The 72,089-nt window shown below is 41.7% G+C and overlaps 2 protein-coding genes across 2 annotated transcripts; both read right to left on the bottom strand.

The window, feature by feature from the left end:
* Nucleotides 1-23,202: 23,202 nt before the first annotated feature.
* FAXC (failed axon connections homolog, metaxin like GST domain containing) lies at nt 23,203-50,397 on the bottom strand. Its single transcript, XM_067294806.1, has 6 exons — nt 50,129-50,397; nt 48,727-48,862; nt 41,538-41,734; nt 34,255-34,472; nt 25,173-25,289; nt 23,203-23,492 (listed from the first exon to the last, which is right to left on the bottom strand). Exons 1-6 carry the CDS (start codon nt 50,395-50,397, stop codon nt 23,203-23,205), a joined length of 1,227 nt encoding a protein of 408 aa, XP_067150907.1.
* A 12,606-nt stretch (nt 50,398-63,003) lies between these two features.
* COQ3 (coenzyme Q3, methyltransferase) lies at nt 63,004-71,060 on the bottom strand. The gene is given in 8 exon segments (XM_067294589.1): nt 63,004-63,938; nt 63,940-64,078; nt 65,484-65,643; nt 66,841-67,083; nt 68,562-68,661; nt 68,822-68,974; nt 69,350-69,470; nt 70,946-71,060. Coding segments are annotated over 8 exon segments (1,089 nt in total). The 3' UTR covers nt 63,004-63,880.
* Nucleotides 71,061-72,089: the final 1,029 nt, after the last annotated feature.

Below are 72,089 nucleotides of genomic sequence, written 5' to 3'. Positions count from 1 at the left end.
CATAAAAACTCTGAGGCAAAATCCAATTTACCAGGATAGCTGCTAAACCAAAGTGCTGTCCTCTTTCTTACTGCAGTCTTCCGTTGCATTTACTGCTCACTTTCCAGCATCTCCAAAAGATATGAGCCCCAACAGACATGACATCTGGGTCCCGAAAACCAGAATCCCATGGTTTGAACAAGGGCTGGTTGAGCAAATGAAGTTTACAGACTTCCTAGAAAAATTAGTTCCTTTGCACTGAAAAAAAGCACAAAGAAAGATTCACTGGATTGGAGTGAAAACAGTGGCAAACAGGCTCATAAAGATTCCAAGACAGAAATATTAAGCACTTTCAAACTATACATACAGAGATCTTCGTCCCCTCTCCTTCATGGAATTACGTGCTTAAACATACCTGCAGAGAAAGACACAAAGAAAAGGATTCAGGAGGAGGGAGAGCACATTGTAATTTGACAAAGGTAAAAAAGATAAAGATGAGGCAGCATTTTCAGACCAGGTGGTACAAACATGGAACACACCAAAGTTTAAAAGAACCAAAATTAAGGGATGCAAAGAAGAAGCCTGAGGACTGACTACACAGTAAGAAATGAATCTGACAGAGCAGGATCAGAGGATCTAGAGGATGAGGAGATTATTTGATTTAGAATCAAAAAGAATGTTACAAAGGCAAGGAAAAATACAGGTAATAGAAGTAGCTTTTAGACACCACATCTGAGCAAATAGCCCAGAGGAACCTGAGACTGTCTAAATACCTAAATGAAAATATAAGAGAACTCCCAAAGCCAGACATGTGGAACTCTGCCTAGAACTATGACCTCTCTCCAGGAGAAAACATTGCTTAAGTACTGGAAAACATAAATAAAATTTGTTAAAAGCAAGAAGGTTAAAAACAATCTTCACTTGAAACAGGCTTGGTGATGAACATCAATTCAAGGTAATAGAAATTCTTATCCCTTCTTTGTTCCTCTGCAAATCTCACCCGTAAGCTTATCATCAGGCTCTTGAAATACATGTGTGACTATTCAGGATGTCATAATAGTCAGCAGGGCCTATTTCTGCAAAGGAACAGTCCTCAGAGTCCTTTTTAGATGTGAAGAAGATGAGACTGCAAGGCACATAGATTTCATCAGTCTTCTAAATTTGCTCCATTAAAACTGTGCTTATGTAGAGCAGTCAGATTCTGTAACATTTGGAAAAGCTTTTGAAGGCCCACTAAAAACCAGCTAGCACAACCTTAACTGGAAGTTGGACCAGGGCTGAAATAGGATGTAAAAACACTGAATATATTTGCACAAACACATCAGAATTCCACTGGCATGCAGCAGGGATGCACTTGATCCGCTCTTTTGACACTATAATTATCTGCTAACTGATATATGCCCTACCCTTTATAAGATATGACAGTGTTCACTGAACAAATGAAGCTTTTTTCTACCAAAAGGGGTCAAAACCTCTTCTTTTGTAAGTCAGTGCCTGGCTGACCAGACTTCTTTGTATTAGTATTCTAATGGTGGCCTAGCAGCAAAGTAGCATGGAGGGTAGCAGTTGTTTTGGTTTGAGTCCACATTGTGTTTCTAGCCCTGAGCATCGCCTCCAGCCACTTGCACTTCCTTAAGAGGATTATTTGCTAGTGATATTTTCTTGAAAAACATCAGAACAATGTGATGCTGTTGCCTTTGCTTAGGAAAATAAGCAAAGTTAATGACCAGGCATATGGCCAGGAGGGACTACTGATGTCATTAATATTTCTTGTTTATTTAGTGGTTTAAAAATAACAACAGCAACAAAACCAAACTTTTCTCAAAATTTGGTTAGTGCAGACAGAGCTGGTCTTGGTGATCCTATCCATGTTCCTCTTTCTCCCTTCCACCACCCATTTCCACTTCTTAACCTGAGAAGCATTTGGTTTTCAGCTGTATAAGCAACCAAAATAGATCTCAGAAACAAAATGGTCTCTCAGGTTGACCCAGATCAATATTTTTTCAGCATTTCCAGTGAATTTAAGCTTTGGTTGAGGTCATCTTTGGTAAAGACTAGACCACTGGGGGTAGTCACTGTTAAAAGGTATCTCCAATGAGGGGGGGTCATGATGTGGAGAACTTCACAAACTGGTGGTGAAGGCACTGACATGTGAATTGGGGGGCACTGATACAGAGGGTGCATGTTTCTCTGAGAGCAGAGAGCTGAACTCCACTATTTGGAGCAGTGCCCTAAGTCCCTACATCACAGCGCTGTGGTGCCCAACCTCCCTTACGGAGCAGGCTGCTTGGTTTCTTCCACCTTCATGGGAAGACCCCATGTCAGAAGACCAGAATGTATATTTTGGGGTATAATAAACTCTTCAGGACAGGCATTGAGTTGCCCACGTCCTGAGACAAAAACTCTCTTGACCTCTTCTTACTAAATCTGATCTGGTTGGCAGGAAATGTGCATATTTCCTACACATGTTTCTGGCCACAGGAAGAGCAGAGCAAATACAGCATATATCCTGGTGTGGGAGCACTCTCCCAGGAACGGGAATACCTGAATTCGTAAGTGCCCTGTGGGACCCAGTGGTATATCCAGGCCCTCATCCTGCCTCAGAAAGTGGCAATAGATTTTTCTTTCAGGAGAGCAAATGAGTCTGAGCTCAAACCTGCATCCCATCTTTTTTGTCCTGCTCCAGAACCTACATGTGTTATGTTAGGGACTCTGAAGAGTACATCCCTGCCTTGTGTTTGGTTATGGACCTATTTAACAAGTACACAGAGCAGAACAGATTCAGCAAAAGAAACTGAGAGCACATTGCTGCAGACCACATGACAGTCCAGTGGAGAACATGCGAGTTTGGTCACTGCTTTGAATTAGAGAAGGATTTTGAAGTACCATCTCCCATAATCCAAGTGACTCCCAACCGTCCTTGCCTGCCATTTCTACACACTACTTCCTGCCACCTCCACCTGCCACAGACCTACCAGACACAAACAATACTCCCCTTCCATGCAGCAGATGCTCATATTTCCTAGAAACTGTTTCTTATGGAAGAAATTTCAGTACTCCTCAAACTGGAATTGTCTGGAATTGTGAGACTGTAAGGTACAATGATAGATTTCCAGCCTATTACACAATACCATTTCTTTATGTACTTACAAGATAGCAACTCTCAATATGAATAATTTAAAAATGTCTACCTTACACACTTGTACGTCCCTCTCTATCTCAGGAAATGTGCAACTCACAATTTCCAGCATGCTTTTCCTCAGAATAGGAAATAATGAAATAGTATTGATCCTATTTTACAAATGAGGAACTTGAAGGTCAAGTAGGCTGCCAAGATCCCCCAGCAAGGAGCTGAATTTTTAGAATTGATTGTTGATGTGCTGGGGAAGGCTCTAGACATTAAAAAAAAAGAAGAGGAAACATTTATTTATTGGTAGGTGGATAGCTCACGAGGAATCAGCTGGCAATATGCAATACTCAGTATTTGAAACGATCAAAATGGTCACAGATCCCATGCTGCATTCACTGTTTGGAGAAGGTAACACAAACATCTCCACAGATGTGGTTTCAGAACTGCTTCCTGTTATGCTACAAAATTAATTTAGAACTTACTTAATAAGGAGATGTTTCTGTCAGCAAATTTATTGCCAAGAATATTGAGGAAACCTATCAGAAAAGAGGACAAGAATTTAATAAAAGGAATGCACCCTACCAAAAATCAGATTGGTGGTGTGTGTGTGTGTGTGTGTGTGTGGCACATAGCCTCATTCTGTATGAGCTTAGAGGCTCAGTTTGAGGCTCAGCTGTACAGTGAAGGCAATACAAGTATGAAGAAATTCTGCTCCTTTAGATTTACTTCTAATTTTGGATATACTGTAACCCAGGCCTTCAGCAGAGAGAAATACGTTGCAAGCCAGGGTCCATAACAGATCTGGGAGGCCATGGACACATGCAAAATAAAACAGATTTGTAATGAGGAAATCTCTGACAGCTCACTGGGAAGTAAATCACATATGTATCTGCACAGTGAATCCAGTCCATTCATGGTGGCCATGCGGAGTCTGAGCCAGCAAGCACCGGGTTGGCCAAATAGATTTTCATGGAGTCACTCCATGGTTTCTTATCTACCCTTCATGGTTAAGGGTAAGTCTCCTTTGGCTTTTCATGTGCCATATGAGCGTCCTCTCCTGTTGGAGTGCTCATCAGCTAGTGTCTTACTGGGCATGTGAAGCCTTTTGCAACAGGGGTTGGTGACAAACCAAGCTGGGAGCTGAAATTACGGGTTTGCAACCTACTGGTGTGTATCTGGCCAGTGTATCTATACACTACTGATCTTTGTTATATGGAGTCAAAACTACTTCACTATGAGTCACAGAGCTCCTACTCCATCAGCAACTACAGGACGCCCTTCTGTAACTCACCTGACGGGAGCTTGTACTTCGGGGAAATGTGAGTTTTGCCTCTGCTGTGACCTTCGTCTTCTGGAATGCCTCAACACAAAGATTGACTACACTAATACAAAATCAAAAAACTCTAAGATGCTTGAGAGAGAATAATACTCAAATACAAATGGAGGCCCTCTCCTGGGTGTCAAAAAGGAGTTACAAACTCAGCTTTTGGACAGCCGTTCTGAGGTAGGCTAGCATTGCCCCCCACTTTGTAATAGGGAAACTGAGGCACAGCAAGCGTGGGTGACTGGCACAAGGTCATACAAGTCAGTAGGAGTGCTGGGAATAAAGCCCAGCAATTTTTGGCATATTGAGACACAGGCACGTATTTCATACCCTCTTGGCATACTGCAGATGTGCTGCTCTTCTCCCCATACTCAGTGTGCTACAGAAACAGTCTTTGTTCTCTTGAACTTGGTTCCAAATGTTTTCAGCATCACTTCTGCTGTGAACTGTAAAACTTGCCTCCAATCTCTAAGGAGTGTTTGTCTGTCCAGTATTTGGCTGCTTCTGCTTGTTACTTGACTGCGCTGCCTCTGATCTTGAGTATTTGCCAGCTTCTATATATCTAATCAGGATACAGGGTCAGCTTTGAGAGCTTGTCTGGACATTTTTAGTTGTTGTTTTTTGTCCTTCACAGACGCAAAGAGTGATAATGAGGAGACCTATTGTCATTTGCTTTTACCAAAAATATTTAAGTCTGTTTTTAATTACAACTTTTATTCATTGCTAGCTGAAGCTGGGTTTGAATGAATGACATAGTGGCAAAAAGATCCACTAGTCCATTAGCAAACCTCTAAGCCACGTAAGGGCCTACAGCTATGTTTTTCTTACTAAACTGCCTGTTGACAGAAATCTTTGCTGAACATGGGTCAGTTCTTTAAATAAAGAAGGAAGAATTCACAGTGCAGCCAGGACAAATTGTGAGCCCCAAAACAACCATTAGAGTGTTTGTGGGCTTTTCTATTATTTTTTTCTTGGGAGGAAGTCCTGACCTTGAAAGTTGTGTAAATATGGAAGTTGTACAAACATGTTTTCCCCCCGGCGCCCCTCTTGCCCTGTGTGCAGTACGAGGGATGGTATCACATAAGCTGAACTAACAAGAATATGAAGAAAATGTGCCAAACCCGCAGAGGGAAATGAAAATCAAATCCCCTTTCTCGCATCAGTGTCAAATTTTTATTTCTTGACAAGATAGGAGCTCACTGGAAGGGAAACGAAACGATTAAAATACAGATAAAAAAATAGAACCAAACGGCATATTCAAGTCATCTACTGCCCTCCTGTGGCTATGTTTAAAGTGCCTTCAAACACTTGGCTTCAGATAAAGGCCTAATCTTAAAGTCTATTCAAATAAATACACTAAATTAGCAGATTGTCTTTATGTTGCCTTTCCCCACACTTAATGCTTGGCTGTTGGCAACAAGATCATTTCTAACATCAATAATGGCATAATATTAATTAGAATAAGTTGGAAGTATATTATGTGTACAATTTCAAAACCATGGGAAAGTATAACGTGTCAACCCATCTCTAGAATTTATAGAACAATATAATAGTGTGTTCCTATGACAAATTTAATATAAGCTCTTGATATAATAATATTTTTATCTGAGATTAAACCTGTATTTTCCCTTCATATAACACAAGAGTCCCTGTAAAATTACTGGATCAGACTCAGATGGGATTACAAAGTCTTATTCATTTTCCCATGTTCTTGCCAAAGGGGTAGGATTGGAATTGTTGAGTGTGTTGGAAGAGTTATTTTGCGGTTTTTGATCCAACAGCATTTTTGCCATGTGGCGTATTTGTTGTCAATGTGTATAAGATTAGGGCATGAGAGACATGTTCAACAATCTGAAATCAAGTTGAATAGATTTTTAAGAATTTCCTCTGCACATATGAGCTTTTTCCCACTTTTGCCAATCATTAATCTACAAATCCATATTGCTAAATTACCACCTTATTGCTAATGCAGCACAGGTGCACCTGGCTTTTATAGACATAACAAAAAGATAGCCAGTCACCAAAGAGGCAAATGCTGAAGGTCAGATGAAGGACAGGTTGCCAGTAGAAACGGTGTTGGTGCAGATGTGAAAATTAAGTCCCAGATTCCCTGCCACAGAGGTCCCTGCACCACAAAGGCCATTGGAGGCTGCCAGCTGCAGTGGCAGGGGAGGCCCCTTATTTAGGGAAATCCCTGCGGAGGCACAAACCTGCTACATAGCATCTTCAGAAGATGGACAGCTACCTCCAGGTGCCACAAAAGGAAGAGCAAGTAATAAGGAACTGGAAACAAGAGGAACTAAGGAAACATATATGTCCCCAAGAGGGGATCCAGGAGTCAACTGAGCACTCTAGCAATACTGAACCACTACCAGATATCCATCAAGTCAAACACAGATGACACGTGCGAGGAAGAATGAGTCAGAAAGCTAAGGGGACCTTCCCCGTGGCTGAAAACAGTCCATCATCAGCGAGGATTCAGCAAAAGGAAAAGAAAGGGACACAGGTAACAGAATTATGTATGACTCCCTGATGTACAAATACCGCAAGATTGGATGGGACATCTGATGTCTCTCTTCTAGTAAAAATACATAATTAAAACCAACAACAGTGTCACATGGGCAACCCCTTAAAGAAAGATGTCAGGGTCTTTTATGCAGCTTCTTCCAGAAGATCTCTTCAGAGTCTCTTTCAATTTTCCCAGGAAGATAAGACAAGAATATTTATGGTTGAAATTCTCTGTGTTTGGAGCCTCTTCTAGTGAGATGGCAGACGGTACGAACAAGGGGGTATGAACATCACACACACGCAAGAGCACCTGCCTCTGCTGGAGACCAGCTAGAACAACCAGGCGGAAGCTGAACTACAAATGCAAAAGGAAGGCAAGGCTCAAACCCAACTTTGCCATTTCACAAAGAAGTTCAGCTGAACATGAAGCAGATAATTTGTTTCGGCTTGCTCATATGCGTTGCTGAGAGAAGAATTAGCAAGTAGGGAGCACTAGACATTTTTGAAACATGATATAACTGCATTAGATGATGTAATTGCATTGCTGAAAGCTGGTGGCATGATTCACTTGGCTTGAATGTTCAGCTGGCTGACTGCACCCTGTTTAGGATGGAGCGGTTAAAGGAGGTTAAAGGATCAGCACTTTAAATTGGAAACATCTTTTTCTCATTTAGAGTTACTTGATAAACAAAAACTAATGAAATTTTGAATACATATGGTACAAAATGCTGACTAAACTAGGCCAGGAGGGGGGCATCTGAGAGGTCTGATGTTTCTGAATTCAGTCAGTCACTCATATCTGTTTCATTTTACTCATGTGTCAAACAGAAAACATTTACTAGCCTAACAAAGATTCTTTTGCTCACGTTTGCAGTGGCCTGCTGACATGAACTACCCTCAGCTCTAGTACAGAAGCAAGTAGGCTTAGATTACAGTTAAAAGTGGCACTTCTGTTTAATGCAGATTACACACAGCATGAGAATGAAAAAACAGCTAAACTGGGACTTTCTTGAATCTTACTTCATTCAGGGCATTGTTGTATAAGGTTAAAATCAGGGTGATTGACACCTAAGCTGTTATTTTAACCCAAGCACAGAACTTTGTGGATGTTCAATTAAAAACTGGTTCTGACACCTACCAGCAAGGAGTTGGATAAGAAATGTGGTTTCAGACTAATATTCTAACCAGAGCTGGCTCAGTAAAACAATTCACTTCAAAATAAAATAAAATAAAATAAAATGCTTTTATTTTGAAACATTCTTCTCTTTTGATTCTGGACAGAAACAGAAAAGATTAACAAGGTTTGTACAGAGATACTGTAAGACAACTCATTTTGCTTCAACAGTTGTTCACGTACCCAGCGGGCAGCACCTACCAGGCTGCAGGGAAGTACTTCAGCCAAAATACAGGACCTGTGTCTGTTGTGAGTTGTTCCAGACATGTTTTGGTATCCATGACATTTAATTGTAATGTTTGTAATAAGGGCAGTAAAAATTATAAGTAATGGCTTCTTTACCTAAATGCTAAGTATTTTATTTATCATTTCCTCTCTCATCCCAGTTTCTTTTCCCTCTTCCCATCTCCTAAGCCACCAAGAGACAGTGGAATGCCAGCTTGTCTGTAGGTCGTCCTTTGAGCTGAGAACCTGTTTAATTTACGGGATGAAAGAACATCTTCCAGAGTCACAATTCAATGTGACAAGCACCCACTTATATTTGTGTGAGTTAAAAATTGCCACAGAATCTAGTAACGTTTACTCCTGGTGTGAAAGCAAACAAACAAACAACAGCAGCAACAAATCCAGAAGTTTCTAAACTTATTAGCATGGAAAAAATGCTCAATTTTAAAACAATCTGTTAGAAGCCATTCTGAAGTCTTCAGGATGCTACTAAATGTTACCAACCTAGGGGTCAGGTTTTAGACTAGTGAAAGTTTATCATAAAATCCACCTAGCCTCTTTGCCAGCATCAGCTACCTTAAGAGACTGACTGAGCCTGCAGTAAAGCACCCTGTTTCATACAGACCTTGAGAACTGGAATACTTTGACTGTTGCAGCCACTCGCTCTTTATTCTTGGGTATCATAGTGTTAAATGTGATACAGACACGTGTACATGTGATACAGATCTGTGATACAGATCTCCTCCCTCACATCCCCAGTTAAAAAAAAAAAATCAATGCGTGGGGCTATTTACAGACCTGGAGAGACTGAGGTTTCATGAGTGCCGGCAACTCCTGCAGTGGCAGATGCCTGAGCTGGCAGGTTATTCCCAGAAGCCCATAGTGGGGCAACAGGCCTCATCTCCAGCTAAAAGTGATCTCTGATCATTTAGAGGCGGGTGGGAAAACTGCTAATACATCTCATCTATTGCTCATGGGAGGAAAAAAATTTCCCAGTGCCTACAGGTAACAGGCCAAATCCTTGAAGCAAAGGAATTTCACTTAATGCAGAGCTGCAAGCACTGAGAGCATATTGACAACAATGCGGATGCCCATTTCTGTGCATGGAGGAAGGGAATAAGTGTGCAAAAAACTACTACTCATTTCTTGTGGGACCTGCTAAAGATACCTAGAGAGATACCTAGTCTTATTAGAAAGACTACAGGTCCCTCATCTGTTCATGTGGGTTCTGGGAAGCAATGTTAAATAATCCTCATTACATCAAAACAATCTCATTACTAGGCAAAATTTAAAAATTTCACGTGAAAGCCATTAGGTCTGCATTTGTAAAATGACTGCTTCTCTTCTACATATTCCTCCTATCATTAGCTTGTGTTTTAGCCCCTTGCCTTAAACTTTTGCTTTTTTCCCACCAGCCATGGCTATCTGCCAGCATATATAACATATACAGTCCTTTCTGATATTTTCCTCACACTGTGTGGCTCAGGCTATACATGTTTGCAAAGCTTTCCAAAATTCATCAATAGATTTAAAAAAAAGAGACATGGCAAATTATTATTAAGTACTTTTATCCATCTTGTTAGCCAGATCCAAAACCACAGAAAGATTAGTGAGTAATCATACCATTCATTCTTGTTTGTCATATTTTCAGGCTCATTGTAAAAGTACCAATATTATTATGGCTTTCTGTAAAAGCCTGAATACTCCTTTAATGACTTATCTAAAGAATTTTATATTGTGAATCATTTCATTAAGCAGGCTTTGAAAAGATTGCTGCTCCCTCTGATTTCCCTGAGTGGGTTTCAGAATTATCCATAGCTACATAAACAGCGTGTCAGATTTAGTCTATTATTTTTCCCTCTTCCATTAAGACTTGCTTTTGGACTCCCAGCAGAAAGAAAATAAATCTAAGGAACAATAGTTGTAGCAGACAGAAATTCTTCATATCACCCTCAAACTTTTACAACCCCTTGGTATTCTGCAGGGTTTAGGTCACTGGTTATGAGCAATAACCAAATCCAGATATTTCCCAAATCAGATTTGTTGCTATACGTACATTAAAGTAAATACCACCTTTTGAATTATTTTAATGGGAGTAACAGGGCTGACATTGCCTTTCAGGACTCAGGTGGGAGCACGCTGACTGCTGAGACAGCACTAAGCCTAGGAACACAGAGCAGGTATGCTCCCACCTTTAAAAAACATAACTACTTTACAGCTGAAATATTACACCAAAGTTTTCAAGAGCTGCAAAAGGAAAAGTACTGGCTGTTCAGAACTTGCCGAACTACTCAGAAGAGGCAGAGATTTCAGACCCTGATTTTACAGGAGCAGAAGATGCACACATCTGGGAGCCAACTGCTTTCATGGTGATGCTTGCTGTATCAGAAAACCTTCGCATTTTCCCTTTCTAAACCCTTTTGTGACAAGGAATCACTGATGATCGGGACCCAAAATAGGACTGGGAGTAAAGCAAGGCTGGTGCAAGGGAAATCTTTTCTGTGCTCAGCCACAGATTTCCCAAGCGACAGCAAGCACGTTGCCCCACCTCCATGCACTTCAGCTCCTTGGGGGAGCAATCATGTTTCCCTGCTCCACTGGCTATTTCTGTGACCCTGTATTTACACATTAAAAAGTGATGCCGAGAAGCCGCACTGACAAGAGCTGTGCTAGCATTCGGTGAAGTTCGCACACTGAATAATTATAGGATTCTTTGTCACAGAATATCATTTTACATTAAACCACGGCAATTTCTGTATGTGTAGATGTATTTGGCATATTGATCTAGATCCTGCCCTTCACCAAACCAAAGCTTCTTCTTTAACAGTAACAAGAAACAATAACAAGCACTGCCTTAGAGACAACGGGAAAGCACGGCCCAACCTTACAGTTGTCCTGCCTGAGCAGATAAAATTAAGCTGCTTTCACTATTGTCTCTAAGAGCAGCACGCTCCAGCAGCAGCAGAGCCACACTGGTTTTGCTTTGAAGGACAGAAGAAGGGCCTATGTCTGGTGACAGTCCCTGACTCCTCTTTCCAAATCTGATTACTTCTGTTACATTTCTTTTAAATCCTTCCCTTGCTCTTTTGACAAAGAAAGCTCTATTTCAGAGCCTGATCTTCCATCCTACAGTAATCTACAATTCTCTAAGACCCTCTAACCCACATAAAGTACATCTGCTAAGAATATATTTCATGCCTATTGCTTGCTTATATCTTTCCTTTCTTTGAATCCATCCACTGGCTGTTCCTGTATCAAATTTCAGTTTCTTGCCCTTAGTTTCAAGGCCCTTAACAACTGTATCTTTCTAGTCTTGTCTATCACTGCATCTCAACAGGGATGTTGTGAAAATAAACTTAACATTTGTGAAGCACCCAGAAACCATGGTAATGACTGCTGCAGAAAAGCTCATGAGGAAATTAATCATTCTCTTTCCATTGTAGGACTTGAATATTGTGCTTGTGTGAATAAGGCTTGGTGTCACACTTCAAATGAAATAACCAACAGCTAGTCATTAATTCACTAGTCTCTATCCCATGCTCCAGATGAGGCAGAGGTCTTGAGGAAAAAAATAATTAGAGACTGAAAAAATTGACATCTGCAACTGAATACATAAGCAAAAAAGAGACAAAACTATAAAAACTATACGGGCAACCTTAACTCTGGTATTTCCTAACTTTTGAGTGCTCAACATTACAGCCTGAAGTTTCTCTGAACTTCTTCTGGTGTCTGCAATGATACGCAACCATCCAGAAAAAGTATCAAAGTAGAGGTGACAGGTGGGGTTCTAGGTTAAGACAGACATTTTAGGGTGAGATTCAGTTTGAAATTAAGAGGTGTTAATTCAGGTGTCTGACTGTAGGGTACATTTGTGAGCAAAAAGTCTGGCTTCCATTATTCGCCGTGGAGGTTTTGGCCATAGAGTCAGCAGAGCCAGAGGGACTCACCCCACCTGAGAGCAAGCACTTGGCTGCGGTCAGCTGAAGAGCTCCCTCGGTTGCATTGGAGTAGATCTCCACTGATTGCAACCATGCACCTACAGACACCTAGAGATGTCTTCTGGGGTCCTAATATAAACTTAAGCGTACGTGAACAAATTCAGAGCCAAATACTGAAACAATAGCTGCTTGCCTCTGTCCTTCTCACCTTTGCAGCATCACTCTTTATTTTTTTATGTTTTTTTTGGGGGGGGAATTATAACTTTCTCATACACAGTCCTCTCTCTGAGTTTGTGGAGTACACTGCATGCAAGGACACGTGCTGATGGGATTATCTGGGCCCCACCATGATGTAAATATTGATAACATTAATGATGACAGCATCACCAAAATCACTCTCTTCTTTTGCTGTTTTCTCTTTGAAGTGGTTACCCAGGATGGGATTCAGTTGCCTAAACACAATGTTTAGACATCATTTTAGATGCCATACAATATCCTGCATGGCCTCCAGCTGCTGCTCCAGGTCTCAGGTCTCCCAGGGGTGCTGCCAGCCATCTCTGACAGATGTCTCAGGTCTCCTAGGGCAGCTCAAGCAGCACTAGACACCTACGCATGGGCAAATGAACCCAGTCCCCTCAACAGATATCAGAAGTGGGGATAGAGTTGGCATAGAGGCTTCTAATCAGCGGCTATTAATTAATAATCTAGCTTGAAAATGAGGAATATTCCCCACACAGAACCTAGCTGATAGCTAAAAGGCTGTTTGGGAAGTTAATTGCAGAGTTCCCCTTACAGGTGCTATCCTGGGGAACTTTCAGACTTTCTTCACATCTAAAACACACACACCATAACCTATTCAGAAGTGCTCTCTGAAGTAAGGATCAGTTGTACCACTAATTACGATGATTTAACAAATTTCTGTTGGCAAGACTGCAGTAAAGAATTCCATGTGCACTTGTGGCCCCAAACTAACATAAGGGAAAACACATTAGCTTCAATCTCTTTTACTGAGGTTTAAGCTAATACCTTTAGTTTGTGTTTGCAGTGGGCCAGTTATTGTGAAATGGTTGATACACAGGAACTCACAAAGCTGCTCTACCACAATCTTGTTTCTCTCTCTTAGCTGTTCGCAAGAGTAAAGCTCTATGCAATTTCCTAAGTATTACCCACGTCATAATTTAAAGTTTTAGGGACTCCAGCATAAATAAGAGTTTGCGGGTACTTCACATACACAGAAAAAATTCACTGGAACTGAGAGAGAACTGACTGGATCGAAAAGGTTCTCAGTTCTTGCTGGCTGCCAGCTCTTCTGAATTTGCAATATTTAATGACTGAAGTCCTGTATTTCAACCTAGGCATATATTTCTGACCTCAATTTTTATTAAATCAGTTGAAGTTTCTAGTCTTCATGGAGGAAAAAAAACAGTTTATGGACATCAACTTTACAGGCCATAAAACTGTAAGGTAACCAAAGGAACTCAAAATATGTCTAGAATGGCATTTTAAGTTTTGGCCCGACTTGCAATTTTTTTAATGTTCTGGTGGGCAAAGTGTGCTTACCTGTCTCCTCCCCTGCTCTCAAAATACAAAGTTGGGTAAATAGTCTGCAAATCCCACTCTTCCTTTCTCCCACCTCTCACGTAGCGCTTTCACATACGCATGCATGCTCCCTGACCCTCACTGCAAGGGAAACATTACCTGCTCCTGGCAGCTTCTCGGGCTGCGGTGCTTGAGAGGAGACTTGCAAACGCATTACAGGCAGACTGGGCGCTTGGGTGGTTTCCTCTAGTCCTCTACCCATGCTATCGCTGCAACAAGCGTCCCAGGTGCAAGACCACCCCACAGTCTACACGCTGCCAGTGAGTGGGGCTTGCCCAAGGAGAACGCAGCAACGTCACGTAGCAATGCACCCAGCCAGCAGGCTTTCTTAATGTAGACATATATGCCTGCAACACTGGTGTCACTAGTTATGAAGCATGATATGATGTCAACCTCTACACAGTCTGAATGCATCTGCATATCATCTTGGGCCTTTATCACCTGCCAGCATGCTGTTGCCCCATATTTCTCCTACTAAGGCCACATCTTGGGGCTACCTGCACGTCATTCTGGGCAGCACGCTAAGCCTGCCTAATGATTTACATTTGCTGAAAATTTTCCAAAACATTATCATACAATGAAAGTAGCCAACCCAGTGCTTTGGGCAAAAATCTTAAAAAATATATATATACACTCCTCTGAAAGAATCCTGTTCTCAGGATTATTTATTTTCATGTTGTTTACATTAGCCATGGAATAAACAGGGATAGGAGCAGGGATACCTCCTCACGCCTAAGGTTAACTACTGTACTTCCTCCTGTGCTTGCACTTGAAATCCTTCCCACAACAGTACAGCAACAGGGGGAGAGATGAAGAGTGACAGTGACCTGATCCAAAATATGTTGGTGGCTAAAGATATTTGTCTGGGAGATGTGGGCTTAACTCACTTGCTGTTAAAATTTCAGATATTCCCCTCTCTCACACTTAAGAGAGCACAGTTAAGTTTACAGGTCTGCAGAAAGCAGAGATGTTCAGAATAAGGACATGGACCAGAAAGGTATTTTAGATCCAGTACTTATAATTTACACACCAATGACATATACAGCATAAAGACGAAATATACAGATTTTCATATATATATATACACGAATCAACACAGTGCACAAGTTCAAGTTATGTTACAATTAAGTGTACAAGTTTAAATATGGCTTTATAAACTAGTAGTAATAACAGTGCTAAAATAACATCTCATGTAATTTCATAAACAAACAACATAATGCAGCTATAGCATTGAAGTCCTCATGTAGCAATGTGTTGTTTCATTTTACTAGTAAAACCTTGTACACCGTATACAGCTGGATGTATCCCTCCCCCCATACCCACACACACTTTATTCTTGCTGGATGATACATCCCACTGATAAAAACCTGGGGACCTGCATTTTTCAAGTATCCTGAAAAATAAAAACCTGTACATTCTAGGAAAGATTCATCATAAGAATAAATTAAAAAGTGAGGGAAGAACACACACAAACACAGTGCCCAGTGAGAATATCATCACAACAAGTGAAGCTTAAAAAGCACTCTTTTAGAGAGTTTAAAAAACAAGGGTCACATCTTGCTTGTCTTACTCTAGGAAATAGCCCCAATAATGCAAATTTTTAAGTGAGGATAATTAGACACAAGAATAAGAGATGCGGTTAATTCTTCGTCACTTGTAACCTCAGTAGGAAATGCTGGCTCTACTGAAGTTAACAGCACTTTCGTCGGTGACTGCAAAGGCGGTAGAATTTATTTGTTCTGTAAAAATTGAATGCCTTTTGAAAGCATATGCTCCAGTTGAGCTTTCAGTTGTTGAACTGAATGTGGAAATTATTAGATGAAATCCTACAATCCTTATGTGCGAGTCAAACTAAATGCCTGTAATGTTCTCCTCTGGCCTTAAAAATTTGTGAGTAGAGCAAACAGGACGTGGTACTAAGAGTTTAGCACTGTAGTGACACACTGAATACTTTTATCAAATTAACATTCCTGTGCTGTACACAGATACCCCATTTATTTTCCAAATTCATCACAAAACTGCAAAAACCTTTGCTGAGAAGTACTTCACATTACCAAGTATAGAAAAGGGACGAAAGAGAAGCTCTCCATGACGACCATCAAAGAGAGGACTGCCCGAAACTGCTGAGACAGAGCTGACCAGTGGTGCCACAGTTTTCTCCGCTAATGCAAAGCTGTAAAAACTAGGGTCAGTGGCCTGAAAATTAAATCCCCCCTCCCATCTCCACAGAGACCTAGCCATGAGGCATAGAAGGTTGGAGAGAGCCTTCCCTCCAAAAGGGTGTCAACCGAACACAACGAACAGTACCTCGCTGGAGCACGTTCACCAATAAGCTTGAAGCTGAATTCACTGTAAGGCTCTATAAAAAGGTTTGTCTCCAGAAGGATCCCTTCCTTCTCCTTTCCTTTCAACATGAGCACACAGTTCCATAGCGCAAGGACGGGGTGACAGCACGTTGACTGCCTCACCCAATGAACAGCTACTAAAAGGAGTCCCTTCTCTGTCCGTTTAGCACTAATGAATACCTGAAGCAAAGCACAGTATACATGAATATTAGAAGCACTAACAAGCTACTGAAAACCACTGCGGTCATTCAAAGGTATCTTTAGTCATCGTTGTCCATGGAAGATTAGACAACACTACCTGGATATTCCTCTACATCGCAGTTGCTGATACGTATTGGCATGACTCACACCTACACTATCAATTTCCATATCCCAGCTACCGGGCTGTCCAACATAATTCTGCGTTTAATGAGCATTTAGTCTGATCCTCTGTTTAACTCAGAGTTTTGCAGTATTTGGAGGTGAGGTGGGGAGGTTATGCTAAATAGCTACTTGTCAGAACACAAATTCAAATTACTATTCAAACATCTAAGGTCAACATCCACTTGAATTCATCCCCTTCAAATTTCACTTGGTGAGCTGCCCTGCATAAATCTGCACATAACACACCTTTCCAGCAGGCAATATTTTGTAAGGCTTAGTATTTGACAGATACAACCCCTTCAATGAAAACAGTATGAAACTGTCATGATTACTTGAGCAGACGTCACTGACAAAAGGAAATTTGTGCCTAAACTGCTGCTGCAGAAATATTTCAGGCAATATTTTTTTCAAAGAGAATATAGATCTAGAGAGACACTGCCACAGTTTTAAAGATCAAAATGTGTGACTTGCAGTGTTATAATTGGAAGGGAACAGTTCTCTGTATCTGAAACATCAGGTTTGGTTTGGTTTTTAAATCAAGCACCACATCTGTAGCATTTCTGTAGAACCGACACATCCCAATGTCTGTGTTTTCCCCACTGACTATACTTGGTAACAGTGAGCTCTGCTGACAGAGCCAGTGATGCTGATACTGATAAACAAATCCATTTTGACATGACAAAGTGTTACACAATCAGACACTGCAATTCACATTAAGAAACAAAGCAGACTGTTTTAAATTTAACTTTATTGGAAATGCAGGGGTTTCTTTAAATTCCCATTTACCCAATGAAGAAAAGACTAATTATCTCTCCTCTTAAAACAGCATTATAGAAATAAATTTGTTATTTAGCTTTTGATGGAAATTAAAATGAAGTAACAGGGAGAAACTGCACTGTCTCTTAACAGTAATGAAGATAGAGACTGCAGCTTGTGAATAAAGCATGGCTCCAATAAGGTCAGTGGAATTATACTTGCAAAATATTAGCCTGAGATCACTGATTCATACTGTGTCCTTTACTGAGGATCTGTCAGTCGAAAACCTGCCTGCGTCCCATGGTTGGTCTCTCTCACACAACACACGCTGCCTCCTCCTGTGCCCATCCAAAGGGTATAAAGCGCCTCCTGCAATATTTTGGGAAGGGATGGGCACAGCAGATGAGGCGTGCTGAGCTAGCTTTCCTTCTGCAGGGACTGCCTACAGGCTTCTGCCCAAAACTGGACCGAGGGACTGCAGCTGGGACCACAACCAAGCTCAGATCAGGTGAACAACAGGCCAAGACCATAACCACCCTCCCTGCACACGCGCTGGCTGCTCTGTGCTCAGCATTGGGCATTACAGGCCGAGAGGCTCCATTTCAATACCAAAGGTGAAGCCTCATGGTATGAGTCACCAGAAAAGACCGCTACTGGTGTGCAGGCAGCGCACTCAAGTGCTGGAAGAAAAGGAGCCGCAACACCCTCAAATATCTCAGAGCCATTTGACTCTCACGACAAAGGCCTTTGAACCCTTTCTGATGTCGTTCTGTAATGAGTCTCCGGCCATTTCCAGAGCAGCGGTAGGATACTCAGCCAGAGAGAAATCTTTTGCAGTCAATGTCATCTTAGACCTAATGCCATGGACTCCTTTGCCCTCCAGCTCTGGTGTGAAAAGGCGATTAAAACTCACCAGCCAGTCATTCCACAGGCTGGGGCTGCCTGGATTTCACTATTACAGATGCCTTATTTCCCAGGCTTCCAATTAAGATAGACTTACTTGCAATTTTGAAGAATAGGGCATCAGCTCTAGGGACAGTGAAGGAGGGGAAAAAAAAAAGAGAAAAAAAGATGTTCTCTGACAATTTTCAGTTCTATATCAGGACTAAGAAAATGTTGCTCTTTTAGAAAAATTTGAGGAAGTTTAAAAAAAAATTGTATTTTTATTGCAGAAGACTCTTGTCTTCTCTCACTTTGTCCATGCAAAACAAAATGAACTACCATTTCTTTTATTATTGTTAAAAACTAAGATTTTTTTTTAACTTTTTTCAGAAATATTTTGCCAAAACCAGTTTTCAAAAGAAAAAAGCTTGGATTAAATCCTTTTAAGCAAGTCTAACAGTCAATATTTGCTTTGGACAGGATAAATTAACCCAAAGATTTCCTACCAAACCTTGACAGTACACTAGACATGTTTTCAGAAAGAGACACTGCTTTGTAATTTCACATCTACATTAAAGCACAGCCAAACACAAAAATGTAGACTTTTTCTAGAACAACTGTCATGAGGAGAATGTTACTAGCTTCTCCTCTAAAATAACCTGAGTAATTCCTAAGAAATGGAAGGCATGTGACATGCTATCAAATACATTCATCTAACTGATTAATAAATTGAAAAATCTCAGCTGACAATAAAAAGCTGCTTCTGCTTTTGTAAACCTTTTGGATCCTTTCTCTTATTTTGTTTCACTTTTCTACAACAGAATGTATTACTCCACTTGTCAGAGTCAAGTTAAGCCTTCATTGAGACACACTGATTATTCAAAAATGAAGCAAAAGCAAAAACTCTACTTGCGAATATAACTGTAACCCCACTGCAAGCTTTGACATGACGGAAATGTCAAACTGAAGTGATACTGTACTATGGAGGAATGCAGCAACATGATCCCAGCCCACCCAAATCTCCGACTGCTTAGCAGAGCCCAGGATGAGATGCACCTCATCTATCCTTTCTTCTCTCCCCCATCCCTTCTATGTCACTCTTCTGTGGTATTTCAGACTCTTGCGTTTTAGCTTCATGAGTATCTTAGAGTTCAGGTACTCACCCGGGGTTAACAACAAAGTCCAATTTCCTCTTCTATCCAGGGTGATTTCAGAAGATACTTCCCAGGTGATTACCTCAAAAGACATATTATTAGCTCCTTCAAACAAGAAGTTACGTTTTTCCCATTCCTGGCTGTAAAAACAACCAACTGACCTAAGGACTCCCTGCATCCACAGGAGAGTTCCTGGTTGTCAGGATCTAGTTAGGAACTCAGGCTTGTTGGGGTCATCTGGGTTCTGGTCCCTGCTCCAAAAATCATTTATGCCTTCTACACAAAAACAGTCACTGTATAAAATGCCCTTGGAGCAGAACCCAGCACTGAAGAGTAGATGGCAACTAGATAAGTCTTCACTGGGACACCCAAATCCTTTTTTTGGATCTTGTCTCATCTCCAAAATTCTCAAAGTAGTAATTATTCTTCAGGCAGTCTTAATGATTACACCAGAATCTACTGAAACAGCAAACCCACTGACCCAAACTCTGCCCTAAATTATATCAGCCTCAATCCAGTGAAAGCCCAATTCACACTGTTCCAAGCAGGCTTTAAAAACTCCTGACCCCTGTGGCTACACATGCAAAATTAAGGCTTACTTGTGTGCATACAAGTTGCATAAATGGATCCTTTCTTCTCATATTATCTGCTTTCCTCAGAAACACTGAATTCTGCAAACTCTGAATGCCCTGTGCCTGGAGTACCAGGCATAAATACACGTGCACCATACATGGCCTGAGCATGTGGAGCAAGTCTGACACTCCTGGAACTGAGTCTGAGCTGTTTCTGAACACCCCCACAGTGCAGCCATTTGCACTGGATTCAAACAATACCAGAAACATCAGATTTTATGCCCGTGCTGAAGAAATGACTTGCCCAGGCTGTATGAACATGCTCCAATGAGACCTACCACAAGCCTACAGCTTTGTAAGTTTTTATTATCTGAAACGCTATTCCAGCAAATATTCCTCATGAGATGTGACAAAGATTTCAAGTGATTTTGCTTCTTTCACCTTTCTCCTATTATATTAAAAAAAAAAAAATCAAAATTTATGAAGATACAGGCGTGAGAGAGGAAAAAACCTTTTTAGTAGTCCAGTCACTTGGAATAAAAGACTACAGAATGCTTTTGATTTTTTCACTCCCCTCAACATTGGGAAGACACCAAGAGGAATATCCTCGATTCAGATTCTCATTCATCTGGGCTCGGTGCTGCATAATAGCACTGAATCTATCACACAAGCAATTCTGGGAACAAAGTTTGGGGCTACCCACTGAAAAGCATTTCAGATATTGGGGAAAAAGATAGTGACATGACACTGGATTTGCACCACTTCTACACCTGCTGCTGTGTGCAGCCATATGGAATCAAAATCTAGCTGAACATACGTGGAAGGGTAAAATTATGTCACTGACTTCTGGTTAACCTGTATTTTGGGATTACACAAACATCGCTGCCACAGACAGGTGTGCCAGCCTAGTAAATTTATAAAGAAAAAACACTGCCCCCTGAACTCAGACTGGTCTTTTAATAGCTGAGACTTTACTGCTGGCATGTATCTGCTGTCAGCAGGGACCACTAAACCTGGAAATAAAACTCTCCTAATGCTGAAAAGGTCGAGAAAGCATAGCCTTCAAATACAGAGCTTTAAAGCTCACTTCATGGATAAACAAACATATGAACATTTCTAAATAGGATTTTCCTGATGTAGATCCCTTTTATTCAGAATAAATACCAGGACTCAAATTTTTGCAACTAACATCTGCCCTGGGGTCTGTGAAGTTTCATAGGCATTACGGACCATCACCTCTGTGCTTTCAAGGCAAGTCATAACTCTGTGTGCCCTATTCCTGTGCTTAGTTTGCTGGGAAGAGTCCTAAGTAATTGGATTACATTTTCCTCCTTCTCATTTTTGATTCATTTTGCAAATGATAATGACCCGTGACAATGGAGATCATTGACTGGAACTTGGCTCTAAGGAATTGTGTGGGGAATTTAGGAAACGGAGGCAAACACACACACATCTCAGACCACACCAGCTGTCTGCTCTCATTGTAGCAGCCCCCGTGCATGGAACAGACACAGGCATTCACTGCAGAATTGTCCCCCTCTGCTTTCAGAGCCACAGCTAGCTCTGTGTTTCCCCAGAGCAAGCATTTTCCTATCTAGGAGACACGCCACCAGCTGTGAAAAGATCCCTAGAAAAAGAGATTTTCTCTGAAAGCACTGAAATTCCTCTGCTTATTTCAAACTCCAGACTATCAGGACAGTCAACAATTTACATTCCAAGGCTTCTATCTGCCCTGTCTCTTTCCAGAACCTGTGACACAACCAACATATTATAAAAATTTTTCTGAGGGATCCTCATTGATGTAAATCACCAAGAAAGCTAAAGTTAAAATATTTTTGAAGGGCCACTGTCAAAGTTTGCAGGCAAAATATCTGATCTTACTCATATGTTTACAAAGACCAAAATTGTCTTTATTTTTCATACGCTTTCTTTCTGCTTAAAATCAGTCAAGGCCAAGCAACACTAGTGTTCCTGCTTAACTTCATGCAGGTGAATAAATCCAGTAGATTTATTCTGACTTCTAACCTGCATTTAGGGACACATGAACACAAGGCACATCAGCACCTGTGCAATTATTCTTGATTTGGTTTTCCAGATTCACAGACGTGCTAACAAAGATGCCTTAAGATCAGTTCTGATTACTACTTCAGCACCTGGAAACCCTCACAGACCATAGCATTGACACAGCTGTCTACCACAGCTTGCTCCTATCCTTTAAGGATTGTACATTATAAAGCCAGCACAATGCAGGACGTTCACTGAAGCACCTTCCTAGCCAGCTCTAAAGCATCTGATTGCCTGGGCCAGAGTCTTGCATTTACACAGCATCCCACACCTAGAAGCATCCAAAATGGTTTTGCAAACTTTATGTGAAGAGCATAAAGCACCCACTCCTGAGATGCACCAGACTTTTAGTAATAAATCCCAATTCTTTAGCAGTGTCTGGCAATAGCAGACAATAGACAGTGGCAGGAACTAAAAACATAATAATTATTCAAAAACATAGAGGAAATTTAGATGCTTGAGGCAGGCTTTGGCCAACACATTTTCCAGATGAGCGTTTGGGAGATTATATATTAAAACTAACATTTTACTTCTAAATAAAAACATTCTAGAATGGAGATTTCAAACTTCTGCAAAGAACAAGAAACATTAAAAAGCTGCCTTCTTTAGCAACATGTTTTCCTCCTGCTCTTCTCGACTGTCTCCAAAATAACTAGGAGCAGTTCTTTCCTGCATACATTCTGTAATAATGTATGCACCCAGAGTATAGGAAGCCATCAAATAAAAGCCTCCCAAAACTTTGCCAAATCAATATTGCATCATTAATTCCTTCCAAGGGAGAAGGGTGTGCCAGTAACCCCTTTTCCCTTTTTGTCCTCAACCCATTTCTGTGAAGATAAGATCTCACCACAAACCAGCTCTTAAAAATGCTCCACTTCTTGGAGGATTCTCCCACCTGATTCTGGGATCTGCTTTGCAATGGGAGCAAAATGTAGACTGAAAAGTCCTGTGGCCCTCCGGACCTCCAGTTTTCCCATGGGTGTTTTAAATAACTGTTTACCTTGGTTCCATCTGAACAGTTACAGAAAATGAAATAAGGTTGAAATAGTCCAGGTAGCATGTGATAGCCACATCAAGCACAATGATCTCTTCCAAAGTGGTACAAACCTCTTCAGAACCTGGAGAAAAAAATAAATCAGACTGATCCCAAGAAACAGCATGTGTGCAAAAGGGGAGATGCTCATACACATCACTTGCATTGTTCCTGATCTCGGCAGTCATCCATGTCCACATCCGAATCAAAGAGGGAATGTCCAGTGTAATCTGTGTCAGGGGTATGAGAAATGCTGTTCTCTGTCCCTTCCTCATCAAATGTTTCTGTCCTTGAATAAAAGCTGAAGTCCTGCAAGGGGGAGTGAGTCTTGCTTGCTTCACTGCTTTCCTCGGATTCATACAGAGTGTTATCATCATCATGGTGCCATTCCGGCCAAAATTTCCTCCTTATTCGTTCACAATACATAGCAAGGTTAATCAGTTCACCTGCAACACAACACAATAGACTCCAGTAAATACATCTAGTCAGTAATACTGTGACTCGCCTTCTGATGTGGAAACACATTAAAAATGTTTGGAAATAAATCATGCAAGTTCTTTCCAAAGAGGCATCAGAATCCTTGCTTCAAAAGGCCCAGATCCAGTCAGTTCTTAGTGACACTGCTTATAACTTTAATGTAACTTAAAATACATATTATTAACCTACATACAATAAAAGAAGGGTTACACAGAAATGAACATAAATGCATGCAGCAAAATAACTATCCCAAATTCAACCTTCACAGAAATAGTTCAACAGAACAAAATTCTAGTATTACAAGTTGTTCAAAATAAAAATTATTGCTCATTTTGCAGGAACCTGGTTTCCAAAGACAGGATTTTCCAATTCATATATGCAATATATGCAATTCATTTGTTTATTAAAATATAGTGAATTTGGATAATGTTTTGGTTTTGCACCACCAGATGGCAGCATTGTCCGCAAGATAAATCTGGCACTTTTTAAGGTTTTTATGTGGTCACTGGCTCACCTTTTAGTATTTCTAGTCCACGTGAGTATACTATGCTTTATAATTACATATTCACATATGTAAATGAGAGTGTGCTTAGAGAGAAGAAATCATGAAAACTTCAAAGAAGAACACAGTAGTCACAGCATATTCAAGGGAATGTGTATGTGTATGTGAAACCGGCACTCTCAATATATCATAGCATGAGCAGCTGTACGGGTACAGTCGTACATACTGCCTGGGTATTTGCATTCATTATCACCTATTCATTTTGGTCAACAAACACAGTATTTCTTATTGAAATCCATGGACCCTTCAGAATTTTATCTGTGATTCCCTCAGAGGTCAGAAGGAAAAAGGACTGCACAGACAATATTTATGTCCCTACTAAACAATCTCAAGTATTTTTAGCTCGTGAAGTGTTTTAACAATGAGCAAGTCTATGCCTCCAAACTGCTCCTTTAGTAGCTAGCTATCTGTTGCACAGAGTAGATCTACAGATAATATTCATTCCTTTTATAACTATTTCACGTCCTTCTCCTCCTTAGCTCTTCCCACTTTTCATACTGTGTGATTTTTTTCTGAAAAGGTATGCCAAGATGGTTCCACTGGGCTTTCGCATGCTTTTATCACTCCACAAGAAAGAAAAGGAAAAAAATAAAAAAATAAAAAAATAAAGGAAGTATGCTAGCTGCCAGTTTATGCAAAAACACAGTGACTCCAAAGTCAGGTTGGATTCTTTCCTTATCCTGTATCTTTAGTAACAACAAAGGCTCTAATTTCAGTGAGACAGCAGAACCTACAGTTCAATGAAACTACTCAGCAGAATCCGGCTCATGGCAGTGCTCCCATCTTCTAATACCTTACCAACATTCACTCCTTAAAGGTAGTCAGTCTTTGCTATGTTAAACAGGGAAATGATCAAGTACAGGAACAGAAACAACTGCCATTAAGGTGAACATTAAGGTGAAAACAAACAAGAATTTGAAGAGAAAACAACATTATAGAATACAAACGTTACATCAAAGGCAAAAACAGTCCATGATGTAGTTCAAGCGCTCCTGCAATCTTCAAATGTCCTTACAAGGTGCTCCAAGTTTAAACACAGCAAATGCCACTGCGTGATTTTCATCGGAGATCATTTAAACTTTCTTACCTTTGATTAGTCTCTCTGGTCTAGTCCCTGGTAGTGTCCACATTGCCTGTGCCAGATGTCCAAAGACAGTGGCATCAACAGTGGAAAGTTTTGGTCCCATAATGTATTTCTTGTCACCTATAAATACAATAGTAAACATTTGTGGAATGGCTGTTACTTCTCCCCAGTACAAAACTGTATCTTTCCCTGACTACATCTTTAACACATCTTTTTACTGAAATGATTTAGCTGTTATGCTCCCTAAGATATAAGGGTTCAAAGATAGGGACTCAATATGGTTCAAATAGAATATGGTTCAAAATATGGTTAAAGAATATGGTTCGAAAGCTGTTCGTTGAGGTGAAATCCATTTTGTGGTTTCCCATGTCCACCACTTCTGTAACAAGGCCAATTATAGAGCCACTGGCCAAACAACCTCCTCTATTCATCACAGCAGGCAAAGGATACACACTGCACTAGTTCTGCTGTGTTTAAAATCTTCAACCAGTAGGTGCTTGAAAGCATGATTTTCTTCTTAGGTGTAAACTCAAAATCATTCCCATGTTGAATGCACTTGCTGAAAGAAGTTGGTCAACCTGTATCGCCCATGCGTGCTGATTCAGTTTCAGGTCATCCCTCTGATCACGGTGAAAGTGAAAGTGGTACCCAAAGCTTTCCTCTCCCAGTTCTTTTTCAGATCAAAAATGATGTATCAGTCAGACTGGTAGTGATTGCAAAAGAGGCCAATATATCTAGAAGCAGGACATAGCTCTAGGCAGGAATGAGCAGCCTGGAGCTTTGAGGAAGTTTGCCAAGGCCCTTCTCACATGATATGTTGCTCTGACTATTGCTACAAGATTCCCTCCCCCCAAACTATTTCCAATTTCAGCCCTAATGCAGGCACAATGTGCTTGTGAAAGGCACCAAAATGAGAGCCCTGGAGAGACTAAAGAGACAAGTGCCCCACAGACAACAGCAAAGCAGGCTTTCCCCACACTACCTGAAAACATCCCACTGCCTTAACTACAGAAAGAGAGAACAGGGTATTTTGCTTTTAGTTTCTCTAGCCTTGAACAGTGTGATTCATCCCACAGTTTTAGCCCTGTAAAAGGCAGGTGTCTTGTTTAAGCACAGTGCCTGGGCTCCCCTCTATCATCAGTCAAGTTAGTACCCCTTTGATGAGATGGTGGACTAGCCCATGCCCTGGCAGTGTTCATCTCGTGGTGGCCTGTACTGGGAACCCAGGCAAAGCTTAGTCCAGGCATCTAAAATGTGAGCAGCTAAAGCTGGGCGAGATAAATTCTCCTGTAAGGGCCATGATTCAGACAGCTCAAAGAGATGCCTCTGTCAGCAGTACACGAGAGAAATGGTAATTCAGGCTGCCCCACTCACTGGCAGTCCCACAGACCTGCTCCCTATATGGGGACCACAGAGGTGGATGCAGCACCCAAGCTGCACACCTGCTGCAGACAGCCCGACTCTCGCCTTTTGTCACTCACCACAGGTCTCCAAATCGAGGGCAACTTCATGGCACTTTACCTTACTTAAAAAGGGCCTCAGAAAGCACAAAAAGGAGACCGCCAGCTCATTGCACCTACCACCAGTGCAGCAACCCCTGATTTCTAACTGGCAGGAACCAAATACCAGCATTTCATCAGGTATGCTGGTAGGCAAGTGAGAACAGCCGCATGGCAATGTCCTGGTCCACAGGCTACAAGCGAGAGAGACATCTGCCTGTTCTGCATCGGTACCCTGCCCAGCTCTCTGGGGAGCTGACCACCATGAAAGGTCCCAAGGAGCTACCACAGTACAAATAAATGGATAACTAAATAAGATAAGGAAGAAAATTACATTTCAAAGACACCATTACCAAAAAAACATCCAGTATAAGTTTGCTTCTTCAGCACAGGCATTACACCTGGAGCAAAGACCCAAGTAGGACATAGAAATGAAACATGCTGTATTTTAGAGATCAGGTTAGAGGATCGAATTGTCCCTCCCTTGGCCCAAAGTGCTATAAACTCTGAAATGTGCCATGTAATTGAATTCTCCAAATCCAGTTATGCCAGCTCCCTCGGACTTTCTTCCCCTGTCTGATATAAACTGCCTGCAATTCAGTGGGTTATTAAATGTTAGGGTTATTAAGTGGGTTTAGAAAAATCATCCAGCAGTAAAATGCAGCAAATTCCAAAGTACAGTACAACCAAGTCTGTTATCCCTCTGTACTATAACGTAACAAAGCAGTGCTCTGGAATAAGCAATAACGATAACTTCCTATAGCATGTCAGATCTGATTTTAAAATAGAGTAAACTCTCTCCAACTCTTCATAGTTTCATTATCTATTTCCTGAAAACTATGTACAGGGTAAATGTTGTAAGTATCTTTTTAGTATTTATGTGGTGCCTAGCATTCACTGATCTCAAACACGGCTCAAAAATTGGTCCCCAAACCACAGTTATATGTTATGTAAAATGCCATTTCACTTGCCAACACTAGGAAAATTTAATACCATACATCTGAGCTCCAGACTTAGCTCATAACGATATTGTGCTGGGAAGTAATAGAGCATTTTAGATGTTGCTGCAACTAAGGTGAGAGCTGAGTCATCCCTTTCTCTTGTAAATAGAGCAATTCCACGTATACAACACCTCTTACTTTGAAGGGAATGGAAATGAAGGGGAAGAAGAAGAAATAAAGCTGTGCTTCCATAAAACAGTAAATCTGGTTATAGGTCACCTCACACCGCAAAATACCACCCCCATATACATTTAGTCCTACCAGTTCAAATTTATTCACAAAATTTTCCAGAGTAACTTTTTTCCCCCAGAAGATTTTCTGACAGATCAGGTATCATCTCTCAGTGCCTAATTTTATGCTAGATTACATAGTGTCTGTCCTCTCAGGGGTGGCATAATGCTACTAATCTTAAAAACATCTTACTGCATCCCTTGGCTAATGCTACAGAAGTGCAATCACATGGCCATGCCTGAGTTGGATCACATTTGTACTGCCCAGCGATATGACAGTGCAAAGGTCCAGTATTTATGAACGCATGCACCACAGCATTAAAAAGGACTGGCATTAGGTCAAGACACCCTGGTGTGAGCAGGCCTCATTCAGTTGTTTAAATGGGAGGTGTCTAGTCCTGCCCTAGGACAACCACATGCAACTGATTAATGTGACACAGAACTATGGGAGATCTGCACCCTTTCAGAGTAGCCAGGAGGGCTACAGCAGGGCATTTCAAATGGCATCGGAGACTTACAGCCAGGGCAACCGAATCCAACCCCATTTCAGCTCTGAGCATGCCTGCCTTGCACAAAACATCAAACGCCCTTCAAAAACCAGTCCAGGCAGCCACTGCCCTACAATCCCAACACAGAGTCCCCCGTCACCCAAAAGCCTGATGCCAGCAGCCAGCTGAGAATGCTCAGCAGGGACCAAAAGATTCATGGACACTGCTTACCCACTTGCAACCTCTAAATAAGTACCAAAATATACGTTTTTATATATTGCTAGTCCCCATAACCATATGTCCAGTTCCCCTCACTTCCCTGCCCACCCTCTCCTAAATCAGCAAATTAACCAATCGGATCTTCTTCCTAATTAGCTGGTACAGTCTTTGGGGCAAGGGCTCTATTTTTATAGATTTAACAGGCATTTTCAGGAAAGCCTCCCACTATCACTTTTGAGAGTAAAGGAACATTACACTTTAAAACATACACCAATTTTTACACCCTCTGTCTACCTTTATATCAGGAAGGCATTTAGGGTTCTCATACTGTACACAGGGAAGGGGTTATATGACTATGCAAGAGACTCAAAATGCCAAAACCTAAGCATGAAATCATATCACATTGATAGGAGAAAATCCCAAGAGAATCAGACATTCAGCCTATTGGGAAGTTGCCGGGGTCAGTTCTAAACTCTCACCCTTCAAAAAAAAAGGCTTTTTTTATCCCCTCCTTCCCAGAGCTTTATGATTACAACATTTAAGACATGGGCCTACTTTAAAAAGTTTACTGGGCTTGATTTGGATCAGGAGGAAGAACAAAAATCTCCTGTATTATACAAAAAAATACAAAATCAGCAGTTTCCTTTAGCCTAATGGGATATTTAACTATTCATAAAGCCTGGTGCAACTTTGATGGAAGCTGAACAACCCACCTCTGTTCTATGGACCTTCCTAAGAGCGGAAAGGTCTGTTTTTAAGCTTCTGCTTTTAAACTTCTGCTTTTATTCATGTGTCTGCCACCCCTCAAGCACATGACCTAATCGCTGAGCTATCGAACTCGAGCTAGCCCGCTATCACCTCCCACCCTCTATGCTCTCTGCCTGCAAACAAAAAAGCAACTCCAACAAAAACTCCCCTCCCGTGTCTGCCTCTCTTTGGCTCCGATGCCCTCTGCACTGCTCCAGCCCCACAGAAGGGAGAGGGTCAGGAATACTAAGTGTGAGAGCACTGTTTGGCCCTGGTAGTGCCCACAGCAGAAACTCTAGGTACATAAGGGTTTCTTGAAAGTATCTGGTGCCTAAATTTCAGTATTCAGCACCTAAAGAGATACTTAGGACTTGACATTTCGCTGCTGCACTCCCCACCTTCCCAAGCACACAGCTACCTTGCAGATCAATGGGGAGCTGAGATTGCTGGAGGCTGGGAACTTAGGTACGATTGCTGTCTCCTGGTAAGTTGTGAAGTTGGACAGGCACTACCACAAAGCACGTGGATGGATGCAACACAAACTTCATCATCTTCTTACATGTGAAGCTGAAGTTGCATTTGAGCTGGCTTTTCTGCTCACAATATACAACTTGTTCATGGGCACATTTGTCCAGACCACAGACCAAGACCATGGAGCTAAGCTATTTTTGAGTCCAGCTGGGCTCCGAGATAGCAAACACTGGCTACTCCTATGCTAGTAAATAAAACAGGACCAGGGCACAGAATTCAAGCACTAGCCTAGTCATTCAGACTGCTTTATTGCTATTATGCACCAGATGCAGTTTCAGATAGTGTCTAGGCACAGACTGAAGATAACACATCAGGGGCTGTTCTCAACAACCGGTTTGGGAAGAGCCCCCATTTTTTGTTGCAGGGTTGCGGGGGGAGACAGTGGGAATTCAGGCTGCTGAACACAAGCCATGCTGGAACATTTGGTTTCAAGCAAGACAGCAATCCCTGTCCAGCCTTATTTAGAGGCTAGGCAAAGATCCCTAGCTGTACTTTTTACTGGGAATACTAGGAAATACGTTGTGGAGAAATGTGACTAATGCTGCGTGCGGCTAGCCTCGGCCAGAGTGTGCTAGTTCAAGCCAGCAAGCCCAGCCAGCGCTGCAGTGGCTCCAGGAGGGCTCACCAGCTTGGGTGCAGCATTGGGCCGGCACACAGAGCCAGGCCAGGCCCCGCTCCTGCAGCCGAGTGGCTCCCCTCTTCGCTGACCCGCACCTGGGGAGCCGCGGCACAGCAGACCGGACCCCCTCAGGAGTCAGCTCGGTGCAAGGATAGCTATGCCAAAAGAAACTCCACTTCCATCTGCATTGCAGTCCCCAGCGTCTGTGTTTATCTCAGGTCTTCCATTTTAACTTCACTGACCTAGATACAGTCTAAGGATCTGAACCACATTGAGCTGGGCATAATAAAGCCCTCTGGGATGAGAGGCATATTCTTCACTCTGGTTTTACCTTCTCCTATGCCCCCTCTGACAGCGCATATTAAAACTCAGATTCAGAACCCTGCCATGATGTTATATGACTAACAGGTATCAGGTAAATGTAATTTTCAAACAATACAAGGAAAATGTATTTGCAGTTTAGAGATCGCAGGATAGAGTGCAAGATGTTACCAGGGGGGTGGAGTGGTCCATCATAGAAGGATTAGCTCTAATTCTCATTTTTATAAGAGATGTGAAGGAGTCTATTAAGGAAACAGGGACAAGAAAAAAGATGATTCTCAGAAACGGAAGGGAAAAAAATGTGTCTGGGAACGTCAAAATGAGTGTCACAAGACCAGGCAGCTGCCAAGTTATCACTCTCTGGAAGCAGCTCTTGAAATTTAAAAAAGTTATTTGCATTCCTATGTATATTTTTTCTGTTAAAAAATAGGGAGCATTAAATTAATCTGATATGCCTGATGACTGACAGCTGCAGTTTGATATATGCAGCTATTCTGCATTACAGACATCCTTTTCAAGCTCTTAATATTGCCCCCTAATTAACAGTCAAAATCCCAACTGCTTTCTCTTCTGGGAAAACACATGGGCACACATATGTGGAAAGGAACCTTGCAAAGATTTTTCTGCAGGCACTAACCTGACTGACTACCATTTCTTAACCCCAGTGAAACAGGAGTGTCTCCAGTGAGGCTGTAAGTCACTCACCCCACTTCCAGTCCCCACCCCAGGATATTACATGGAGGCCACAGTTATCTAGACACAATCATGAAGAGCTGGCTGGAGAAAATTTTAACATACTGACGTTAGGGGGAAAATCAAGGTAGTTACAGAAGATTTGAAAAACACACCAATAATCAAAAGGTCAAATACAATGATTCACTTAACTGTACACTGACTAATCTGACACCCATTTCAGACAGAAAGATGAAAAAAATGCACAAGATTCAGCTGGTAGAGTGGTAAAGTAACAGAAATTCAGCAGATGCCCATCAAGATTTTTTTTTAAATATGCAAGGCACAACATTCTCATCAATAATCTTCAAGCAAATATAAAACCCCTGCTGGTAACATATGCATCATACAATTAAAAAAACTGATACAGTGGCAAATAATAAGACGACCAGGACAGTCACAGGGTTGACAAACTGGGCCACTACAAGCAAAATAGTACAAGTATGAAGATACATATCTAGGAGCAGGGAATGGAGGGCATATCCAGTGAATGGGAGACAGACAGAAACAGTTCTGGGGTTTTTTTTGTTGTTTTGGTTTGTATTTTTTGTGTTTAACAGATGAAGAAAATATATTACGGAGATACTTGAAGATTTCCACCTACTTTTCCCACCAAGAACAAGACTGAGAGATAATTTGATTATAGCATTTATCTTAGGAGATGATAGAGGCCACCCAGGAGGACAGTCTGCAGACAAATTCCTATTTAAAATGGGCAGATTTTGAACAGATTTTGATGTGATTAACAGCTGTCACCAGTTACTAATGAAAGTGGTGGCATCTCCACTTCTTGAAATCTTCAAATCAAAACTGGATGCCTTTTGGAAAGACATGCTTTAGCCAAAAACAAGACAGTTTCTGGCCTCCGGACAGAAACTGAACAGTCTGATTCACAGAGATCTGTCTGGATGATTTAATGCTCCCTTTCAACCTCAGACTTTAAAATCTGAGCATCAGTATAGACTCCAGAGACTGAAAGATGCAGATAAATCTGGGGGACAGACTGAAAAGCAATTATGGAAATGCAAACTCAGTAATGGTTACAAATAGAAAAGGGTTCAGCTCAATTTGCCATACCCGCATGACTTCCGGAGGACCATCTGCTACGCAGCGAGGGCTAAGCTAACTCTGAATAGAGCTTTACTCTTAGCTCTACCACATGTGTAGGAACTCAGGGAAAGATCAGAAGACTGAGAACGATCAGACTAAGCTACTGAAATTCATCTATCTTACCACAGCGTGTAATTCGTGCAGCACTCAGCAGTCTGATGAAATTGGGTGTGGGAGATGCGTGGGAGTACACTGCTACTCTAAACAAAGAAATCAAAAGATTCTTAAGAATGTTCAGGAATTTTTTTCAGTTTTATCTTGGACACTACGTACGTATGTCTACTCTTGGCAGATAGGGATGGCTTTAGCATAGACACATTCACTGCTGCTGAAAATCCCTTAGCTCAGCCTGTCAAGACTGTCCAGCCAGAACCAGTGGGTTCTGCTGAACTTCCAAGTCATAGGTTGAACCTACTCCAGCTCCCTCACAACCCCATTCCTCTCTGCAGTGTATGTGGGATTTATCCACACACTGCCAGCCCTGAAGTCACTTCCTTCCCCTTCTTAGCAAGCACTCAGTTTCTGCTGAACCATCCGCACCCTTGCTTTCCCCATCCACCCTACACTTATCTATTTAGAGCATATGCAATCTCTCCTCCCTCTGTAGCGCAGGAACAGTGCAGGAACCAGGACAGGGCTGGGAGGCATCCTTCCTGCCATCTGCTCAGCCACCTCTTTAGAAGAATCATAACTGAACAAAGCAACTATACAGCTACCACCTCTCTTGGTTTCTGGCTTAAGGTTATTCAGTACTCCTATCTCTTTGTATATAGGGAGAGACAAGCTCAAAGGAAGGGACAATCTTCCCCAAACCAATTTCTTGAAATGTTAATTTTCCACGGAAGCATTATGTAATTAGGGATCAGCAGGCTGCAAGGTGAGAAGCACAAAGTAGACAGCTCTGGTACACATTTCAGCCTTGGCTACACCACAGAAACTAGCTCAGTGAGGTAAACCTTAAGACTAACTCTAAAGAATCCACCTACAATAATCAACAAGCCTAAAGCTGTCCACTCTGATAATACAGACCCAGCTCCTACCAGCAGCTTTGATAAAAACTGCTAACACCAACCAAATACGACACACTCCAGCTCATAAAAATAACATCTGCAAAGGATTTTCAAATGACAGCCTCATAATGATCCATCAAATAGTCAGGAGTTCCATTAAGAAAAACGAGATTCCCCAGAGTACAAATAAGAGGTTTCATTTCCAGAACTGAACACTGCATTTTCCTAAATTCATATAGCAAAATGTCATTCCAAAATCACAGGTCACATTCTGTTCCTATACATAGAAATATCAAGTGCTTAGCAAAGAAATCAGATGGTACATTTATCCCTCTAGGAACACAATTTAATAATAAGCAAACAGCAAGGAAAGAAACACCGTCCCTGCAAGAATTAACCTGGCACTGAATTACAGCACTAGGGTATATTCTATCTATTGACAAAAGTGACATTATGCGTGCATATGGTAACAAAATGGGAGTTTTTGCGCAGGCTGACAGGAAGCATACACAGTCAATCTAATCACACGGACAACGGACTGCGAAGAAGCAGAACACATGCAATTCGTTGTACATTACCCAGAAGGCCTGCTAGAGATCGCATGTCTTTCTCCATCAGCGCATATATCTCTTCCTCAGAGAAGCGGCCAATGCCATGGCCATACATTTCCCGTTTCACAATCCCTTTTGTCAGATGGCAGAGAATCCACTTCAGCAAGTCACTGAAGGGGCCACACACTGAAATCATCTTTCGTGTCTCATGGAGATTTTCCACCCATTGGCAATATGCTAAAGTCCTGGAAGGATGTGAAAATAAGTTATCACAGTGCAATACCCAGACAGTCCATCGCCACTGTTCAACAGCTCTCACAGAGGTTAGACAGAGAACTTCCTTAATACTTAGTGATTTAGTGCTCATTGCCCTGACGGGGAGCTAGTTTCTGGTAAAAAGTAGACCTTGATGGCAACTCGCAGTGTCAGTGAGAACTCTAGATACTGCAACTGGTTTCCCAACACTTATACAGGCTGCCCAGCGTTTAGTCTCTCAAGAAGTCATGACTCCCTTAAGGAAAAATGAGGTTCCCACTGAAACATAAATAGGGCTGCAAAATTTTGCTAAATTACCGTAACAAAATGCTGTGACAAACAGATTTATGAGCTGAAGACAGTCAACAGACTGCACAGACCTGAGCAAGTGGGAATCCTTTCCTACTGACCTACTCCCCTCAGTTTCTATACTGCTGAAACTTAGCAATGCAGCAACTCTGCCCCCAAATAAATATTCTTTGAACAGACATTTGTTCAAAAGGACTCTGCTCTCCTCAGAAACTAGCAATGACACAATCTTTACCAAAAAAAAACCCCCACACAATTGAAGAGGTGGTTAAATTAGTTATCTCCTGTATTTTTTCACCTCCTGATGATGTCCCATCATATATCTTAGATGGAATATATTTCTAAAGGACTTTGTTGTATTTCAGCTTCATTGAATGGCAAATATATTATTTTGAAAGAACTGTGTATCAAAAAATTTTTTTTTTTTACCAGCTAATTTTTTTTTTCCTAACCTGAATTTTTATTCTTTACTGCTCTAGCAGGGAAAGAAAAAATTGGTTTGTTGCTAGTTAAGAAACTTATGAAAAAAGAACCATTCACTTCTCTAATATTTAATACCTTCCAATAAGAGGCATTATGAAGAAATAAAAGAGTCTATGCAACTTCTGTCACTAATTTCACAGGAAATTGGAAAAAAGGCTAGAGACGATCACATCTCAAAGCAGATGGGACAAATATATGATGCCAACAGGGTCTCAGAACCATTGCAAGCTTATAGCCATTATTTTATGATATTTTCAGCAGTTTCCAAACTGAAAAATCTAAAAGTGGACTTGCACATTTGAGATTGTTGGAAAACAGACTCACAGAGATATAATAAACAAGTGACATTACATAGAAAAGTTGAAATATAAAAAGTTGCAAGTTTGCATATGCAGTATCTTTACATTAAATGTTTCAGTTTCTAAGATGATCAGAACTCAGTTTTTCTAGTTTTTAATATGACTTTGGTTTTATCACTGCACATATTTCTAACTGCATGTTATTTCCTTAGTATCTATACTGATCAGACAATTCAAGAAAGAAAAAACAAAGCAAAATCATCTGGGGAAACTCCTGTATATTTCTTACACATACGTTTTATTAAACTCCTGTATATCATAAACAGAAGCTGAATTCGGCACTCCCATCACAGAACAACTACTTTTAAACCATGAAAAAGTTCTAATCTTTTAAGAAGCTGTTTTAACAGATTCTTCATTTGAATTACCATTAACATGAGGTAAAAGGAGAATATTTGCCATAACAGCTGGAAAAAAAAAAATCCACTTACAGCTCAAATTTACAATTCTAGCAATGCAGAGCATGAAAGGCATTTTAAATTCTGTTATAAATTGTCTACTGCAGAACAATGTCTTCTACTCAAATTGATTTCACTAAGTCAGTAATGGTGAGGCTTGTGCATGTTTTGCTGCAAACGCATAAACAATAAAGAACAAAAATGTGCCTGCTAGGTTTTTGATGGCTTTTATCCTCAACAAAATTCTCCACAGCCTCTTGTATCATATTAATATGACAAAAGCATTCCACTGATGTTTCATATACTTCAATACAACCCTTTGAATGGAAATGTTTTACACTAGCCTTCTTATTTTTCATTCAAAATAATGAATTCTACTTAAGATGCTGGGCTAATATCAGCAAAGTGGAGCTTGAGACAATGCCAAATTTAGAAAGGGGCACCAATGTAAAAGGAGGAACACAGAGCCAGCAAGCAAAGGAGTAAACAGGTACTGAAATACTGGAAATATTAACTTCGGCTAAGAGACGTGGTGCAACACTGCTTTGCTCCAGCAACAGATATAAAAGGTGAAACAGAAATTAAGAAAGATGGAAATAAAACTGGGTTGAAAGCATACAGGTCTTTGATAATGCAGAACATTTCAGAGCTACTGTTTGATGGGCCTGCAATAAGACAAAATCCCTTGGACAGATACAACTTTGAACAGGAAGAAAGAATCTGGTCTTGATGCTAACATTAGGAAATAATGACAAATATTTTCTATATCTGTCTGCTATTATTTGTATTACTCACTTTGATAAGCTAAGAAAAATCTGTTCTCTAACAGCACTGTTGTGTGTCTCACTACAAGAACACTTTCCCCAGTACATATGAAATCAGCTTCACCTGGGAATTCTGCAACACAACCTAGTTGCTTTAAGATAACAGAGCTGGCCACAGGGAGGGACAAGAAGAAAAAAAGAGACAAAACAAAACAAAAAAGAAGGGAAGAGACTCTGCTGTAGCAGTTCTGAAAAATCACTACAGTCGCACACAACTAATCCCACCCTTTAGAGCTGCCACGACTATTGTTCGGCCTGGATCTCACCAGTTAGCTGGCCCTGCACCAAGAATAATCAACCACGTCTAGGACAGCTTTAATTTTGTGAGACAGGATGAACAAGGTTTCCCACAAAGCCAATCAGCCTGTGCTGTAAAACAAAAATACATTTCCCCAGTGCTCACTTGCTAGCTCTGGGGTAGAAAATGTTTGGATGTGGAAGAGGCAGACACCAGATGGAGTGTCTGACAATCTGAACAGCAATGCAGTGAAAGCAGAATGCCACTGGATTTAGGCAATCTTGTTTAGCCTAAACTGTCAAACACAGCCTTAGACATGTGCCTGTCATCTCAAATTTACATGGGTGAAGAATGCAGCTAACCAGAGAACCACTGAGTTTATTCCTATAAATCTGTGGTCCTGAGCACGCAAAAGCAAAGAAAAATGTAGGGTCAGATTTAGAGACAAAGTTAAAACCACTTTTAAAACTGGCTTTACCAAGCACTTTATCAAAATAATTATATTCAAAGGTTGATTACTCTGTGCTTCCCAGAAAAAAGTGCTCCTCTGTATTTAATCCCACCTGTCATCCCTCCGTCCCAGATTACATAAACAGAATATTATCAAAGTTACGAAAAAGTTAGGAAGTGCCAGAAATCAGGTAGTCTATGTAACCTAATTCAGCCTAATTATATAGTTTACAGTACAGCTAGTAGTTACGTGATCACATAATTATTTTAAATATTTGCCTGAGCTGAGCATTTTGGGAAACGTATTAGCATTTCCATTTGTGCCGGAACATCTGTACAAATCTTAGAGTATAAATCTAACAATAACAGAGTAATGCTATAGGGGAGAAGCAAATCTGAAGTATAACAGTAGCTTTGGCCTCATTATGAAAATTAGAAGAAGAGATGGAGAAAGTGACTCATCAACAGTGGCTTGTCTGATCATCCCTAAACTGAAACTGAAAAAAAAAAAATACCAAGGCAAGGGAGAGGTGTTCAGAATGATGTGAACTGGAGGTTATTTTTCCCATCTGAATCCTGTGTAAGGTCGAAGTCCGTGGGCTGGAATTCCTCGATATACAAAAGGATTCTAACAGTCATTCCACAAGAAGCTGCAGAAACCCTACCCGCTGTGCAGCTTCTCAGAGTAAACGGCTTTTAAGATGGCAGCAGCATTCAACCCTCATCACTGCCAATGGTGGGAGAGACAGCACTGTTATAATTGGCTTGATGTATTTAAACATCATTTATGTTATGTTTAATACATGGCAAGTTTGAATACCCAAAGTCAGATTCACTTATATTATCATATCATGCTTTTCCTGTTCTTCAAACACTCACTGGACATATCCAGCTTAGATAAGGTAAGAGGGCATGTTTTGGTGGTCTTCTTGAAAGACAAAACAAGCAATGAGTTGCATAAATGCATGTAAAAATCACTAAGATAGTGTCTGACAATACAGCTAACCAATCTAATGGATTAGACTGGTTAAGTCGCATATTCAAAGCTTTATGTTCTCACTAGTGCTGGTGACTCTGAGATCCCTCTCCTAAGATTAAAGTGTTAGAAGGCATTTGCCAGCTACGGCCAGCCCTCCAAGAGCTAGGAGTTTCCAGGAGTTCACCTGGTTTTTAATGTTTGCAGTGCTGACTAGCCCAGCATGCAAATATCAGAAGGAATCAGAAATCAGGCATCATCTGGCCTTTCTTACACAGAAAGTCTGATCCCATTAATGTGCTGTGGATACACCAAAAACTCAACACTCGAGCATCCTGAAGGTGGCTGCGTGGTACCCAGCTGACATCTAACAGCCCACTGATTTCTGCACACGGCTGAGTTGGAAATGACCCAGGTTAAGACTTGCGCAACTTACATGAGATCTGAACCCAGATCCAAGACCTTAGATAAGAAGCCACTACCTGGGCAGCAGAATCAGTTTGCCTCCACCTCCTCCCTGCTCGCTTCACCTAATACCTATTCAGGTTAGCAGGCTTTTTCCTCTGCCTCACTTAAGCATAGAAAAGGCCAAATAGCTGGCATTGTCCAGGGATAGGAGTTCCAGTGCCTGCTCCGAATCACTCACGCATCCCAAGGACACGCTCTAATGCCTGTACTAATACAGGTACACTCACTCACTGTCTTTCTCCATGACCCCTGCCAGGCATCGCAGCCTAACCCCTAAGGGCTCACAGGCTGAGATTCACCAGAGCCCTACCTTGATCTCAGCTCCAACCAGAGCAGCAATTTCTAACTTCAAGAGGTACCAAGCAATTGGAGCTGCTGCTGAAGATAAGCCTAGCTCAGCTGAAGCTAAACATTTCAGGAAGAGATGCTGAGCAGCCATCAGGATCAGCTCCATACAGAGACAACACACCACAAGGTGTACTTTGCTTCTTCATTCAATAAATGTAATACAGTATTATTTATATATGATGAAACTACTTCGCATGCTGCTGGCAATGACACTGTATTAATCACATTTTATATCACTGCCCTTGATTTTTTAACCCTTATTTTGCAAAAGGGCTATCACTGTCACAAGTTCATCACTGTGAGATCTCTGGACACCATGAACAAATGTAAACTTCTGCTGGGAAGGGGAAAGGTTCAACCACCCATGCGAAGGACTCCACCATCATGACTGCAGTTCTGTCAGGTAAAAACACAGCCTTTCACAGATAAGGCCTGATTTTATCTTGGTGTAATTACATGATGGTCAAAGATGTTTTTCATGAATTGCATCAAGGCATGTGTGACACCTCATTACTCTGGCCTCAGGGCTTTCCCAGTATAGAGAATGGGCATAGCATAATCACACCAATGTAGCAAACCTCTGGTACAGCCACACAGCAAGGATACAAAACGAGGATATAACACAAGCCAAGGATGTGCCTTAGTGAAACTTACCCCTAGGATTAAACAGAAAAGGCACATGGAAATACAGCCAGACACATCTTAATTCTTTCAGCTTTGTCCATCTTTTTCAACGCCACCTCTCTGAGTCAACACTTGAATTTGCAATACCTCTCCCCCACCTCCCCCATTTTGTGCCCAGTGGTGCCAAGTCAGCTCAGTGGGAGTGTGGCTGGACAACCAAGAGCTTCACAAAGGAAAGAGCGATTAGAATTAAGACATGCAATACCCATGTATGTTTCTCATCAATAATGTTACATTTAAAGCAGCAAGTCCACACACCACGAAACAACCAATACTAAGGCAAGGAGATGGAGCATTAGGGGATTAAAAGGCCTTATCTTCCCTTTGACAGCTACATTAATTAGGAAAAAAGAACAAAGAAAATAAATCACATTTGCAGGCTACTGAAGTCTGGGAACAGTAATTAGATTTTTGAGGATACGTCACTACAGTTTGGGTATAATAGACAAAGGTCAGAGTTTGAAAAGGAGGGATTATGTTTCTAAACCACATCATTTAAATTTGTCTACTAAATGCTAAAATTGTTCCCAGAACATTACAAATGACTTCAAGAGCTACATGTACACATATTGCTGTTCATCTTTAATAAGAAGATAAAGGAAAAAACAGGCAAATGCAGTCAATTTAGATCATACTTTTTTGAAGAAAAAAAGTGCAATACAAATGTTAAGACTCAGTAGAGCATGGGCTTAAATGCATGCCAGAAAGCAAACTATTGGGAACAAGCCTTGTGCCTGCAATGCAGGATCCAAGATGCCATGTCCATCTTTTACTTCTATGAATCCACTTTTGAAAGGACACTTTAGCAAGGACTGAAATGTAAAGGGTGAGAGGGAAAAAAAAAAAAAAAAGATCACAGATACTTTTTTTTTAAAGATGAGAGCAAAGTGTATTAAGTACCAACAGTTTTATTTAGATTTTCATTCATATACGTACTTCAGTTGGATACTGTACTTTTCAGGATACTGTGACTAATACTGCATCCTACCAACTGGCACTATAGGTAACAATACATATTAACAGGACTGTTCTGTGTTGAAGGAAAGGTAATAGTACATATTGCAATCACACACAGAGACAATTAAAATCAGTAACTGTAAGAACACAGTATTTTGGATTAACTCCAAATTCTGGATTTGCTGGGAGTTTTCCCCTGTCAAACTATAAAAGTATATAGTCATCTTGATTTTTAGCTTTTTATTAACAAGGCTGTTTCTCTAGTTATGAAGGCAATATGTAACAGGACTGACCCCACTGCTGCTCCCTTCTGCAAAATTGCAGGCAAAGGGCCTGATTCCTTCCTTCACCTACACATCATTACAGCTCCCAGAGCAGTTACTCCTGATTCACGCTAGGATGAGCAGAAAGAAGCACCAGCTCCCTAGACTGGAAAGACTTGTGAAATTAATAACTGAGTTTGAGTTTTCTGCAAAACAAATAAGCATACATTTCCAGACAAAAGTGCAGGTGCAGGTTTGACAGCATCAGAACAGAACTAGCTTTACCATGCAAGCTTACCAATAGAAGTGCTCCTCCACCATTTTTGTCACTGCTCTGGAAACAGCTCTTTCATGTGGACCAAGGTTTTTATTTAAATTCACTCCAAGTTTCTCTTCCAAAAAGTCAATAATGAACTCAGTGCCAGACACCTTTTTGTGATTGTATTCAATCCAAGGCATTTTCCCTTGAGGGGAAAGTTTTCCATCAAAATAGTTCTAAGAAAAAAAGCAAGTAAACAAACAAACATACAGACAAAAAGGCCCTTCAGATTCTGTTTATATCAAAATAATGTTTTTTTAATAATTTTCTGTGTTTTAAAGGCAACATTATCCAACAAACATTCCAAAAAAATCAATACTCTCTCTACTAGTGGTAGCTACTGAATCAGAGCAACAGCATTACTCTATATGAAAATATAAAAATAGCTATTTCCAGGTCCTGCAATGCTTTTATACTAGAGGTTGTGTGATTTAATACTATTTAAGAACTGGGTTATTTACTTAAAGGGTTGGAGATGCTCTGATTGGGCTCAAAAGACTTGGCCCAATATTCTAAGCAAGTTTTTAATTATAGAAATCACACTAAATTTGGCTCTTACACAGAGCAACACTTTTCATGTTAAAAGTACTTTACAATGATTAATCCACTACCTATCTCAGAAAGCTGCATTAGCTCCGAGGATAAAACACATACCCACAACCGTACAATGAAATGCATATCATTCCCTCAGTAGGCAGGAGGGAAGTCTGCCTTTACACATGCTCCTACAATTTCATAGCTTAGAAATTTCAAGTATTTACAGACACACTTATTACAACTGGATCTACAGGAGTTCAGCACCTTTGCTGAGTACAGCATTAGTCTATTGCTGTACCACTACATCTTCTTAATGCAGCACTCCTACAGGAACAATAAGGTATTCCCTGCATTTTACAGTTGAAGAAGGTGAAACATGGAGCTTAAATATAAAATGTATTTCTCATCTGACAAACTCTACAGGAATTCCTGGCTTGCAAAATGTGATCAGGCATTTGACTTCAACTCTCTTTCTTCTGAAAGTAGAGACACAAGACACAACTGTTTTCCCTTCTTGGGATTCAAGTCCTGGTGAGCTGTTGTTTAGCAAGAGAAAAAAATCCTAGCTCAGAAACACAAATCTCAGAGACTCTCAAAAAACAGGCTCCAAACTCAATACCTGACAGTCACCCTAAGTATTTTGGGGTCTAGTTCCTGATCTCTGAAGGTTTAGGTTTAGCAGATCTGTGTTGACTTACTTGGGTCTCAAATATTTACCTTTCATAAACCGATTAAGATTGATTAAGGTACCTCATTATGCAGCCGAGAGCACACAACAGAATGCAACTCCAACTCAGTCCTGCTCTTTGAATGCACATCATCTTGGCTACAGCTCAAAACATGGATGTGTAATGCACTACGAATGTGTGGCCATTTCCAGAAGCTCTTCCCTTTTGGATCAAAACAGAAGAAATGGGTAACACTGCTGGGAACACAATGCCTTCTGGTTGTAGCCTTTTCTGGGATTTCTGCCCAACCAAATATTATGGTAGAAGTCCGGTTATTTAATGTCTCATCTACTGAATCTATGCACGGATGAATAAAGCAACAGGGTCCATCTAGTTTGCACATGTGGGTGAAAAGGGGGTTATTAGTCTGTTCAATAGGGGAAACGCTACAATTGCTGAACACCTGAGGCTCAAAGAACACTGCCCCATCCTTTCATCTTCCACACTCTTCCTTCAAGAGAAAGGCCCTTCTTCACGGGCCAAATTAACTGACACATTTCCACAGATTTCATTAGGTATTCAATAGAGAATCCTAAACTTTTTCTAGAGATGTGTAATGTGTCTATGTGGCACTGAACATTGCTGATTTAATCTCTATTTAAGGCCCATAGGGCCTTTCAGTAAGTGATTTCCCTTATTATGCACAAACACTGATGTTTTGCAGAGGCTGCTGGACTTCAAAATGTATTTACTACATATTGCAATTACTGTAGCCCATATCCTCTGCATTCCAGAAAGAGTAAGTTCTTTCTATACAAATACACACTTATTCAAGCACATATATAAACATATTTTGCAGAAAAAGTTAGTACTACACTAATACTGCACTTTCAAAAACTTAATTAAGAGCTAAGTTTCCTATGGAAATGCTGGTTTAGGTAAACTTAAAAAAACTGCTCAGGATTTTCATGTTTCATTATATTTAGTTTATCAAACAAAATAGGAAGTATCTCTTGATGATCTAAAAAACCCTTAATCTCTGGACAAATGTTCAGTTATGCTGTTCTTGTATCCACTGTTCTCAAGCAGGTATTTTTAGGCTTGAAACCTTAGTATCCTTATAGCTGCTACTACTAATTGCCATCAAATATTTATCAACTTTCCACTTAAAAACTGGTCCAGCTGCAAAGCAGGGAAAAGCTATCGTATTATCATTAAAAAAAAAAAGCCCTCTCATAGTACATTAACTTTAACTGCAGCCTACAAAGCAACTGCAATAAGAACTCCCAGGAAGCTCATTTATAGAGGAATTTATAAACAGAATGGCATAGGGCACTTCTGGAGTCATTTTATAGTACTATCCAGAAGAAATAAGGCTCCAAATTCTCAATTACTGCTGCTTATGTCTTACCTTTCTTCACGCATCTTCTCAAAGAGGTGATCATTTTCATAGATCTCAGATGAAACAGCACATTTCTGCTGTACTAATACTTATCAGATTATATAAATGCTCAGAACTTTAATATCCATGGGGTAACACCCAAAGATCTCCACAGGCACCCAAGATGGGCTCCTTTGAAACAAACTTTTTGAAAAAGAGCATCAAATTCATATACTTTGAAAAAACAGCTAGGTTATAGTATTAAAGCCTGACCTGGAAAGGGCTGCCTGAATTATTTCAGATGGAAAATTTAACATCAAGAGATACAGTTTCAAAAAAATCTAAATATATTGCAAGAACACATCTGTTTGAAGCAATTCAGATTAGAAAAAGTTTGGAATATTACTTAATTCCATTTCTCTTCTCCCATGCCATTAAAATATTTTTTGTGATACACAGCATGTTATTCAATATTCTAGTACACTAAAGTCAAAGCACAAGGAATCAAAAGAGTAAAATCCAAATGTTGTAAGTCACAACTGGAAGCTGTTCACAATTTTTCTTTCACAAAGCAGTCAGGAAATTTTGACTAGAAACATCTTTTCTCCACCCAACTTTCAAGTCCTTCCTCCTAAGCAGCCTCCTCCCAGGGAGGGTGATGACCCACAGCACGACTACAGAGGTAGCCACAGCACGAACAGCGACCCAGAGCGCTGCAGCTTCTCCACGACAGTCCCCACCAGTACATGGGGAAGTAAGGCACTTTTTTTCGGAGGCTTCCCTTACCCCTGTTCACTACCAGCACACAGAGGGGCCAGCCCACACCCTTTCGCATGGTAGATAACCATCTGCTCAGGTTAAGTCGTGGTAGCTACTACGACAATGGAGCAACAGTCTTGCTCCCACTCACTTCCCTCCATAGCAAAGCGCTGAACCAGCCCACCCCTTGGTGCTATTTATTTGGTGTCCAGTTTCAAAACAGAGCTGTGCAGTCCTCAGCTGTAACTCAGTGCAACTGCTGCTCATCGTAGTTACAAACGGTATGTCCCCTCTCAGCAAGGGATGAGAGAAACAACAAAATAAGGACACCAGCAGAGTCATCACACAGAACTGGAAATGTCAAGCAATTAGCAGCCTCATGAGGGCAAGCAGGATGGCCCAGCAACAGTAATACCAGCCTCAGAATTACTGAGAAATCATTAATACTGAGAATTGGTACTCCTGATTACTGGCCTGGAGAAAATCCATCAGACGAAGAGGTCCTGGCAACCTGTTGGCAGTGGTGCCCAGCCAAATCAGCCAAGCAGTGCAGGCAGCAACTGAACCGGCTGATGGAAAGCCCTTCAAGCATCTTTGTCACCTACAGTGGCCTACTGGTAACATGGTGATAAGGGAACAAAAGAAAATTTAAAAAAAAAAGTCTCTGGGTAGTATGAATATAGATAATTCTTCAGATAATTATTCCCCATTGGACATTAATTCCAGCTCCAAACCACACTGTCTATCTTCTACCCTCCAATTAACAGGCGTTCCTAATGTCCCCCTATAGTTTACTCCTGTGACTGTTTCCATCCTCCTCTGCTTTTCACAGCCAGAAGCAGCACCACATTCCTAACGACAGAAACAGAACCTCTGCTTCCTTCAGATAAAAAAGCTGTCTCCTCAGCTCATAAGCTTACCTTCACCTCTAAAAAAGCTTCAACTCTAAAATCCTATGTACGGTTGGTAACCTAACAAGGGATGAACATGCTCTTACAGCAGATGAGCCATACATACATCTGTCTGCTGTATAAGGAACTACAGTCATCCAGATACTTAACAGGTAATCACAAGTCTACCTTAACCGCCTTACTGAGCAGCATGAAGTGAGGTTGGACAAACTGACCCAAAGGTAGCAATGCCACTGCTACTAAATACTGCCCTTTGCTGTGCCTAAAATAAGGTTTCCTCTAGTAGTGTAAGCATTAGCTTGACTTGGAGCCTTAACCAAAATGTGGTCAGGTCACATCTCAGCACAAGGCCAGGAGATGACAGTACTCCTCCTGGATTCCTCCATTTTGCTTGCATTTCCACTTTTTACAGAGTACGGGAGACCAAAATTAAAGACAGTATTTCAATTTACGCTGTGGAAAAGGTTCTCTAAAATGGGACAGGCTGAAAACATTTGTGTGTTTAAAAGACTGGACTGCAACAAGGAACACAAACACTTAAACCCTTAAAATCCAGGTATCTGTTTTAATAACTGCAGTCAAATTTCATGTGGAAGGCAGGGCTGACAGCTGTACTTCGCATGCCTCCAGGCGGTCACCTCATCTGGTGCCCATGACAGCTACCGAGAGCAGTACTGCCATCACACACTGCAGCCAAGATGCTGCCTTCTACAACACAGCAGGTCAATAATATTTTTGTGTGTATCAAACACAAGATACCACCTAACTACCTGCCGCAATATTCCTTGCAGAAAGAGACAGGCAGCAGTGCGCATTCAGAGACTGGGTTTCAACCCCCTCATCTTTAACTATCTGAAAGCAAGGTTTAATTCCACAAATGCTTTAAGTTAGTAAAAGCCAGCACTGCTAACAGAAGCAACTTTGCTTTCCCATCACCTTCAGCTGCTTGCTCCTGCCCCCAGATACCCACCTCCTTTTGTTAGCACAGCATCTGCATGGTGAGCAGAGTGCACAGGGACCCAATCTGGTTAAAACTAATTAAACTATTTGTTCATGATTCCAGCTGTGTCAGTTCTGACCTAAATGGGTTTCCCAACCTGATTTGCCATGTGGTACAGAAAAACATGTGCTGGCAAAGGGCAGAAGAGAGGCAAAAGGAAGCAGCCAAAGGAGGCTGAAAGGCAGGACTGTTGCTTTTGGTGGTCATGCTGACCTACACCAGCTTAGCGCGCCCACAGCTAGTTAATTGCTTGTATAGTGAATAGGGATAAAGAGAGAGAGGCAACACCAGAAAGCAAGGCTGATCTTCCACATCAAAAATAAAAAGGGGAGAATAACCCTCTGGAAATCCTTCCCTCTCTAAAAAATTGAGTGACTCACTTCTTTCCAGTATTAGCTTTCTAAAAGACTCCATCCTGAACCATACAAATGTGGAGCATTAACTTTCAGAAATAATCAAATTCTCTGACAATCATCTTTTATACTGCAATTTTAATTACTCTCCACTAGAGCAATTTTAATCATTCCAAACCTCTGAAATGCACAAACTGCCATTAGAAAGAACACAGAACTCACCAAAAATACAGTCTTCCCTTCAAATGTGCAATTTCTACCCATATTACACTGGTCTGAGAAGCAATGCAGCTTAAGTCCTCCTGGCCCTGTTCAAACTTTAGTATCTCACAGATTCTGTAAACCAAACTGAGGAAAATACATCCTGTGGGCTAGAAATCTTTCTCTTCAATATGCTGCAGTACTTGATTCAAGTACCATTAAATTTTAAGATAATGAGCATTAAAACTCATGCTTTAAAAGGTAAAGGTGTTTTAATCAGATTGGAAGGTGGATGGATATCAATCACAAATACATTTAAAATTGTAAAAGGGCTTGTTTTTCCCTCGTAAAACATTGGACATAAAGCATTCTTCGTAACAGCTTGACATGCAGCAAAAAAAGAATCTGAACCCATCTGGGGTGAGCATGTAACTTACCCACAGCTCAGTCCCTTTTAGACAAAGTAAGATCCCAAACTTACTCCACTTGAAAAAACAGAAATGCTTCTCCCACATTTCTCCCACCTAGAATCCTTATCATACTTATCATTACTGTTGTATCATCTTAAATGCATGACTTAAATGCACACACACAAACATAAAAAAGTACTCATCCTGTGTTTCGAAGAGCTTGCATTCTGAATAACCTGTCTGCCAACACTGCAATGCATTGTGAGCCAAACTAGTGGTGTTGCAACTAAACCTTGACATGAACAAACAAGAGAGCTAGATCCAAAATTCTGTTCCCCTGTCTTTCATTCACTGGAGTAGCCTGGGCTTCATCCCCTGCGGAAAGATGGCATCAGATACTGCTCAACGGGAACCCAGCCACTACTAAAACACAATATTCACGACCTCTAAAAACAATTCTGTTTTCCTTCACAAGAGCGGAAGCATCAGTGACAGGAGGTTAAATTAAAGGAATACACATCTTCCAAGGAGAGCACAGGAGAGAAACCCTCAGGGAAAATAAGAGATTTCAGCTATGTAATCTTGATCTCTTTAACACAGTGAAAATCAAAGACCAAATAACATTGTTCTAGTTTTAGGGTATTATTTAGCATTATATAAACTCCAGACTATTCTCCCACTTCGGCATTTCTAATCAGAATTAATTTCTAACATCCATTTAGCTTTGCCAATTAAATCTAGAGCTGTTTAGACCAATCTGCTTATTCAAGTCATAGCCTTAAAGGTTACAGCCCAAATTTAACCAGAGACAAGCAAGCAGCAGTCTACCCACCTAGCTGTATGTATACATTTACATCTCCTTCCATGAGGCAGGGTGGTTTTTTTCATACTTGCCATTTCATGTGATTATAAATAACTGCAATGTAAAGGAAAAACCTGTAAATTTACCTGGTAGGGTAAATCAGCCATCCTTAAGTAAGTTTCCATTTTCAGACAGAAAGGAGATAAACTTGGAACACCATTGTTAGGCCTTGAAAATTGATGCAGTATAATAGCATCTTTTGAATCAACCTCTTGCTCTTTCCTGTCAAAAACAAAACAGAATTAAAAAAAAAAAAACAGGTGCATCATGCATCAATATATTAAATACACAAAGGAGAAATCCTGGCTGAAGCAAGAGGTACATCCTTCCTTACTGCAATTTTTTTTATTCATTGTATCTGGAGTCACTAAAAAGCACTTACACTGCTGTGGTGGATAGGATGCTTAGCTAATTCTACATTAGAGAGAACTGGAAACCTGGTGAAAAAAATCATAAGCAAAGTCCACGCACAAAATAAGCAAATAACGTCCCAAGCCTCCGCATCCCTGTGCAACCTGTGGAAACACACACAGACCACCCCCTGCAGAGCCAAGGGATGTGTGGCATCCATTCTGCACAGCTGCAAGCGCTATATGAGGAACCGGAAAACAATAAAATGAAACAGAACTGAGAAAGAAGTCAGGCCTCACGACTGTACTGCTGCATATAAACGCCTCAAAGCGCTGCTCGCGCTCCCTGGAGCGGCGCAGACGTGAAATGGCTGCGGGTGAGCGGGGGCCCGAGGCCCCGCTCGCTCGCTGGGTGTGGGACGCGAGACGCGGCGGAAGCCGCGAGGCCTCCCCCGGGGCCCCCCGCGCACCACTGCTGGGCATCACCGTGACGCCGTCGGCCCTCCAACAGCGCGGTCCACGCGGCCGCTGGCAGCCCTGCGAGGGTGACAGCGCTGTCTTCTCGGCGGGCTGCTGGGAACGGAGACTTGCCTGCTAAACGTGACGCTTTCCAGAAAGGCTGGACTCGGGACCATCTATGTGCGTTCACAGCATCGTTCCCAGCCTGCGTTTATTTTCTAAGACACTGAACACCGCAGTTAGGATTACGGATGACACACGGGTACCGCACTGGCACGCTGCACCTCAACACCGAATCAGCAAAGACATCCACGGGCGCAGCCGAGCTCCGGGCACAAATCGATCATTTAGCCGGGCAATCTCCGTTTTGCATTTGCAAAAGCCTCCCCGAGTTGCAGATACGTTTAACCGCGCCTTCCGAAGGCCGCGAGCGCTGCTCGGGAGCTGCGCGGCGGGGAGCGCGGAGGCGCCCGCCCCAGCGCAGGCTGCGCGCAGGCCGCCGGCGGGGGGGGGGCCGCCCGTTACCGCAGAGCCTCTCTCAGCCCTGCCCTCCCCGCGGCGGGGCCTCCGCAGGCGGCTGCCGGGGGCGCCGCGGGCAGCGCCCGGCGCCATTTCGCGGCCGCGGGCGCCGCCCGCCCGCCGCCGCGCCGCACCCCGCCGCGCCGCACCCCGCGCTCACCGTATGGCCAGCAGCTCGTGGAGCAGGTAGGCGGCGGCGGCCAGCAGGGCGCCGCCCGTCAGGTACAGCGTCTTCTTCCACCAGGAGTCGGAGCCCAGCGCCGCCATGGTGCCGCCGGCGGCGGGCAGCGGGAAGGCGACCACGTCCCCCCCATACAGGGCGTGCGGCGGCTCCTCGGGGCCCGCGCACCAGCCCAGCGCCAGGCTGCGGTTGCGGCTCAGGTCCGCCACGCAGGAGCGCGGCGCGGCCAGCCCGACCCCCCAGGGCATGCTGCGCCCCCGCGGCGGCGCGGGCCCGGCCCCGGCCCCGGTCCCGGCCGCCGCCCCGGCTCCGGCTCCCGCATGCCGCCGCCGCCGCCCGTGCCGGTGCCTGTGCCGCGGCGCCGCGCCCGCGCGCCGCGACGGCGGCGCGCAGCCTCCGCGCCCGCGCCGGGGAGGGGAGGGCAGGGGAGGGGACGGCGGGGAGGGAGGGCAGGGCCGCGGCGGGCGGGCGGGCGGACGGGCGGCTCCCCCCGCCCGGGCTGCGCCGCTGCGCTCGGCGGCCCCGCGGGAGCGGCCGCGCATCGCCCCCTTTTTTATCATTATTCATTTATTCCCCCCCGCCGCCGCCGCCGCCGCCGCCGCCGCCGCCAGCCGCGGCCTCTGCCCTTGCGCGGGCGCGAAGTCCCGGGCCTGGCTTGGAAGCGGCGCTGCTGCTCGCGGGGGGACCGGCCCCGGCTCTGGCGTTTTGTGCTGACATGCCTGCGCTCCGCCGATACAAGCCTTGCTGGGCTGCCACCGCCCTTACTGAGGAACAGCGGCCTCGCATCCTGCACCTTGTCTCAAGACACCATGCTGTAAAATCCCAGTGTCCGGCTATAACAAAAGAAATTTTTTATAACATTTAGAATCAAACAGAAATATTTTTTTCTATTATGCTGGTGCTTGAGCAGGTGACTGAGAAGATCACCCTTAAAAGTAAAAGGTACAGAAAAACAGAGGCAAAGTGACATTAACACAAATACCTCAGTCCACAAGGTGGCAAGATTTTATTGCACTCATTTGGGATAACCTTACAGCTCTCCCTTACCTTCAGGCTTACTGCTGGGAGTCTTGGATGCCCCAAGGCAGGATGAGCAGGACTTCCCTGTATATTCTGCAGAATATCTGTGGCTCTGCGCATCACACTGGCTCTGTAATGCTAGTAAATGTCCTTCCTGTTCTGATTAATGCCATTCTCCAAACACTGAGTCCATTATTTAATGCAGCAGTGTGTACGCAGCTGCTCCAAAAAAAGCCCACAAGTTAGATTCAGAGGAATAAAGTGACAAGATTCTTCACACAAATGAACAACTTTCAGTATCCAGCAGGGGAAATACTGAGTCCATGACCCAGGGCTTTGCAGAAGCTCTGCTTCAGCGTATGAGACAGATTAGACAACACAGATGAAACAGAACTAAAATCCCTGATATGAAATTGGCCAGATTCTGACTCTTGTTCTTCCTCAGAGTCTGGAATGAGGAGGAAGAGGAGAGCTTTGAGTTCATGGCATGGCTGTGCAGTGAAGCTGTGGAGCTCAGGTCTCCAGACTTCTCCAGACGTCAGTGGTGGCCAGCTTTGTGTTTAGTTTTGCTCAGCCACATCAGAGCAACAGGCTCTGTGTCCTGCCTTCCCTCAGTGGGAAGGACGTTGTTGTGCTCAAGCCACTTTCCTGCAGTAGTTCCTTGCAGCATTTCATTTTATTCCTCACTTAAAAATGGTTGTTTACTGGTATTCAGTAGCCAGAGGCTACAGCACAAGAGCCTGTTGTGCCACCTTGGATACAGAGCATCTATGCTGATGCTCCTGGGAATTAATGGCAGTAGGTAGGTCCTGGGTACCTGGTAAATCTCATTCCACAAACAGATTGCTCCCTCCGAAACCTGCTGCGCTCCTTTGCCTTCATCCATAATGGGGTGATGGCCAAAAACTTTCCTCTTCACAGCTTTTGGGTCATTCCACATTACAGATGCACAAATAATGAAGTAAGGGGAAAGTGAGAGCAGCAAAGGAAGAAGTTTCATGCCACAGTTGATCACTCACAGCATAAGGATTTGTTAAATTCTTATGATAGGGCAACAAACAGACAAAGAAGAAAAGCTCTTTCCCTCTGCTACAGCATCTGCAAATCTCAGGCTGAAGATTTGTTTCAAGTGGCAGACAGCCTAATAAATCTGGACTGCCACAGCTTGGTAGCTGGTCTCGGCTTTTCCTATTGCAAGGGAATTGCTTACTATGTTACAGATAAGACTGATCCAATTACAGATAGGATCTAAGCTTCCCTGAGGGCAGGGAAAGGTCTTGGGCATCCACATCTCAGCTGCTGGCGCTCTTTGGCTTTCAGGGGCAAATGAGTTATCCTACAGCCTGTGTTTTGGATCAGCATCTGGCAGAAGTGGTGAAAACCTGAGAGACAGGAGAGGAGGAGGAGGTATTAGGTCTTTCACTTCTCAGTGCTGTCCTGGACAAGGTAAGCAAACCTGGTGTTTCAAAGGAAGCATTGCTGCAGTTTAGGCTCAGAAAGTCAATTCTTTGTGTTGGTAGTCCAGCTTGTACCTCTGCTAGTGTTAAAATGGTGTACAAATTCAAGGGACGTTATAGGGCAAACCAGTTGCCCCAGGATTCTTAGGGCAGTAATCTAGTCAGATTTTTAACATGTGTTTGGCAAAGAGGCTGCCACCCTCCTTTTGGACATGGACCTTGTGACATTATTTCTATTTTTGTTACCGTGTTGTCTTGAGGCTATGACGGCACAGCGCACAGCGACACCTTGCAGGAAGCTGAACAGAAAGCCCCAGCTGCTCGCCGGGTGCCTGGTCCTAACAGGAGCCCTTACAGCCTTGCCCTGCTGCTCATAAAAGGGATTTTCAGAGGTCAACTATGACCTGCATGGCACCAACTGGACTTGGGGGAGCCTGAGGGATCGCTGCAGTGATCAAAGAGATCATTTTATCCACTGACTAGTTCCTACTGCCACGAGGAAGCAGAACAGGGATTTTTGCAGATGTTCTTGAGGGTGTCAGCAAAGCTAAACCATTTGAAGGGTGCAAGTCACAATTTTAAAAGGTCCTAATATCACATCTTAACTGTATAGCCAGAATTTTACAACAGCAAATAAACAACACTGATGAAACACAAATTGTATACTCTTATACCTACGCCACACATTAAACTTACCAACAGTGGTCAGTTAGCCTCTCTTCCTTGGACTTTCAAAGTCTCTTCTCAGAAGGAGACTGAATCCGTTTGGTTTGGCAGTCTTGTCTCCTTGTTGGAGTTGTGACGCAATAATATTTGCAGGCAAACTGGCAAACAGAGTGTCCTTAGTCTGCCTTTTCTCTGGATGTCAGACTGTCACGTTCTCCAAGGAAAGTGGACAACCTTGTAAGACAGCAGTGTCACCCCGTGTAGCAGTGACCAATGATTTCTATTACAGATGTTTCCTAAGTGACGGTAGTCATCAGAAACCCAAGCGGTAGTGCTTTATTGTGTTTAGCTGTGAGTATTGCTTTGTGCTTCTGCGAGTTCCCGGTGCTGCGATCTCATGAGCTACATTCCGTTTTTCCCATCTTTGTGTAAAAGAAGATCACAGGTCATGTGCACAGGAACAACAGCTGCCTCTTTCATTTAAATAGGGAACAGAAGTGAATGCTGCATCTTTGCTAAATAACCACCTCATCATTTTTCATTTTTTGGAGTAAATAAAATAAGAACTAATAGTGAGACGTTCACACTCCTGTTTGGCTGCAAACACAGGCCAACTGAGAGCAGCACAGTCTTGAACAGTGATCCATTAGATGTATCATGTAGAGCAAAACAAGATCTTATATGTAGTTTATCTGTAGTCTGTCCTAGTGAGGCTGCCTAAAGGAAGAGAGAATAATAGGATAAAGTAAATAGATTTTTCCAGTAAATGTAAATCTAAGCCTACTTTGTTATAACAAGTTAAATTCTTTCCTCTGCCAATATCCTGAACTCTTTTGTTTGATCTGAGGGCAGGGAGTCACTGAAGCTCTTTAGTTTGGTTTTAAATGAAAGATCTGACTGTAAAAGCGTGTAGCCATACACATGAATTCTGAGGGTTGGCAGTTGTATATACAAATTGGGTTTTGCATGTCGGGATAAAATCTCTTTCTGTTCCTTATTTAAATGAGAGAGAGGCAGCTGTTTTTCCTGTGCATGTTACCTGTGATCTTCTTTTACACATTGATCTTTTTTTCTGTAAAGTGTTTGAGATCACTGTATCTCTTTAAAAAAAATTCACTTAGTACCGAAGGCTGCCCACTGAGCTGGAGATAGTTATCGAAACCGCACAGCTTTAGCCAGGCAGTTATAAACAGTTTTTGCAGAGTCTCATCCTCAGAAGCTGTCCTGGCAGTCACAGTTTGTATTTTATCTGAGATCTAATAAAATCTTTAAAAATCAGATGTCATGTGAAATGCCTTGCTCTGAGTTTTACTACCCGGTACTTTTGCCAAATGCTTTTTGAACAGTGGCACTTCAGTCACCAATTCTCCCCCACAGTTTTAAGAAATAAGGCCACCAATTTTCTGCTTATCTTCCACACTAATAATGCCCATGGCTTCTACTCAGTGTTTGAAACTTGCCTACCTTTCTTCTAAATGTTCAGAGTTTGGGCAGAGTGGAACTTTTAACAACTCCATTAACTTGTGGTTAGCATTAACTTAGCATTAGCATTAACTGCTTTGTGTTTATTCCTGATGCTACGTGGCATAAAGCAATCATTCTGGTCTCAGAGTGCTTGAAAGAAAAACTTTATATTGTGATCAGGTCCAGGGGCCGTTGTATAACAGACCATGGCCTTTTGCAAATGCTGCTCAGAGTTGTTCTTCCTGAAGCGAAACCACTTTACGGTGCCAGTCCGCAGTGACCTGCTGTCACCAGGCAAACTGGTGAGACCTCTCATTTTGCCTGCTGTCAGGGCATCCGCTGGGAAGGCTCCAGTGTTCTGGAGATACTTTCCTTCTGTTCAGAAATAGCCCAAATTTCCTGAGCCCTTGTCTGCAGAAGACATAATTTCATCGGGTTTTGTGGTAAGGGCTGAGCTTGAGAGGGAGAAAAAGGGCTTTTTCATAGCTGGCAGGCTCTCCAAGTTCCTTTTGAAATAATCATTTATTGCTGCCAGGATTTATTTTGTTGTAATATTAATGATCTCTCTGGGCAGCTTGAGTTTCATAAACACATCTTTTTAATTATTAAAATAAAAATAGCCAAAGTATAGCTGCAAAACATTCGTGCTGCATTTCAGTTTGGATTTTAAAAAGAGATTAATTATAACTTTAATGAAATATAAATATACACTTACATAGAAAATGCTAAGCATCTAGAATCTAAAATACTTCTTGTCTGCTATACAGAAGATCCTATATGTAAGTCCATATTACGTACAATTCGATCAGTTACACAGAGTTTATCTTGTACTTTCTGGTAAGCAAAGCCACTTTCTGAGGTAACTCATACCACGAGACTGCCCCAAATGATGAGAATAACTCAGCGTTCTTCCTTGCTTTTGCAAAAAAAATGGCTATGTATAAAACCTCCTTTCTGCAGATGGAAATACTCAGGCTGCCAGTTCCCTGCTAAGTTGGTTATATTCATAAGTTATTAATACAGAGCTAGATGTAGAGAAAGATACTCAGTTGACAGACCTACAGTCTTTTGATCCTTTAGTTATTTATAATTTTAATGCAATGTTTTACAAGCTTTTTGGACAGCTGACAACCCTGAGAATGTCATGTATGGCTACACACTTTTACAGTCAGATCTTTCATTTAAAACTCTGTAAATAGCAAAATAGTTTTGGGCACCAAGTACAGATCACTTATCAGTAGGCTATTGCAGTGGCTTGCAATCTTTTCCCAATTGTTAAATACTCTCCCTCGCCCATTTATAGCATCCTCCAGAAGAATTTAGATTTACAAGACACAGCACAGTGACCTGGTTAGTGTGTTTAGTTTGTATTTGATTAATAATAAAGATGTAGAAGTTTTTGCAGATTTTCTCTAAGCACTGTATTTACTATTTTCAAAAGACATATCCAGCCTTCAGATATAATCCTGTTAAGTGGGAAGTGTTGTTTTTTGTGGAGAAATGAGTTGTTTAATGCATCTGCCTTAAATTAGCTAGCAACTAGCCTAAGGTGGTAATGACAGAGAGAAAAAGCCTAACTGCTGCGGACCCTGCAAAATAGAACAATGTCCCATTAGCTAACACAGACCCTGGCAATCCAGGGCAATAGGACAGAAAATATGAGCAGCAGATCATCTCAGAGCAACACATTTGTCTGCAAATCAACTCCAAGCTGAAGGCACTGAGAGGAGAAAGAGAAGGGATGAAAAAGGGAGGAGGAGAGCCCATTTCAGAGGAAGCAGCCCTGAGGCTAAGACTGTTCTTGCGCATCCAGAGAGCTCTGGCGATGAAGACGAAGGATGGGAGCCAGGGCGGCTCAGCAGCTGACCCACTGTCTGCACCCTCGGGGAACGCAGACTGATGAGCACCACAGCAGATTGCAGGACTCTGGCTTGTTGTGAATTTGGTGCTGGGAAAAGAAGGGCTACTTGGCACAGACCTTAGACAGAAGCCTTTTGCTTATCTACAGACAATAAGGGAGAGATGCTGCACCGCCTGTGCAGGAATGCAGTCCTGCCTGGACAGGCCACTTGAAATCTCCTGCTTTCGTCACCGTGAAGTACTTCAGCCCATGTAATGCCTTCTCTTTCTCATCCTTTCATGGGAGATCATTTCACCTGACTTCAGTTTCAGAAACTTTGGCATGTGGGTTCATCTAGTGTCTCATCCTTCCTCTACAGCCTACAGAAAAAACAAGGCATTTCCAGAGTACTTTGTCAACAGCCATGGCTGGGTGAATCAGATCTCATCCTTCCTCTGTTCCTTTCTCCTTAGCAGGCATCTTTTGCAGGGAGCTTTGGCAGGATGTTTCCTCTTGAGGGTGTATTGAGAAATACTGTTCTAGGGATTTAAAATTTAAAGGGTTGCATGTTTCCTGATTGCAGAGCAGAGGATGCTGTGCAAGCACGTGACCAGGGAATAGCTCCAATGGTTTAAAAGCTTTTGCTCTGTCAAGGAGTTAGATGGTTTCACTATTAGTATTGGGGGGGGGGGAAAGGGGGGCATTAATGAACATACAGGCACCTTTCTTCTGCATTCTAAAGAAACTGGGTACTGCTTCATTTCTGTTTTTTTCAGAAAAAGTAATATTGGGTTTTATTGTTATTTAACATCCTTGGATATGGCAGAGATTAAATACTCAGTGTTGCAGATGTTGTGGGAGCAATTAGGAGAAAACATTTTAAAACCTGTCAGTAGCATTTTTAGGTACTATAACTGTGTCATGCCTGTTAGTTGCCTGTAGATTCTTGTTTACCTTTCAAGTATCGCTGCCTTCCAAGGGACTACATTTGTATTTTCGATTACATTTTGTGTCTGACTTATTTCAGCACAACTTCCCCTGTGCATCTCTAACAATGTCTGCTAAAGGTGCTTCTGTCCCTGTAGCAATACAGACACCTGATAGTCTTGAGTGTGTCCATCCACATCACAGCCTCCTGCATTACAGTTGGCAAACTGAGGCAGAGAGCACATTAAGGGCAGATTCATAAAGGCACTTAGATGCTTAGGTCCCATTACTTTTATAAAGCATAACTTCCAAGTGAATCAAGGGAGGCAAGGTACTGAGCTGTGTGACTCGTCCAATAGCAGAGAGGAAGCGGCAAAGTTGGGAAGTAATCCCCAAGATTCAATGCTAGTGCTGTTCTTTTCAGAGGGCATTCAGGGTAAATCTGCACGCTCATGGAAATTGCTCATTTGTTCAATAATATTGATAATAAAAATAATAGATTGAAAGTCAGCACAATATTCATTATTTAGTCTTTGCAGTTTTTATGTGATCTGAATACATTCTTTTGATGTCTCCTCTTTATTGCAGTGTTGGTTTATTTTCTTTTTTTATGTCTTCAGGTGTTATGCACTTTTTTCTAATTCAGGAGAATAAAACACTTCAAATCTTCTGTCTTCCATTATTATAATTTTTTATAGTTACTGTATTTTAAGGCAAGATTAGAATTTTTATCTCCCAGTTGTTTCATGGGTTTTTTTTTGTTAGCACAACTCATGAGGATGCAACAGAGGTCTCAAATTTATTAATGGAACAGTAATGGTCTTCACCATCCTTTTAAGCAGAAAAATACTGTATTTTTTAGAAAAAGTGAATATTGATTCTGCCTGTTACTGCAGTGACTCTATGTGGAAATAAAAGAACCGTAAAATGCAGATCAAAGTATATATCCTGAATTCCTAATGCACTGATGTCATCAGGAGTGTTGGATGTGCAGAGAATGCATGTATAAGTCAAGAGAGGTCAGGTGATTTTACCTCCTAGATGAAATCCTAGCCTCTCTGCCTAGAATAAAACATGACATCATCCTATATCCCTTCAAGAAAACAGGGTGTGAGTCTATCAGTGCAAACAAAGTCTACTGTTAGCATGAATGTTCAATTATCCAATTTTATTCCAGAGGGAATGCAGGTTGATTTTATCACAAAAACATCATCTGAAAGTATGTTATTTTTATTCAGATTCATAGTGCTTGTTAGTCTAAGCAGAATTCAGTGATTTTAAGAGTTATAAAACCAATGTCATATTTTCCATTGGATGGAGGCTAAGAAAAATATGTGGTTAGGATGGCAAGATAACTGTATTGCATAGAAAGAACTATGTTTTGGTCACTCATCATGAAGCAGGAGACGGAATGCAACAAAATTCCCACTGTGTTGGAAAAACAAAGTTACTCTGAGACAGCAGAGAAACTAATAAAACCATGGATCTGCTTTAGATATACTCAAGGATAATTGTATACTAAACGATACCACTCCGTCCCCTGTGGGCTCAGCAAAGCCCAGCAGAGACAATACCAGGGCAGCAACGCTGCCTAGTGCAAAGAGCAGTGTGCTGCCAGCTGGCCCTCTGGGTGCTCTTCTGTTCCCACTCCATTTGCTCCAGCTAGGCGACTGCAGCGATTCACTTCACCACTCTGGGCCTCAGTTCATCTGCCCATAAAATGGGACCAACGCGCTTACTTGAGATCTGCACTTTGCAATCTGCTAAGAAGATCGGTGAGATACAATTTTCACTATATCATCTTCCCTCTGCTCTGTGGAAAGGACAGCAGAAGAGCAGGCTCTACCTCCCAATAATCTTTTGAGGGCAGCTCCATAACTAGGTGTGGGCCCTCGACTTCAAAATAAAGATCCACAGTAAAGACTTAGGGACAAGACAAAAGGTATTCATGTGTACTAAGCTGGCTGGTTGAGGACTTCAAAGGGGAGGGGATGTGGAAGAGAAATTATGCAGCAGGTTTCCTTATCATCCATTAGGGCTTCCACATTTTTCCCTTTTAACAAATTAATGACAGTGTCTTTACTAAATCAATGTTGCCTGAAGCATTTCACTTGCTCCGTGTTCCAGTTCTAGGATTCAGGTTGTTCCCGCCTGTGGGCATCCTGGGCACAGGTGGTGAAGAGGTTTTCCTATAGCCTATGTTCCTGATAAAAGTGAATTAAATATAAAGAAATAGTGCGGGAATACATCTTACAGCAGCAGAATAAGACATTCTCTATATAAACAGGGGAAACACCATGAATGAGGAAGCTAGCAGCTAATCACACATAATAAGCAACTAATATTCAGTTTGTATCTAAAGGAGCCCAGCTTTCCTTTCAAGGAATTCAGCATTGGTAGTTGCTCTTTCAAGGCACAATCAAACCTGACTGCCCTATATACCTTTGCTTAACATTCTCAGTCCTTAAGTCATATTTGTTTTCCAGGAATTAATATTCTTCCTTCTATAACTACCAGCTTTCCAGTGTTGTTCCTCATACCAGATACACCTGGATTCCTCTCAAGTCACTGCAATGACATCATCAGCACTTAAATTATGATTCATATTCTTCCTGTCTCACTTGTTCTCCTCTCCCCTGCTTCATCAGACCAACTTAAAAAATAAATAAATAAATAAATAAAAGAGGGGGAGGATATATTACGGAAGCGGAGACTTTTGATTCCTGAACCTTCAGACTGCATGTGATTATTCCTTTCAAACATTTCTTGTGTGAGAAAAATAAGCTATTTTTAGTTAAAGCTGAGATTTCAACATAATGCAAGAACCTGAGAAGCTGTTTTCAGGAAAACTTTCTAAAAGATAGTCTTTATTCTTATCTCCCCTCACAGCCACTACACATTTCCATTCCTGCTACTTTCTCTCTTTTCCATTCCCCAGAGAATTGATACAGGTTGTTTGTGAAATCATACGTAAAGAAATTGTAAGGGTCTGTAGAAATGGCCATGAAATGTCACTTGACTGCAAGTGAGTATCGGGAAATGAGATAGCGCAACGGAACATCATGGAAACATCAAGTTCAATGGTTGAGCCAACCTTTAAGCTTACTGCCACCCAAAGAGGCCGTTCCGCCCTTGCTTTCTCCCCGACCATGTGCTCACTACTTACCTGGTGACTGGCTCTGGTCCTTGACAGTGGGACAATTTCGCTCCCTGAAAAGCAGAAAACCCACAAAAAAAAAAAAAAAGGATTTTTATTGGGTCAAAGAGCTGAATCAGTGTGCAGAAGACTCAGACAAGCACGAGACTCAAAGACAGGACACAGACAGACTGTATGGCCTGACAGACAGGGGGGAGGTGAAAAAACACAACGAGACAAATCTGGGGCTGAATAGCTGAGGCCACCCAGAACAATGTAGTTTGCTTTGTCAGATTTTTTTAGCCAGATCAGCTCCTTGCTTTGGTTTGTTGTGTTGCAGAAATGAGCAGCTGGGAACAGGAGAGATAAGGACTGCATAAAAGATTCTGCAGCCAGAAATAAAAACTGAGACTGAGGAAGAGTAAGCCCAAAACGTGACTGTTCTTCACAATCTCAAGGCAAGCGTATTTGGCTTTAGAGTCCCAGGTGCTTACCTGTTACCATTAACATTACATTTTCTCTCCTACTACCACTATTCCTGTAAGCTTCAAAGGTGTGGCTCCTGCTCACAAAAACTTGCAGCAGGAAAGCCAAAGATCTGAAAATCTATTTGACCTAAATTCTATTTCAATAGCACTTGTTAAATTTCCACAGCAACTGGGTTAACAGAAGCATGAAATCTCTGTTGGTTTCCAATGCAGAGAAGATTTTAAGAAAAAAAGTTTTTGCAGCATGAATACATAATATTATTCAGGGTATAGTACTGCATTTATGTAATGTCAGAGATGCATATTTTTGAATAATGCATGGATTTTAAAGGAATTTTCAACTCAAAAAGAAGTTTTAGGAAAGTCCTGCAGTGTTTGCTTTCTCACTAAAATTATTTCTAGTGTAGTCATTTACTCTCTAGCTTAAAAAGAGGTTGATGAAATACAGGGATGAAATACAGCCAGAATAGTTAGGATACTCTGCCAGGAGAGAAAAAATGTGGGCTAGAGACTGAGGACAGATCACATCAGGCCATTCTGGAGACACGCCATGGTTATGGGGACCTGTTTAAGCAGTCCCCACTGCTTTGCCCAAACCACTCACTGAACTCTCCCTAGCTGACAGTGCTCCTGTACATGTGTAGGAGCAGAAGGTCAGGTGCCCGAGTAAGCTTTCTGTCAAAATCCTTGGACAATCAGGTGCACCTGCTAGTTGCTTAAATGTCAACCATTGTTAATTTAGCTACATAAGCCCTCTTGTGAGCAGGACCAGGGAACTCAAGAAGCAGCAAAGGCTTCTTGAGTTAGGTACAATAGAAATAGCCATGAAAAAAAAACATTCCTCCCCAAGCAGCTTGCAATTTAATGAAAAAATACAAGTAAGCAACAAGCAATTGGGAAGAAGGAAAGGGATGAGAAAACCATGATAACAGCTGGTTACATATACATCCGTATTTACGACTTCTAAAGCAAACAAAAATCAGCTTTCTATCCCAATTTTATCCACCTTATTTTACCTGACAGATCTTAAAAACAAATATGTGAATGGCGGATTATCATCCTTGAAGGACATTTCTAGTGGGCCCCCACAGGAATCTGTCTTGGTCTGAGTGCTTTTCAGATACTATTTCTTTCAGTTCACTGTTGGTAAAATTTGAAACAGTCATGGAGTTGTAAATAACTTCAATTTGAGTAGATTGCTTAGTTAGGGGAACTCACTCAAACCGTATGCTTTAATATGCCTAAACACAAGGCCACATTCCCAGGAACAAAGACTGTTGGTTATCTGCTCTGGCTCCATGTTTTTTCCCGGTGTGACACTCCACTCCCAAACAGTAGGCCCCACTTTGCATGCGTGACCAGCTGAGCAGACACTCCCATGCAAAACATGGATGTGAAGTAGAAGGACAATGATGGTGGTACTCCAGCAGACAGCATTAGCGAGACCATTACTGAAATACTGCATCCATTTCTGTGGTCATGCTTCAGAAAGGAAAATAAAAAATTGGGATGGATTCAGATGTTTACCACAAAAAGTAAAAGAAAAGTTTTATACGAAGTCAGAAACTTACAATGTAGTGAGCAACACTGAGATAACAACCTCAGTCCATTTACCCAAGAGAAGATTAAGAGATGACTTGACTCCAAACCACAACAACGATATTTACAACAGACAGCTGAGAGCAGAGGAAGTCTTAATCTACAAATAAAGCCATAAAGACATGACTGTCTGGGATCTGAGGCTAGTACACTTCAACTAATCACCTTTGAACAATTTGCTTATCAACATAGTGACTTCTCCTTGTAAACAAGCTGAGAGACAGAGCAAGAAAGATAAGGAAAGAGATACAACCATGGACACACACAAGTCATTTTATTTTGAAAGTCCTATTTCAATGTAGACCAACACTCTTCCTTAGCATGCGTGGTGTCAGGACTTTAAGACTGAGAAGGCATGTGGCACTCCAATTCTAGGACAGCCTGCAAATGTATCATTTTTCTATCATAAAGCTACAGTTGCTTAATAAAATTTTACTTGCAACTTTATTTCCTTTTATTTGGGTGGGGGAGGAAGTTGAAACTATAGGCACAGTACCTCTATGGAGAAGAGCCTTCTGACAGCAGAGACACTCTGGTCTAGGAGACTCTTCTTCCATTGCACAGCTAGCTCATGTCAACTGTAGAAATAGCATGACCTGTCAAAAAAGGTTCGCTGCTCTTTCTTTTTATCCCAGGGAGGAGGAATAATATGCAATTTTTTTTTTTTTTGCGGGATTTTAAGTGATTTATATTTTTAACTGACTCTGTTAGTAACTTGAATATTTAAGGCATTTTATTTACCATACAGTACTGTATTTTTAAAACTCATTCTACATTTAAGCTATTATTCTGTGGAGACCTGAATTTTCCTGGTAGGACTGAAAAAGCTATCACAGAAGAGCCTCCTCCAAGCTATTGACAGAATAATTTACGTTTCCCCGTCTGACAATTTGCAACTACTTTCTTATAAAAATACTTATTCTCCAAAAGCTTTACACATCTCAATCTTAAATGATTCCTGAGATAATGGGCACTTGTTTTTCTGAGACTGCTGTAGATAACTGGCCAAAAATAGCATAAGCATTATTCATGCAAACAGCACACTTGTTGTTACAAAGGGTTTTATGATGTCCATCTGCATAAAACCTTCTTTTCTGTCCCTGGTGGCAGTCCGTCACCACATGTCTCAGACAGTCACATGCTAGTGCCAGCTGTGGCAGAGTGCTGTTCATGTTGCATCTCTGACGAGGGGGTCTGTGTGGCTTGACTGTCCCTGACCCCTGGATTTCACAGCATGCACTGCATAGTTAATGCTCATGCTTTCCGTCCAACTCCATGACCCCATGAGAGGATTGTACAACATCCCATTCACAGCCTTCACTGAAAAGCCACCTGGAAAAATAAGAAGGCATAAAGCAACTGATACTCTCAAATATTCTTAGTCACTGCAACATCACTTTAGAATAGCGAGTCTGAAATATGCTTCTTCCTCTGAGCTTTGGAGCTGTGCTTCACAAGCCAGTTTTTGCAGATACCACCATGAGCAGTGGCAATAGGCATCACCACTGGCAGCACTGGTGACAGTGGGTCCAGCTATTGGTAGCAATAGCTCTGTGTCAGGCCGCATACCATTAGCATGCTGTATGGCAAGCCACTGCAAGGTGGTATGCTAGCTTCACAACACCACATGTGGGTGACTCAGAGTTTTTGTAGGTGGACACATTCTTCGGATTGACATCACTCTTTTCAAAATCAATACCTGAACATGTCTTTGGAAGGATTCTGGAGATTCCCCCCTAAGAAGGGTAAATATAAGAGGCGGAAGAATGCAATCAAGGACTCAGTGCAAGTGAGGAGTGATTTAGCACTCCCTGCTGAGCAGCTCTCAGGTTCATTGCATGATTCTGCTGTGTCCCAGCAGGATACATGACAGAAGGCAGAAGACAAACACGCTATCAAAACAAACCACTCCTCTGCACCTGCTTCTCCTTTTGAAGAGAGAATGGAAAGAACAACCAGCATACGAACAAGTATTAGTCATGTTCCTTATGGCATCACTGGAAAGTGCTATGAGAAGACCTTACCAAGAGAATAACTCAAATCATAGTTCAGCTTCTCTATGGGGAACTAAAGCAAAGTAAAATATTTGTTGGGGGGTTTTTATACCATCTGTACAGAAAGAGGTCATTGGGCTGTGCTTTATTTTAAAAGCAATCAAAACAAGGGCAGGTTAATTATTTGTTCAAATCAGTTTCTCAAGAGTTGACTAAGAAATCTGCAGTGGGTTTCATCTTCACATTTTTAGGAAACCTTTTAGTAACATAATCTGAATAAAGAACAAGAAGCAGCAGCCAAAAGAAAAAACACCTGCTCCCAAGACGAAGATGACAAACAGTGCAATTGTAGCAATGCAGCTCCGAAGTGCCAATACAGTTAGATTCTCAAACCCGAGCTGGAAGATATGAACCTCTTCATAGTGTACATGCTGTCATCAGAATAGGACAGGAAAACTTTGCCTCTTTGCTTAGGCTGTCAAAAAGGGGTTCAGTTGCAATGGTGACCTTGAGTAATCTCTGCATTCTTGGAACTCCATTAAGATTATTTATTTTAGGCAAAAAGTCAGGAAGCAGAAATAACTTTAAACCAGAAACGATATTCATAATATATGACGGGTAACTCACATAGGTGAGGCAACTGATGACAACTACACACAGCTTTTCCTATCTAGTCCCCTTGCCTTTTCTACAATGAACATTTGATATCTCTGTGCATTCCCATCATCCAGCCCAGTACTTACTCGATTCCAGGAGGTGCTGGAGCTCTTCAGGGGGAACAAACTTCTCCCACTCATGTGTTCCTTCTGGTACAATGCCTATTATTTTTTCCGCAACCACAATTCCCAGGACATAGGACAACTGCGTTTTATTGATTGTAGTAATGAATAAAGAACCTTCAGGCTAATTAAAAGATTAAAATGTTCAATTAGAAGAATATTAATTGAAAAAAAAAACCCTCTAAGTTTAATTGCATTAAGCCACATAATTTGTCTATGTACAAATCTACATGCTTCAAGAGTAAGAACTAATTTCATGTCAGGACACAGATTTACAAGTATACTGTTTAAATATAATTAAAAAGTCAGAATGTAATGTTCTAACAGTGTGACTCAGTAGTGTTCAAACAGTCAACATAACCAAAGCCTTGGACTACCTGAAAACTATCTCCTTGTCCAAAAAACATCTACCCAAATCACACATAACACATACTATTACCCAGAAAAAGGATGAATGAAAGGTATAAGGTGTATGCAAGATCTAATGTAAATATATATATATATTTCTTTTTTAATTAAAACTAAAAGAAAATGTACAACACTGCTTAACTTAAGATACTGCTGAATACAGTGCTTGTTTTAATGATTACAAGGACAAAAAACAAAACCAGGAATGAATTGTAAGCACTTAAAAGACTGTCTGATAGAAATAAAGGATAATTTCCAAACCCCCAACATACTGAATATTAGTTAAGGGTTCCATTCAAATAATACACATGCCTTCTGATGACCAGAAACACAAATCAAGAGATTAAAGGAGAGCTCCTGCTTGTGTACTGACCCTACCATCCTTCTTTGCAAAGGAAATAGTATCAGAAGGAATAAAACAAAGCCCAATTATATCTAAGCACGACCATGATCCTTTAAAAGCAATCCCGGAGTATATCTGATATGAGTCTAGATCTGGAATAAAATCTTGTGAGTCAGAAATGTCATTACAGAGAGTTTCAATGCAGTCTGAGCTGTAGCTGTCAATCATCAGCAGCACTGCCATGTCTTCTCTCACCCAGGAGAGATTAGAAGCAACCAGATTTCTTCAAGTCTTGATGCAAAGCAACACTGCAATGTTAAGTAATGCCACTAAAGGCAGGGTTGGGGGAACAAATTCCCTTTAACTTTAGTCACTGAAGTTGGGAAGATCCACTTTCTGCATCCTCAGGGAGAATGAAAGGCATCTCCAGAGTATAGTTCATATTTTAAGCACTTCTAGGTGGAGGAATGAATCCAGATTTAGGTGTTTTCATAGACTTAACTTCAAATAAAATCTTTAATAATAAAAGAGAATATATATTCCCAATAACGAAAGCAAAAGCTCTCTTACCTTTAACACCTGATAGCAACACTTGATAAACATTTCAAGGTCAGCCACGTGCTCCGCTACTTCAGAAGCTACAATTACATCAAAGGTTTCCATAGACTCTTCCACAATCTCCTCCAGTGAACTGGACTTGTACTGTACTCTCTTGGCCAGGACAGGATCAAATGACTTGTGCTGATCTGCTGTTCTAATGTTGTCCTCCAGAGGATCAATTCCAGTAACTGAAGCTCCCAGCCTACCTAGAGGCTAATAATACAGAGTATAATTTATTCTCTGCATGAAAACAATTTACTTAAAGGTGTCTGCAACTTCGGAATCTGCATAAACAATCCTGAAAACACTTGCAGAAAACATTTATAGAGGAATAAGACAAACAAACGACAATAAATGATGGGCTTTGATCCTCCAGCTTTATTTAAAGGTTTATTAGAGATAAAGCACAAAAAAAACCCTAAATTTTTTGAGGAGAAGAGGGAATAATCTTAGACATAAAAATACCTACTAAAATGTATACTTTTCTTAAGAATAAATTGGTCTGAATCCATTTTGTTACCCCAAATAAAGATTTCTTCCACAATTACTATCACATACAGAAAAATAAAGGGGGAAAACCAATGCAGTATTTAATTACTGTCATTACTTTCTTAAACATCCACCTGTAATGGTAAATCCTCATATCTTTTTAATGGTTACTTAATATATGATTATCTCTGGGACGTTCTCACTGCTGAAAACTAAACACTGATGTTTACTAGGATAGCATCAGAGTTAGTTGTCACTCAAGTTTCTCTAGTGTCTTCTTACTTATAGGTTAACACCTCAGTCATCACCTCTTTTGAAACTGAAACAGCCTGCAGAACATGACCACATGTATGTTATTCCAACCTGAAATTCACCAGTTATTCAGTCTGAGAAGCTTATGCACATACCAATTCTGCCAGTCATGTCTCTGAGTCTCACAAGGCTAGAGAATTTTGCCCAAAATAAACAAAAAAACATGGGGAGAGACTCAAGTTGCTTTTGCAACACCTCTCTTGAAAGGAAATAGCACTGCTCAGAGCCTGCATGGCCATACAGCTCTAGCATTGATGGGTCTGGTTCCTTCCCAATCCCAAGTTTGTGAAGACTCCTCTGGCAGCAGCTGCAGTACCAGCCCTTGCATCAGGAGACACTCTCCTGCCAGAGAGGAGGTGTGTTTCAGCTGTTTGACATTATTCCATGCTTTTTTGATGAGGTCAAAGCAAAGGCAAGAATCTCACCACAGATGAAAAAACTGACGATAAGCAATTCAAAAGAAATAAGCAAAAAAAAAAAGTTTATAATAGAAAATACTATTTTGATAACAGTGATTGTCATGGTAAAGCATTTTTGCCAAGGCTCCAAAACAAAACAAAAAACATACTGTGACTGCCCAGAGGAATGTTAGAAGACATTTACACCATTCTCTCCTCTTTTTCCTTACCCTGCTTGAAATCTTACTTTTCTGATGACCCCTAAGATCTTTCTCATTACAGATTCCCTTCTTTTCTGTGAACCACTACCACCACTGTCCTAAACAAATAATCTACAGGGTTTGTAGAATTCACTGCATTCCAAAACACTTGGTAACTAATATACCATAGAAGAGAAAAGGTCCTCCCCAGAGGTTGAGAAATTAAACAACAAATTAGTAAAAAAAAAATATATATATATATAAAATGATAGAGGAGCAAATTGTTTCTTACTTCACTTAGCAATCCACCACCACAGCCAACATCTAGAATCTTTAGTCCAGAAAGTGGGTTTCCCAGTTGATGGTTATTACTCATGTTCAGCAGAGTATCTCTGAAAGAAAAAGGATGTGATTAAGGGCAAACATACAAGGTGGTTTAATAGATGTTATATGCAGTTATCTTAAGCACTGGTAATTGTAATTCTTTTACAATATTTTCTGAAGATGCACAGAAATAGCATCTGAAAAAAGTCTGCATCTTCAGAAGGATACCTAATAAATGGCACTCTAATATCATTCATAGAATGAAGGGCTGAATATTCTCCTTCTTCATCCCACCACTTATGTGCAAGGAGCTGGAATTTTTTCATTTCTTTTGAATCCACTGTTGAGTTTGAAGTGCTGAAAAGTCTCTTCATGGTAAACCTAAATAACAAAAGCAGAATGCCATGAAACTGATATTGATATTTCATGTCAGCTGAAATACAGGAAAAATAAATTCTTGAAGATCAGAAGAGAAAGAACAGATAAAATTCCAGTCTTCCTTTAAAGACTCTAGCTATACTTGATTAAAAGCAAACAGATTTTATGCACTGTATGAATAATGTATTTTCCAAAACAGATGACCGCATGGCTATAATTTTTTAATTAGTAATTATTAAAACAAAAATAGGCAACATCAAATATCTAAATATTTGTGAGATTTAAAAATGACTTCATGTGACACTGTCACAAAGTAAAATTAAATTGTTATAGAAAATGACACTCATCATTTAGGTTTATTTTAGACACAATACTTACAGTCTCTTTATTTCAGTTAGAGAGACAGGCAGAGTACTACTGGATTTCAGCTGTATTTTCCAGGTAGGGTTCTCAAGAGTACCCCTTGGGCCTGTCTGAAAAGACAGATCACCATGGTCATCTGCATAAATGAAAAAAAGGCAACTGAGTGAAAAACATCAGCTTTATGATCACCCAAAGGCAAAAAATCTAGTTCATCAATGCTGTTAAAGAACAACTTTACATCTGCCATTCATCAGTACACAGTTTACACATCTATTGATTACGCTTACAGTAAAAAAAGGGAAGCCAGTGTCTCACTTGAAATGGTGACACCTGCTTTACAGGCTTTTCTTGGATATTAACTGTGCAAATCTTTACACACCAGCTCACTGTACTACTTAAGGAATGCACAGGGATTAAATAGGACAGTATACACTAGTTTAGCATACCTGTACTTGTCAAAATACATATGATGACATTTCTCAGAGTCTAAGCAAACAGCAATTTTTCATCTACCTGAAACATTTTACAGCTAGTGAGAATTTCACTCCAAAAGGTCTATTCTGACCCCCAGTTGTGCATCTACACACACGCCATAAATAGCTATCAACACAGGACTCTGACTCTTGGTTCATTACATACTGGAATAAGAACTTTACAGCTGTGCACTCTTTTTGTATTTTTTATTGTAGAAATGGTAAGAAAACATAAGAAAAGTAAGAAAACCTTGGAGATGGTGTACAGACCGAACAAGAACACAATCTTAAAAACTGTTCTCCTTTGTCTTTTCCAAGCATGCTTTAGCAATAGGCTGCTCCGCTCTCCCAAACAAAATGTAGACTCGTCCAGAACTTCAGCTGGTATCCGGTCACCAACAATCCCCAAATCTATACCTCAAGATCTATAAACCTCATTACACCCCGAGTTTTAACCTATTCTATAACTAGGGCGATTTTAGAAAGCAGTGATTGAGGGAGATCTCTACAAACACCTTTCAGCACGTATACACGCTAAAGAGACCAAGGACGCCATGCCAACTTCAGTGCAGAGACAGAGGAGGTGGCTGGGAAGAAATGCACCGTGCAGCCACAACCGCTGGCTGCTCAGGAGTGGCTAAGCAAGCACCCTTCGAGCAGAGCCCCTGTTGAAGACGCGCCCGCCATGCCAAGCGCAGTGGCTGGCGCTGCTTGTGCCTCTGGAGCAGCAAGGCCGCAGCCCAAACGCTAGTGGCAGCGGGGCGACTAGGCGAAGAAGTGCAGCCTGCGGTGGCAGCACCTAAATGCGCTGACACCGCCTTGCTATGGGAGGGCGGAAATTTAAAAAACATTTGCAACATGGCAAAAGGTGACGGTGAGGAGGAGCAGGCCGGACGCGCCGCCGCCCGTTAGCCGCAGAAGGGGTTTAGGGAGGGGTGCGAGGGCGCGGCCCGGCGGCGGAGGTGCAACATGGCCGCGTGGGGGCCCAGAGCCGTTGGGCGGGGCGGGAGCGCAACCGCCAGCGGCGCGCGGCCGGGCCGTTACCAGAAGGCCGTTACCGGAAGGCCACGCCGCTACCGGGGCCGCCACAGCACAGCAGGGCCGGGCCTGTTCCCCCCCTCTCCCCCCACCTGCTCACCGCCTGCCGCCCGCCAGCACCGCGGCACCGCAGCCGCCGCCCACCGGCCCACCAGGGCGCGGCCGAGGCCGAGGGCACGGCCCGCCCCGCCGCCGCCGCCGCCGCCGCCCCACATCGCCGCCGCGCTCCCGCCGCGCGGCGTCCGGCGGCAACGCGGGCGGCGCCGCGCCGTTCCGCCCCGCCGCAGCCCTGCTCGCCGCTACCCCTGCGAAACACCGCGCTGCGGGAAAAGCCGCTGAAGCACCGCCGCTCCTTACTGCTTAACGCAGGCGATTGATTGCTTCGGGGCTGTTTTCAGCGCCGTTTTCCTTCCGACAGGCACGCCGGCAGCCATCCTGCCACTGTTGCGGGTTCGTCCCGCGAACATCGGGCAGCGCTTCTGCGGAGGCAGCGGGCGCCGGGCCTTCCCCAGCTCCCGCGGCAGCAGACAACGCCGAAAGCAAGCCTGCAGCTCTGTCTTTGTCGTATTTAAAAATCTTATGCTTATTTTTGACCACGGTGCAAGTTTGGATCTCCTCCAGGGGATTCTAATGAATTAAAAGTAAAAAAAAAAAATTTTTTTCAAAACTGAAGCAGATAAGAACAAAGTGCTGATGAATACAGGTGGTTTGATTTCTGAGGACATTCATAGAAAATAGCAATAAAGAAAAATTAAAGATTAAGTTTAAAAATGCTGGAACTGCAAGATTTTCTTGTTACTGAATGTGAAGGAGCTAAAGTAGATAATAAAAACAAATTTTAACACACTTTTCATAAGAAATCCCATTTAGGTGACTCCAGAAACATTCTTAAGCTAGGGAATGCAATTCTAAAGTAATTTTTTAATCTAAGTTTAGAATTTTGTTCTAGAAGTTCAAAAATCATGTAGAAAGACTTTTTTTGAAGCATGTTTCCTGCAAATTCCTTGAAGAGTAGTATCTTTGCTTCTAACATCCGGGAGTAACTGACTGCTTTACCAGTACTTTTTCCATCCAGTTCAAAAAAATGTATTTTTAATGTGTCAAACTTCCACAGAGCAGTGTAACAGCAATAGCTTAAGACCTCCACAGGCATCTTACAATATAGTTTTATTTCAGTATAATTTTGCTTGGAAGAATGAATGCATAAAAACATGACATCATTCCCTTTAAAGGAAAATGTACTG

Source organism: Apteryx mantelli, chromosome 3, assembly GCF_036417845.1.
Source record: "Apteryx mantelli isolate bAptMan1 chromosome 3, bAptMan1.hap1, whole genome shotgun sequence".
In the NCBI taxonomy this organism is placed as follows: Eukaryota; Metazoa; Chordata; class Aves; order Apterygiformes; family Apterygidae; genus Apteryx; species Apteryx mantelli.
The sequence above is the reverse complement of the archived record's forward strand: the minus strand, read 5'-3'. Positions and strand labels throughout refer to the sequence as shown.

Coding starts and splice junctions, on each gene's coding strand:
- FAXC (XM_067294806.1), bottom strand. CDS start 50,397: ATGCCCTGGGGGGTCGGGCTGGCCGCGCCGCGCTCCTGCGTGGCGGAC. Junction 34,473..41,537: donor GTGGAGGAGCACTTCTATTG/GTAAGCTTGCAT, acceptor ACATCCTTCCAG/GACTTTAGCATATTGCCAAT. Junction 25,290..34,254: donor ATCTCTAGCAGGCCTTCTGG/GTAATGTACAAC, acceptor TTGTATTTATAG/GTGACAAGAAATACATTATG.